Here is a 72,089-nt window from a genome sequence, read left to right on the forward strand (position 1 = left end):
CGTTAAAAGCCTACGGTCCCTCTTATATTACTACAGCCATCTATAGCTTCTCTATTCCCCCTGTTCTCTAGTCAATGAACTCCCACTCTGGTCTCCTAAGTGTACTAAAAATAGTGATAAGGGATTCTTGTTCTTTGAGTGCTCTATATGACCACCGCTGTCTAATTACACTTAGCAATATATTGCCCTGTTATTGTAAGCTCTATCATCACTTTGTTTCCACCTTGCCTTTTCTCTACTTCATAAAGTATACTGTACTTTTTCCTCTCTAATCACAGTTACATCCTTATTTGCTTTTCCCTAATATATCACATATACATCCTTTTATCTGTCTCACCTCCTAAACCCACTCTCTGCACTTACCTGTACTAGCTGATTGTTTTTTTTTTTTTTTCACAGCTTGCTCTACTTAATCTGGGCCAACCCAATCCATTCATCCTCTCTACACTTGGGCTCTCACCACTCCCATACCCTAACCCCATTCCCACCCACCCCCACATCAATTTATTTTATACTTAACCTAGCTCCATCTCCTGATCTTGCCCCAACCAATCACACACTAGCTCCTCCTACTACTAGTTTAATCATAACCACCTGTCAGCTAGGTCCTCCTCTATAATAATCTGTTAAAGACATCTACATTTTATCCTAGTTCTGCAAAATAAACCATGCTACATTTAAACTGTAACACACTTTATATCCTACTAGCATTACTTACTCTAACATTACTAGCACATTCCACATCCTCAGATTTTTCACAACTTAATCTAGCTTTGATATCCCCATCTACTTTTCCCCCATGATAAACATTCAAACAGTTACTCAAGCATATCTGCTAGCCTCATTGAAAAAGCATACTGTACTTTCTAAAATGACAAATTCCTGACCAATCTCTTATACCCACACCAAAGCACTACCTGGCCCCTTTTCTGGACAAAACATTAACTAACCTTTACTGATACCACCTTCACCTCAATAACCTAAGTCAATGTGGAGACATACACCCCAACCCAGGACCTCTTTTGCAACACACCCTACCTCAAACAACACCCTCAAAACAGTTAATGTTAATCACCCTAAACATACACAGCATATGTAATAAAATAACAGAATTCCACTCATGGCTGCTACAATACTCCCCAGATATAATTGCTCTAACAGAAACTTGGTTAAAACCTCATATCAGAGACACAGAACCCCCACCCCCAAGTACAACATACTCAAAAATGAAAGAATCAATAAAAAGGCAGATGGTGTAGCACTAATTTATCCAAATACCCATACAGTCTTACTCTTCACCAGATCTATTCCCACGTTTGGTAATGCTGAAATACTCATAGCACTAATAAGAATAAACAGTCATAAACAACTCTGTATTATGACAGTATATATTCCCCCAGGCCAAAATATCCCAATTCTGGAAGATATTTTTTCATGGGTAACTAGAGACATCTCTAATGAAACAGTAACCATGGGAGATGTCAATATTGATTGGCTAAGCATAACATCCAAGTCACCAACAAATGGTATCCAACGTCATAGCTTTACACAACTAATTACCCACCCTTACTATAATACAAAATAACAACCTAAGCACAGCCCTAGATTGGATTCTAGTCTCTGACCCCCTTAAATACTCAAACTCCAATACACTTCTCAACAACCATTTACCAGCATATACTTATAGAACCTCTTCCTAACAGCCCAAAGCTCATACTTACAAAATTTCCAGAAACCTAACTAATTTTAGCCAAAACCTGTTTAACAGCATATTAAAATCAATCAATTGGTCTCTATTAAAAGCTCTACCTCTTGGGGACACTGTCAACTACTTTAATAAAATATTCATAGACACCCTTACCAATCTAGCCCCTCTAAGAACAAAGAGAACAAAAACCAATCATGCACCTTGGCTAACAAAACCCACTAAACTATTCTTACAAACTAGAGGAAAAGCTTGGAAAAATTGGATAAAGAACAGAAATAATACCAAATGGCAAAACTATTGGGAAGTACGTAATAAAGCTAAAAATTCAGTGAATGAAGATAAAAAAATAATTTACACAGAAACTGACCAACCATAAAAGCAATCCCAAAACTTTTTGGAAAACCATCTCATCTCTCCTCAGACAAATCCCTCCCCCAGCAAAAATAAAACACCTACTGAAATAGCTAATATGTTCAATACCCATTTCATTGACAGCATAGCTACATTACTACTAGGCTTCAACTCCAGTACCAACAGCCCTGATAAATCTACCCATTCCCACAAACAGCCTATAAGGATGACAGCACCCCACCTCCCAACAACCAAAACCCATCGATACCCCCACTCTCTTTACAACCAGTTCCCACCACATTCATTTGTAAACTTCTACTCAAACTAAAACCTTGCTCATCTGCCTCTCACAATCTCCCACCAGAATACCTAAAACTTGCTGCAGATGCTATCACATACCCAGTCACCATTCTTATTAATCAATACATTATGGGATCTCATGTACCTACATTCTGGAAAAAAATCAGTTATAACCCCTCTACATAAAGGAGGTAAATCAAACGAGCTTACCAACTATAAACCCATCTCGAGCCTTTCTCCTCTATCAAAAGTGCTAGAAAAATGTACACATATTCACTTACTAAACCACCTTACCCATAATGACCTTCTCACATCCAATCAGCTAGCTTTAGGCCTTCTCACAACAACAGCCCATGTCTCTTTCACTGACACAATAAACAAAGCCAGGGACTCCAACCTACTCACTTCAGTATTATTACTAGACCTGTTAAAAACCTTTGACATGGTCTTATATACCAAATTACTTCAGGAACTATCTGTAATAGGCTGTTTATCAACCTCCACTGAATGGTTTAACAGCTACCTGTCCAACAGGCAATAATGTGTAAAATGGCAAGGTTGCCTATCTCAATACCAGACCAGCAAAAATGGAGCGCTAGAGGGGTCCATCCTAGAACCCCTCCTCTTTAATATATTCATTAATAACCTACACACTGCCTGCCATCATAGCACACTTATCCAATGCGCTGATGACTCCACTATCATCTCTTCCTCCAACAACTTCTCCGATCTACTGCAAACAACACAGAGTACATTTACCTTTATAGAATCATGGCTAAACAATGCATAATTGCTTAATCCCAACAAAACCAAACATTTACTTTTCTCTCCCAGAATAAATACATCTGACTTCAAAATCTACTCCCATAACAAAACAGAGACTGAAATTGTAACAAGTGCAAAATTATTAGGTATCACCATAGACAACAAAATCACATTTGAACAACACATGCTAAATGCAATTAAAAAAAAAAAAAAACACTTCAAATTAAGCACACTATATAGACACAAAAACAATATGAACCCAAATACTAAAAAGACAGTAGCAAATGCCTACTTAATTCCCTGTCTACTATATGGTGCTCTCATTTTCACAAATCTACATGCCTCTCTCAAAACGAAACTTGAGACTTGTTTCTATAAGATTGCTAAATTTGCCACTGGTTCATCCTACATCACCCACCACTGCAGTACCCTTAGAGAATTAAACTGGCTAGAATTCCCTCACTATCTTGATTACATACAACTAACATTCACACAAAAACTAGCACTTAGACCAGACAATTGTCCAGCCCTAAAATCCATCCTCCCCAGAAACCTTCATTCAAGTAGTGGACAACTGATAGATGTACACAAGCCCAATAAAAGAGCAGGCGAGTGTCTCTATTCATATGCCACAGCTAAACTATGGAACAACCTACCAAATACCATTACTAGCACAGACAACCCCGAAAAGTTTAAATTACACCAAAAAATACCTCTACAATTCCTGGACCTGCCTTTGCTCACAATGATACTTACCTTCCACACTCCTATGCCCTCTTCCCACTCCCACTTAACCACATCCCTCTAGTATCCCTGTGCATTTTTTCCCTTACTTATCCCTCTAATCCTTCAGCTTATAGTATATAAACCAGGGGCAGCTCATGCTATCGGACTGCTGGACTGCAGCCCTCCCACCTGGAAAAAACAAAAAATAAAAAATCACGAGTCCCGACTCCACTGCACATGCGCGGACACATTGGGGAACTCAGACTGCCTTTATCAGCAGTCCGGATGCAGACAAAGAGGTACCCAGCAATCTGTGCTGTGAGATACCCAGGAATCTGTGCAGTGATGATGGCACAGAACAGAGGAGCTCCAGACTGCTTCCCCTGCAGGCAGAACCAATGAGGGGTAAGCTGAGAGCTCTCACGGGGATTTCGCTGTGCAGGCTTCTTGAGTGGATTATACTGCTGGACAAATGGTTGCTGGCTGGACGGGCTTTGTACACATGGATTATGTTCGTGTAATGGGTAGGTGAAGGCTTTGTAACATGGACAAAGGTGTGTGTATAATGCCCCAGTTGCTATATACTGGTGGCTAGAGAGAACAAATGGTGGTGGGTAGAGATACTCAGGCTTGAGTCCTGTACCTTGGATGCAGGTGGCAAGGACCTGAATTCCCTATCCACCACCATTTCTAAAAAAAATTGCAGATTTTTGTCTCATATTTGTTCTGTTCCTCACAAAATCTGTGGTTTCTGTATCTGCACTTTTCCTTGCAAAGTCTGTAGTGCAGTGGTGCACTGGTAACATTGCTGCCTGACAGGTTCTCTGGTTTGATTCTTGGCTGGGGTGGAGTCTGCATGTCCTCCATCTTACAAAGATGTGTCTGGAGTTTCTCCCTGCTCTGCTGAAAATTGTCTTTTGTTCCAAGTCAGACTAGTTTCCTGGTTAAATGTTTAAAAATAACAGGCATTTGAATTTCAGACTTCATATTCTTCAGAAAGTATATGGTAACACAAAACTGTTTATTCTAGCAGATGTCTAAGTTTATAACATGGATATTTGAAATTTGTCCTTATTTTTGGGACTGTATTCCCCCATTTTGGCTTTGTCCAGGTATTTTGTGCTAAGGTCGAGAGCTATCTATGATGAGAACTGAATTCATTGAATGTTTGGGGGCTGTATTCCCCCCCATTACTGGCTTTGTCCACATGTTTTTTGCTAAGGGGTTGAGAGCTATGGTGAGAACTGAATTCACTGAATATGTTTGGGGGCTGTATTCCCCATTATTGACTATGTTCAGGTGTTTTGTGCCAAGAGGTTGACAGTTATGGTGAGAACTGAATTCATTAAATGGTAGCCATTTAAGTTTGTCTTCCTCTCTTTCACAAAACAGCTGATTTGGCATAGTGGTATGTTTCTCTGACTGTTTTGCACAGGGTTCCCTGGGTTAAAGACGTGGCAGTGAAATGTATGGTGGTAACACAGCATTTTATTCTAGCAACTTTCCAACATTGTACAAGCAGTGTTTAAAATGTGTCCCTGGTTTTTGGGCTTTTGCCCCCCCCCAATACATTTCATCTTTTTCCAGATTTCTTGTGCTGCAAAGTTCAGAGATACAACTGTGTGTTGAGTAGATTTTACAAGGAGCTGAGAGCTGCAGGGGAACAAAACTTTAGTGCTGCTTATTCTGAATCTGCTTGCATTGTTAATAGCACAACAGGTAGTGTACTTGCTTTTGATGCAGAAGGCTGTGGGTTCTACTCCCACAGTAGATAGATGCATTATTCATACTGTACTGTGTTGTAAAGTGGGTGGATGCTGCAGTCCTTTTTGGCAAAGATACCTAGAGTAGTAACTATGAACCTGTTATCAGTTTGCCATACAGTCCCTATTGCGATATTACTAGCTTATCATTTTTTTAATGCATGCAACATAGGCAATTTATTCCTCAAGGGCAACAGGCACTTTATTTGTAGATGAATAAACAATGACATATAAAGTTGTTTGCTAGCAGCAACCTCTTCATTGTTACAGATTTCTTTAATGTGGAATTATTTAGATGACTTTTACACTTCAGAGATTGTGCATATTTACTGATACTGGTGGACTGTAGAAGGTTGAATAGACTTTTATGATGGAAATGTTCTGAATTGGGTAGTTTTGTCATTGGTGCATGCATTTTGTTTCATTGTTTACTAATGTTCAAATCAATAAACTTAAAATGCCCTCTAACAACTGTACTGTATTGTACAAGGAATACTATTTAATACAATCGGGAATGTGTATCAAAGAGCATGTGTATGTTTCATGTTCAAGGGGCCTATGATTTGAAAACAGCCCAAAAGGGGCCTATTATTTGAAAACAGCCCAAAGTTAATCTTTATCTGCCACTGGCAAAATGTATTTTCTTTGAATGTGGGTTTCAATGTTGTTTCAATGCATGTGAGTTTCAAGGGCAGAGAAGTTTTAATACTAAGTCTGTTTTCATTGTGAGACTGCATTGCTTTGTTTAGCAGATATCTTTTGGGGTTTGTGCTGTAAAAATGCAAAATAAAACTTTCAAATGAAATCCAAATCATTGCAGAAGTAAAGCAGTATGCACATTACAGTGTTTATGGTAAATGGGGCAAAATAACCAAGGAATGGGACACTGGAATGGTTGCAGGGGGAGACTCCAACCGACCATGATTTTGAGAGGGGAAGGGCAGCAAACTCAGACAGCTCTGGTTGAACTATACCTCTCAGCTGTCCATATTTTTGCAGAATGAATAGATATTTGCTTCTTATTTTTGGTTTGTTCCTCATAAAATGTGTGGTTTTCTGGCAAATCATTTAGGAATGAAGTCACTAAATGACAGACATGGAGTTGTACACCATAACCTTCAGAAAAATGCATGCTAAAGCAAGACCTGTTATTCTATCAACTGTCTTAAGTTTATACAAGAGCAATTTTTAGAAGTGTTTGTATGTTCCCCCAATATATTTGGCCTTGTCCAGATTTCTTGCATTAATAGGTTGAGTGGTATGTGCAAATAAAATTGTTTTATAGAATTAGGCATATCTAAACCTCTCAACTGTCCCCGATTTTGGCTCAAAATGTTGCTCTTCCCCTAATAATCCCTCTGCAAAATGGCAATTTTGGAAGAAAACATGGAGGGTTTACAATTAATAAATAACTGTAATAATCAGTTATAGATTACTTTTATTTCAGAAATGCATGTAGATTATTTTATTTTGTCAGCTGCTCAAGTTAGCAGTACTAATATTAAAAAGTGTCCCTTCTTTGACAGGTTCCTAGCTGTATTGTGTGGCTATTTTATATTTTTGCATCACATTTTTGGTCCATTTTTCATAAAATTGTGTTTTTTTGGCAAATTAGTGTCAAATCATTAAAGACTGAAGTTAGAAAATAATGAAAGACATTTGAGTTTCAGATTTCGTACCTTTCAGAAAATTCATATTAATGCAAGACCTACTATTCTATTATCTTTCTAAGTTTATAAGAGCAATATTTAAAAATTGTCCTTATTTTTGGGCCTTTGTCCCACTTCTATGTATGGCTTTGTCCAGATTTCTTGCTCTGAGGATGAGAGGTATGACAAATGTGTCAGGGCCATCGCAGTCAGCCAGAGACATTTCAAATTGTGACAAACTTGTTGCACCCCACTCCCCCATGTAGTGACTCTGGATGTGTCCAACCAAGCAAGGCAAGGAGCAGTTATGCAGTGTAAATGTGCAGACTACCCCCCCCCCCCATCCAAGGTAAACACAAGTACTACAGTGGCTTTTCATCTGTCATTGATTTTGCAGAATGTTCTGGTTTCTGTCATATTTTTATACTGTTGATATATGCTTATTATTATTCAGAAAGTGCCTTTTGCTCTGTGTTTAAGTAGCAGTGCTTTAATGACCATCAGGTAAGCTTGTCTGATATTGTAAGATGCAAGTAAGTTTTAATAAGCAGTATTGCCAACATTGAAAGCCTTTCTGTTGTTGCCATGCAGAGAATACTTACATAACTAGATAATGTATAAGCCTCGGGTATTGAAATGCATATGACAATATTTGTAATAAAGGCCAGGATTAGATTATGTTAAGCTCATTACAGGCTTTACCTGCAAACTAAACAGAATGCCAGTCTATCATGTGTGGTCCATATCCTGTGCAGTAATCCTTTAAGCAATATATGTTGAGCTTGTTTCTTGTTTGCTGTTCATTTTTTACTTTGTTCATGTCTTATCCATGAAACAAGTAGATAGTTCTTGTCAGGCAGCAGGTCTTTTTTGGATAGGAAACATTTTTACAAGTGGGGGTATCACAGAGATTGCTACTTTCAGCATGTTACTTGGTACTTTAATAAAGCTGAATATAAATTATAATTAGAACTGGAGTGTAAGGAGAAGTTATTTGAGTTAAGTGCTGCTTGTTTTTCTTATACTTGATTTTGACTGGCATTCCAGTAATGTATTTAAAAAGTAATTTATTTTTTCATGCCTCACATCCTTTTTGTTTCCATCTAGATATTAAGTAAGCTGTCATGCAGCCAATGGATTGAAATAGCTTTTTTTCTTCTACACTTCATTTTGTCTTGATTGGACTCCCATAATGATGGTTTGGCACCCAGGGCAGCGTATTTAATTGAAGTTTTTGTGGTTTTGAGCATAGCTTCTCCACTTTCTAGTTGGTCACACCCATTCCCATTGACCCCACCCATTCATCTGTCTCCTGCAGCCCCCCTTTGATTTGAAGTCACCAGCCGCCACTGATATAAACCTCTAACAAAATCTCCCTTCTGTTAGATTTACTGAGCTTAACACAACACACACTGTCCTGTAACATGCCCCGTTGTCCTGCTATGCTTGCACTTTACTTCTACTTCCCCTCTAACCTTTAAACTCTTACTATTCCTTTCTCTCTAACAACCTCCTGTGACATTATTTAAAATGCAACATTTCCACATGCATTTCCTTTCTACCAAATGTTTGCTGCACAAATATATATCATGTAATGTTGAACTTGATGAAGTACATATCTGATGATGTACTAACTACATTTGAGAACTTACTAGTACATAAACTTTGTTGATATGAAGTAATACTATTGTCTATACTGTACTGGAGCTTTTCTCCCTGGGCCTTCGCTGATAATGGGTTTTCAACCCTGTCTGACTTTCCCGGTCAGCAGATGTCAATAAATAAATAATAAATAATCTTTATCTACAGTTTTTGATTAATTTAGGTATAACATGGTGTACGTGTTTAGAATGCTTGCTTGGTTTTATATTAAAATGTAGTCAACACAGATCTTCATTTAAACTTGAAATGATTTAAAAGTACACACATCCTGTGACATTGATAAATGACTGCATTTAAAATGGCTGTTAGTGAAGTGCTGATAGTATTGTTTTCAGCTCAAACACAATAGCTGAAACAAATTCACAATCCAGACTAGCAGGAATCATTGGAAATATCCAATATAGTCTTTTTCCATTTGCTCTTTCATATTTCCTGCTTATTTGTATTGCATGAATAATCAGCTATTGTTATATTACTTGCCTCTCAGAATTTTAAGCTGCTGTACACAAGCTTATATCAACACCAGCATCATTTTAACTCCATTTTTCATCTCAGAAACAGAAAATACATTAATTCTACTGTATTTATTATTTATATATTTACATTTGTTAACCGGTTAGTATTCTACTGGGTCAGTAGCCTGTTTTCAGTGGAGTCTAGGATGAAAAGCTCCACAAACAAAAAAGGTACAATTAGTAAGATATAAATTATATATTAATAATCAGATGTTAACAAAAGTAACTAAGTAAATTATTTTGATAGCAAACATAGAGCATGGCAAGTACAGATGTCTTGATAACTGAGTATTTTAAAAACTATCACAGACCAAACCAATCGAAGAAACATATGTTAACAAAATTAACTAACAAAGAAATTTACGTAGCCACATGGATCATAGCATAATACAGAGATATTTGATCACTGGAGTACTTAAAAAATCATTCAGAGAGCAAACCAAAATATTTCAACTCATTGGAGAAATAGCTTGCTCTGTTTAAAGCTAATAAAAAGAGTTGTGAGGTACTAAGAGAGAGGAACTATCCAAGAGAGCTACGGGGGCAGAGACAGTTGTTTCTGAGATATTCTATTGTTTTTCTTTTAAAATAAGAATAACTGGGAATGTTTTGCATGTGCTGAGGGAGAGCATTCCAGGTCTTAGGTATTTTATTTGAATAGAGGGAGTCACCGGGTCTATATTATAACATTGAAATCTACAAAGATCAAATGTTATAATATCGAACTCTAAACACCAAAATCCGCAAACATCGAACAGTCAGAATAGCGATTTTTTTCCCAGGGAAAAAAAAATCTCTATTCCGAGAAACATACACACAACATAAACACACACAAAAAACAGCAATCCACACACATACACTTAAAATCCTACACCTAAACCTAAACTAAACTTTGCATACACTACTAGCTATCCACTTACCTTAACCCGACCCTAACCCTATGGTCCGTCACTATCGTACACTCACCTCACCCGCCCTAACTCACCTAACCCGCCCACTAACCCTAACCTACACACAACAACACACTTACCTGACCTGATCCCTAACCCTAACTCACCTAACCCGCCCCCTAACCCTAACCTACACACAATCGCACACTTACCTGAACCTGACCCGTAACATTCCAAAATATTGAACGCTGAAAACAACGAAGCCACAGCAACGGCCCACCAAATTATTTCCCTGGGAAAGAATTCGGTGTCCTGCACCTTCGCTGTTTTCAGCGTTTGACAAAACTGGTTTGATATTATAGCATTCAAACATTATAAAATTCGATGTTATAATATAGACCCGAGTCACCATGGTAGTTACTGGGGTTATGGATGATTTTGTGGGCGAGGTTAATTGGTTTAATGTTAACAGATTGTGAAGTTCTAGCCAGTTTAGTTGTTGAAGAACAGAACAATGATTAGCTTTATAGGGATGATTGCTGGCAAACTTTGCTATTTTGTTATAGCAGGATTCTAGGTTATTAAGGTCGGCCTTGCACAAGTTGGTGAAAATGTGTAAGCAGTAGAGAAGGGTAGATAGAAGCTAAGATCTAGCTGTGGCTAGTCTGGCTTGGTGTGTTAGGTAAGGTTTGGCTCTGTACAGAGCTCTGAGTTTGGCATGGACATTTTTGATTGTTAGGGAAATATGTATATCAAATTTTAGCCTGTCTGCTATTGTAACACCTATACGTTTGGTCTGATTTGAAGGCTCAGTTTTGGTTCCATTGGTGGAAGGTGGAGAGCAGGACTTTGAAGTTTTGTTTGTGAAAATCATTAACTTAGTCTTATTTGGGTTACGAATCAGTTGGTGGTAAGATAGGAAAGTTTCAATTTCCTGAAATGATTTTTGTGTCTTATCTTGCAGTTCCTGGGGGGGAGGGGCAGAGCGGATAAGAGATGTATCATTTGTGTATTGTATGATTGTAGCAAGTTGGGTTACTGAATTTATGTTGTTGGTAAATATAGAGAAGAGGGGGCCAAGTATGTATCCTTGGGTACTCCAGTGGATACTGGCAGTAGTGGGGAGAGAGTGTTCTCTCATTTGGTAGGCTGTTGATGGTTTGATAGGTAGATGTGAAACCATGTTAGGGATGATGAACTGAGATTGTAAGTAGCAAGTTTAAGTAGTAGTTTGTGGGAAACGGTGTCAAATGCTTTTGACATATCCAGGAAAATTGCTGAGACTAGTTGTCCATTGTTCTTAAGGTGATGAATAGTGTCAGTAAAGGATGATATTAAGGCAGTGTTAGTACTATGTTTAGGTGTAAAACTGTGCTGTGTGTATCATAATAAGGTTGTTAGTGTTAAGGTGAGTAAAGGAGTTGTTGGTGAATATATATTTCTAGACTTTTAGCTATGGATGGGAGGATGGCAATGGGGCGGTAGTCAGAGATATCTCTAGAGGGGCTGCCCTTGTGGAGGGGAATGATGTGAGAGATTTTGTAGAGGTGAGGTTAATACTGTTCAAAGATAGAAAGATTGATTAGGATATAGATAGGATAGGCGATGGATGGAACAGCTATTTTTAGGAATTTGTTGGGAAGTTGGTTGACAGCCTAACTATTTAAATCAGTTTAGAAAGGTTCCTGTCATCTTTCTGCATTTTACTGAGCTTTCTATGAATCGGAAGTTATAGATAGTAATTGAAAGCATATTACTGTTTGTACTCTTTTCAAAATGGATCTGTGTTGTGCCTAATAATTTAAACCAGACTGAATGTGCTCTGTCATTCTTTGTATCTGTTTTTCAGAGAATGTAAGCTGGAAACCCACAGTTGGATACACGATAAATGAAAACCGAAATAGAAACATAATATGTTCTTTTAATAGACCATAAAACACAATTTAGACATTAACATTTAGCGCTTTCATCCACACAATGGTGGACTTCTTCAGAATGTCTAACAAACAGATCTCACAGTTATTTAAAAACTTTTTGGTGCCAAAAATCTGCCCACTTTGAATTTTAAAGTAATATAACAATAAAATATTCCTGATGTATTGAGCATTATTATAATAATCTGACGATCATCATACCTAAATCTACTATTAATCTATAGTTCAACAATAAAATCTTGTACAAACACATTTAAAAATATATGTATATAAACAATTAAACATATATATATATATATATATATATATATATATATATATATATATACGATACAAAATGTATATAAAAATCATCCTATATCTGAAAAGATTCTTCACGATAATTAATACTGCAATTCAAGTGACTGAAGTATCCTTACAGTAAATGTGTATATGAATGTGACTATACACCTTATAAAACAAAGGTGCGTAAGTGCACCTACTTTGTTAAAAAAATGTAGAACTCTTTCCTATTGTAAACGATCTAACATACTAACAAATTATCCCATTACTTACAATCTATAATATCCATTATAGGTATTGTAACAATACATGTTCAAATTATAACACCACATCATTTTGCATCATTCTAACGCAAAGTTAAAATGGGTTTTATAGTAATATATTCATTTAATCCTGGTTCCCTAGCTGCATCAGTGAATATTTGCCATAATATTTCCTTTTTGTTTGACAAAGCTTTAGTATTCCCACCTCGTGGGTCTACTGTCAGTTGGTCAATAATACCAAATTTGAAAGTATGTGCTTCACCCCTATCAGCTATATTTCTATATAATGCGTTATTCATATCCTTAGTCCTTATACTGTACAAGTGATCATATATTCTCTTCTTGAACTGATGTTCCATCTTTCCTATATAAAAGCTTGTACATAAAGTGCATTTAGCTAAATAAATTATATTTCTAGTGTTACAATTACTTTGTTTGAATTTGACAATAGTTCTTGTAACATTGTCCAGCACTATACTTTCAATTTCTAAAATGGCATGACATTGCTTGCAACATCCACATTTTCTGGTGCATCTACCTAAATTATTCCTGATACTTGTCAATGGTCCAGCTTCAAGTTGCTTTTTTAGGTTAGGCCCCATTTTATGTAAAAATATTGGGGACTCACCTAGTATTTTCTTTATTTCTTCATCAACCACCAACATATTCCAATTTTTTTTTACTACATTTTTAACATCATTCACATAAGGAGAATATTCTAAAATACATGCTCGACTATATTGTACTATGTTATTATTGTTGATTGTATCTCTATTGATAAGCAGTTCTTTTCCTAGTAAAGGGGGATATTTTTTACCCCATTTACTTATCACATATTTGGTTACGTCATTCAACATGTGAATAGGATACCCTCTGGATGTAAACATATTACCTATATATTCAATTTCATTTATCATATCATCATAATCAGATGTCATACGGGCCACCCGTATACATTGACCTTTAAATATGTTTTTCATTATTCTTCTAGGGTGGCAACTAGTGTATCCTAAATAGCTATTAGAAAAAGTTTTTTTTTCTAAATATGTTGGATTTGAATCCTGTATTAGTCTTTGAAATATAGGTATCCAAATATGCAATACCATTGGCATTGCATGTATAAGTAAATTTCAAAAATGTGCTGGATGTATTCAAGAATTCAATAAATGGTGTTATGCTGTCCATATCACCTTCCCATAACATAAAAATATTGTCCAAGAATCTAAAATAATATGTTATTTGTTTATAATAGCTACTAGTGAATAATGTTGTTGTTTCCCATTCCAGCATAACCCGATTTGCGTAGATGGGGGCACATGCCACCCCCATAGCTACTCCTCTGGTTTATTTAAAGTTCTCCCCCTCAAAATGGATATAATTGTGTTCCAAAACTAGTGACATTAGTTCCATTATTAGATTAATTCTATCCCATTCCAAGTCAGAAAATTTTGTTAAACTATTACAAAAATCCTCAAGTCCCTACTCCTTTGGTATGCATGAAAATAAATCAATAGCATCTATGGTCATAAAAATGATATTTTCCTTCCATACATTAGTAGTCAAATTGGCAAGAAATGACCACGAATCTTTGACCAGATGTGTAATTTTATTATACATCGGTTTAAGCCATCTATCAATGACAACTCCCAATGGGTAAATTTTAGAATTTCGATCTGACACTATAGGACGAAAGGGGGGTTGTTTGACATTTTTATGGATTTTTGGTATTCCAACTATATTAGCCAACATAGGATATTCCACTTTCATATAATTATATATATCCAAGGTAACACGATTGTCTAGTAAAAATTCTTCCAGACATAGATCTATTCTTTTATATCCTATATTTATCTCATTAGTGGATATGGTTTCATAATTCCCTGTGTCATATAGAATCTTATACATTTCTTTGACATAATCCAATGTGTTAAACAAAACTACTCCTCTCCCCCTTGTCTGGCTTCATAACTCTTATATCTGAGTTGTGTATCAGTTCTTCTAATACTTGTCTTTCACCTGATGTTAAGTTGTCATAATCATTATGTTTGGTCATATGTTTGTTTATTCTATAAATCTCATTGGTCACAGATTTTTCAAATATGACTGCATTAGGGTGAGATGGAGGTATATAAGTGCTCTTTTTCTTTAATTCTCCATGCACTTACGCACCTTTGTTTTATATGTGTATAGTCACATTCATATACACATTTACTGTAAGGATACTTCAACCACTTGAATTGCAGTTTTAATTATCGTGAAGAATCTTATCAGATATAGGATGGTTTTTATATACATTTTGTATTTTATATATATATATATATATATATATATATATATATATATATATATATATACATATGTTTAATTGTTTATATACATATATTTTTAAATGTGTTTGTACAAGATTTTATTGTTGAACTATAGATTAATAGTAGATTTAGGTATGATGATCGTCAGATTATTATAATAATGCTCAATACAGCAGGAATATTTTATTGTTATATTACTTTAAAATTCAAAGTGGGTGGATTTTTGGTGCCAAAAAGTTTTTAAATAACTGTGAGATCTATTTGTTAGACATTCTGAAGAAGTCCACCATTGTGTGGATGAAACCGCTAAATGTTAATGTCTAAATTGTGTCTTATGGTCTATTAAAAGAACATATTACATTTCTATTTCGGTTTTCATTTATCGTGCATCCAACTTTGGGTTTCCAGCTTACATTCTCTGGATTTCTGTTGTTGGTAGCTGGTTTCGACAGTTTTGGCGTTGACATGGATGTTACTAATGATATTTCGAACATATACGTAGACCGGGAAGAAATGTTAAGGCTTCAGTCGGAAGTCCACATTTTGAAAGACAAAATAACCCAATTGAGGGAGTTGTTTGCTCAGGCAGACAGTGGAAAGCAACGTTTATTAGATGTACCACAGTCAGCAGGCATTGAACGGAGTTTTATTACACCAGAGATACCTAATGGCCAGGGGTCTGGTCACAGTCGAATTAATGATAGGGTTGTGGAGGATGCGAACAGCAGGGACGAGGCCATAAATAGAAGTCATACATCCGGCAAGTAATATACTTTTGACTTTTCTATGTTCAAAATGAGTGAAGAAAGTGAACGAACGGGTATAAGACCTAAACACCCCATGAACGTTAAAACATATTCAACGGCTATCAAGACTCTTACCAACTCTAAAGGTACTGTTATATGTAGCTCTAGCCCTAAGGGCAATAGAACTTCCGAAACTAGAATTGGAGGTAATGTCAATCAATTGGACTGCTTTTTGGCTAAGGACTTTGAATTTAACAATAACAATCAACCTGAGTCATGATTCAGTTCAAGGAATACTGATATTAAAGGAACTTTAAAAGATTTTATATTTAATTTGGGTAAAAATCTGACAGCAATTAAGGGTATAAAAATTGACAATGCTTATTTGAGCAAATGTATAACACTAAAAATTGTACCAATGGGACTGAGATTTTTCAAAGTCCTTATGGGAGTGCAAATGGATGAACTTACAAAAAATTATTTTAATATATTATTTGATAAATTCGGTTTTGAATTCATAAATTTAATTATCAAGAAAAATGATGAAAAATTATGTAAATTAGTGGCTGAAGTAGAGAGATTGAATAACATTATTGTTAATGATTTGTTATTCCCTCAATAGAAAAAGCTGTATGAAAAACAATACAGCTATGCTGATAAAAAGGCACAATCTATATATACTAAAAAAAGTAAAAAAATACAGAGAGATTTGAATCAATATAACAACAATCAGGTATATATGTGGAAAGAGAAGGGACATCAAGGGAATCAGGTAACCTCTAATAATATCAGAAATAAGGGTAACAATGAGAGATATGAAAGGCTAAATTTTTACAGGGAGGGAAATTATGAAACCAACATAGAGCAGAAGACAAATTGGAAATGGAGGAAACAGAGACAACAGTGGAACCAAACACATCAGGTAGATTTTTATGGGGAAGATCGGATGAGGTTAGACTATTAAAAAAACTTCATATGATGAACAAAAAGAATCTTTTGATGAGATTGTAAAAAGTTATAATAACTTTAATATTTATAATTACACTAGTGTGGACATTAGACATGAACACTTCACATTATTAGCAAAAGGGATGAAATTTATACCTAGACCTAAATTAAATTTGGTAGATACCATAATTGAAATTAAGTTATATACTCGTAAACTAAATTTAGCTCTTTTTTTTAAAAAGAATTCAGTGATTCAAGAACACAGAGAATTAAAGAAACAGATCACTTATATACCTCCACCTCACCCTAATGTAGTCATATTTGAAAAATCTGTGACCAATGAGATTTATAGAATAAACAAGCATATGACCAAACATAATGAGTATGACAACTTAACATCAGGTGAAAGACAAGTATTTGAAGAACTGATACACAACTCAGATATAAGAGTTATGAAGCCAGACAAGGTGGGAGGAGTAGTCACATTGGATTATGTCAACAAAATGCATAAGATTCTATATGACACAGGGAATTATGAAACCATATCCACTAATGAGATAAATATAGGATATAAAAGAATAGAACTATGTCTGGAAGAATTTTTACTAGACAATCGTGTTACCTTGGATATATATAATTATATGAAAGTGGAATATCCTATGTTGGCGAATATAGTTGGAATACCAAAAATCCATAAAAATGTCAAATGCCTTTCGTCCTATAGTGTCATGTTGAAATTTGAAAATGTATCCATTGGGAGTTGTCATTGATAAATGGCTTAAATTGATGAATAATAAAATTACACATCTGGTCAAAGATTCATGGTCATTTCTTGCCAATTTGACTACTAATGTATGGAAGGAAAATATCATTTTTATGACCATAGATGTTATTGATTTATTTTCATGCATACCAAAGGAGCAGGGACTTGAGGATTTTTGTAATAGTTTAACAAAATTTTCTGACTTGGAATGGGATAGGATTAATCTAATAATGGAACTAATGTCACTAGTTTTGGAACACAATTATATCCATTTTGAGGGGGAGAACTTTAAACAAACCAGAGAAGTAGCTATGGGGGTGGCATGTGCCCCCATCTACGCAAATCTGGTTATGTTGGAATGGGAAACAACAAAATTATTCACTAGTAGCTATTATAAACAAATAACATATTATTCTAGGTTCTTGGATGATATTTTTGTGCTACGGGAAGGTGATATGGACAGCATAACACCATTTATTGAATTCTTGAATACATCCAGCACATTTTTGAAATTTACTTATACATGCAATGCCAATGGTATTGCATATTTGGATACCTATATTTCAAAGACTAATACAGGATTCAAATCCAACATATTTAGAAAAAAAAACTTTTTCTAATAGCTATTTAAAATACACTAGTTGCCACCCTAGAAGAATGATGAAAAACATATTTAAAGGTCAATGTATACGGGCCGCCCATATGACATCTGATTATGATGATATGATAAATGAAATTGAATATATAGGTAATATGTTTACATCCAGGGGGTATCCTATTCATATGTTGAATGACGTAACCAAATATGTAATAAGTGAATGGGGAAAAAATATCCCCCTTTACTAGGAAAAGAACTGCTTATCAATAGAGATACAATCGACAATAATAACATAGTACAATATAGTCGAGCATGTATTTTAGAATATTCTCCTTATGTGAATGATGTTAAAAATGTAGTGAGAAAAAATTGGAATATGTTGGTGGTGGATGAAGAAATAAAGAAAATACTAGGTGAGTCCCCGATATTTGTACAAAAAATGGGGCCTAACCTAAAAAAGCAACTTGAAGCTGGACCATTGACAAGTATCAGGAATAATTTAGGTAGATACACCAGGAAATGTGGATGTTGCAAGCAATGTCATGCCATTTTAGAAATTGAAAGTATAGTGCTGGACAATGTTACAAGAACTATTGTCAAACTCAAACAAGGTAATTGTAACACTAGAAATATAATTTATTTAGCTAAATGCACTTTATGTACAAGCTTTTATATAGGAAAGATGGAACATCAGTTCAAGAAGAGAATATATGCCCACTTTTATAGTATAAGGACTAAGGATATGAATAACGCATTATATAGACATATAGCTGATAGGGGTGAAGCACATACTTTCAAATTTGGTATTATTGACCAACTGACAGTAGACACACGAGGTGGGAATACTAAAGCTTTGTTAAACAAAAAGGAAATATTATGGCAAATATTCACTGATGCAGCTAGGGAACCAGGATTAAATGAATATATTACTATAAAACCCATTTTAACTTTGCATTAGAATGATGCAAAATGATGTGTTGTTATAATTTGAACATGTATTGTTACAATACCTATAATGGATACTATAGTTTGCAAGTAATGGGATAATTTGTTAGTATGTTAGATCGTTTACAATAGGAAAGAGTTCTACATTTTTTTACAAAGTAGGTGCACTTACGCACCTTTGTTTTATAAGGTGTATAGTCACATTCATATACACATTTACTGTAAGGATACTTCCGTCACTTGAATTGTAGTATTAATTATCGTGAAGAATCTTATCAGATATAGGATGATTTTTATATACATTTTGTGTCATATATATATATATATATATATATATATATATGTGTTTAATTGTTTATATACATATATTTTTAAATGTGTTTGTACAAAATTTTATTGTTGAGCTATCGATTAATAGTAGATTTAGGTATGATGATCATCAGATTATTATAATAATAATGCTCAATACAGCAGGAATATTTTATTGTTATATTACTTTAAAATTCAAAGTGGGCGGATTTTTGGCGCCAAAAAGTTTTTAAATAACTGTGAGATCTGTTTGTTAGACATTCTGAAGAAGTTCACCATTGTGTGGATGAAAGCGCTAAATGTTAATGTCTAAATTGTGTTTTATGGTCTATTAAAAGAACATATTAAGTTTCTATTTCGGTTTTCATTTATCGTGCATCCAACTTTGGGTTTCCAGCTTACATTCTCTAGATTTCTGTTGTTGGTAGCTGGTTTCAACAGTCTTGTATCTGTTTTTCTCTTAAATTGAAGCTACAGCTGTTAATGGAATTAGTTTTACAGCTTGCATTGATTTTCAAGTGATTTCTGTACTCTAAAGTGGATGCATCGGATTCACTTCATAATCTCGAAATACTGAAACATCGAATTTCAGTATTTCGAAACTATCAAACCGAATCCACAAAACACCGAAACTACAAAACCCCGAGCCCAAAACTGCAAAATTCAAAACACCGAACAAACCACGTACACTACACCATACATACACCACAACACCCACATCATAACATAAACAAACAAAAACTACACACATACACAACTCATACACACATAAGCAGGGGGGCAGCACCCCTCTGCACCCCACACCCCCTACTTATATATACTAACTCCGAAATCGCACAAACAGGAAACAAAAACAAACTCACACATGCACATTCTCCAGTCCCTCACACACACACACACATCAAAAATATCAGCACACTCAAACACATTCTAACCCCCCACTCAAATCCCTCTCAAAACACTCACTTACCTGAAAAATCACCTAGATCCACACACGGCACCGCTCAGTATAAACACACAATCCTGGACATCATGTAGCATAACGCCATAACCGCGAATTCGAGATATTCGAATTCATGATTATGAACTTTTGCTATTTTAAACATTCGGGTTTATAGTCTCGAGATTCTGAAATTCAACATTTCAGTATTTCGAGATTATAAACGGCTCCCGATTAATCAGATGTAGTTGTTCTGCATTTATTTGCTGTGCTTTTAGTCATTTTACAAACTTAGAAAAAACAAGCAGTTTTAGCCAGCTGTGTGAGTCATCTAGAGCTTGTGGAGGTTACACCTTGTAAAAATTAGGCTAATTGCTGCAGTACTGGAAACACTATTGGTTAGATCTTAGATGTTTTTCACTGACTCTTTTAATTTTTCCCTGTTAATTTATATTGCATGAGTAGTCTGACATTGTTGTCTTGGTCTAAGAATCTTGAAAGCTGAGGTTCCCATGCATAAGCTGTAGAACTTCCTAGTTACTGCTTGTGCAGTCACCTGACTGGATTATTAAGTGCTGTAGTGTTCCCTGTGGCCTGTGGTAATGCCTTAACACCTATGTGGTGTAGAATGTCACACCTCTAGCAGCCTACACACATCTAGCATTCCAGTGCATTTTCTGAAAAAATAAATTTAAAAACATAAGATAAGCAAATATAAATATTTTGTGAACAATAAAAACTATCAAAATGTACAAATACCAATATTATCAGTAAAAAGTACTTTTTCAGGTGATAGTAGTCAGTACATTCATAGTCTTTCCATAAATAGTGCAATATATTATAATGTACACAAATCTGAAATTATACTTTTTTGTTACACTTTCGCAAACAACTTGTCATATCTTGGAAACTAACACATAGACGTACATTGAGAGAACATTTTTTGTTAATCAGACAAGCTTTCACATGAGAACAGCAAAATTCTTCTATGAGTGCAAGTTTATGGATATGTTTACAGAAATATGAACATGTATGCTTAATTTTATAATTAGCAATATAAATAACACTGAACATCTCTATGCAACCCTCAGTGCAAATATCAAAGACAAGTTTTTTTTAAGAACATCTAAGGTTTCACCTGATGTCATGCAACAGTTTGCAAGTCACTTGCTTATTGAAGTATTAAGCTCATATGGAAATATGGAAATATTGTTTATTTCATAATTACTAACAAACAAGTAGCAATATCTCAGGTATAGTGCGATATACATGAATATTAACAATACATGTTCCTATCTTTTACCATGGCATTTTATACTATACTCTTCAAAAACATGTATGGTTCTCAGTTATGAAAATATAAACATAAACATGAAAATATGGTTAATAAGTAACAAATTAATTGATTAATTTCTCTACTGCAGAACATCCTAGATTAACAATTTTAGTGTAATTTTGTTAATAACGATTTACACTTTCTAATGCTGTTTATTATTACTTGAAAAGTCACTTGGTTAAAGACAGCAGGCCCAAAAAAATGTCTGGACGCTATATGGAGCAATGGATGTGAACTGGCTGCATACAAAAATGGCATTATAGGGCTGAGTGAGTTAAAGCTACTGTTTTCTCTCCATTTTAACCACTTGCAACTTAACTATTGTTACAGTAGAGTTTTGGTTAAACATGTGGGCAGTTTGAAAGATAAGCGTGATTATTCTGTGGGAGGGGATTACTGCTACTGTTTCAAGGAATATCATCATTGGCTGTATCCAAACATTGTTTTACATTGGTTTCTTTGATTGCTTAGGTCAGCTATATTACTCTGAGCTACACTTAGTACAGCTCCATGCATACCTGTACTGGATAGACTTTGGCAATTCATTTGAAGTTTTAGTCTTAACAAGACTTGATAAAACCATACCCAATAGCAGGTAATGTTAAGGAGATATCCCTCACTGCATGACAGTGTTAAATTCCGTTAGCTATTTCTGCTTTAGTTAGATACTACTGATATTTATTTATTTATTGTACTGCAAACATTTTATTGTTCTGATATTTATTATGCTAGCCACCCCTGGCAGTGCAAACATTCTCTGTAGACGATTGTCACTATTTAAGTGACACTCATACCTCATGTGAAATAAAAAAATGGGAAAAGAGGGCTGTGGATGAATGGACTTATTATTATGTACACCTACAAAAGTGATTCAAGAAAGCCAAATATTGTCATTATGCAACCAGCTTATTGTACATTTTTTTATTTGTTATATTTTTCCCCTAACAGATTTGTTTGTTTTTCAACTGAATTGTACAGGTTATAGGTCACATTAATGGTGGGAAAAGTTTTGAAATAATTTATTGTGGTCTCATTTTTTTTTATATCACAAAAACCTGGCATTTTAACAGGGGTGTGTAAACTTTTTATATCCAATGTATATCTCTATCTCTCTTATATAGCCTCTATTACAGGAGGTTGAAGGTATCACATAGTGAAAACTCTAACTTGGCTGGGATATTCTTGCAGTTTTTACTGAATGGTTTGTCTGTGTGACCTTTTCACCCATTAGTTTATATATATATATATATATATATATATATATATATATATATATATATATATATATATATATATATACATATACATATGGGTCTACTTCAACCCATTGAAATTACAGTTTGACAAAACCAAAATAACCGACTCCACTTTAGCAAAAGGGCATTTAAACAAAAATGCACTTTTGTGAAACTCAGTACACAGAACAAAAACAAAAAAAAGCACAAAAGCTAGCCCCCCTACACCCCATACATCCCCGCTACTTATATATACTAACTCCAAGATCGCACTATAGTGAGATAAAGGGAATATTCCCTTATCCTCACTGTATCACAATCTGTTCTGAGTTTTGTGAAAGTGCATTTTCATTTAAATGCACTTTCACTGAACTAGAGTAGGTTATTTTTGTTTTGGTAAACTGTAATTTCGATGGGTTGAAGTAGACCCATATATATATATATATATATATATATATATATATATATATATATGTACAGAGAGAGAGAGAGAGATGATTTTTATCAGGTCTTTAAATGTAACCATATTATTAATTTGAGACATGGATGCCAAAAAATTCACCTTAAGAGTGAGGCCACAATTAAACTTTTTTTGTTTGTTATTCAGTCGGCTGGTGATTGATCACTTGTGTTTAATCATCTGCTTTTCAGTAATGTGAATTTTTGCTGTATAGTGATGTATATATAATTATTATTATTGTCTACAATTTAATATATATATATATATATATATATATATATATATATATATATATATATATATATATATGGATCCGTTTGCTCGAGTGAGCAAATGACTGAAACCCAAACAGCCGGGCATACTTATGCAAAAGTGCTTTTCACTGAAGAAGCACTTTTGCGTAAGTATGTCTATTGCTGAGGCTGTACTACGGTGCAGGTAAGGGAAATTTGCATTTTCCCCACTGTAGTGCAGTCTCAGAGGGAGAATATTAAAGTATGGGTGCCCCCCACATGGGGGGTGCAGGGTGGTGAAGTCCCACTGCTAAAATGTAAATGTAGTGTTTTATTTTTTTTTTTTGTAACACGCTTTAATGAAAGTGCTTTTTAGATAAAAGCGCTTTTGTTAAAGTGTGTTCAGTTATTATGGCATTGGACAGGACATTTGCTCCCTCGAGCAAACATCCTAGATCCATATCTATATATATATATATATATATATATATATATATATATATATATATATATATATATATATATATACATTGTGTGTGTGTGTGTGTGTGTGTGTGTGTGTATATGTATGGGCAGGATTCACGAAGGCTTGCACGGAGTCTAAGAGTAGTTTAAGACTCCATGCAGCCTTCGCGATCCAGGAACAGCCCAAAGTCCGTGTAAGAGACCATCTAAAACATCTCTTACACGGAGTGGGCGTGGATAAGCTAATCACCTCACTTGCAGCCGAATAGCATGCAAATGAGGATGATTAGTGATCCAGGAAGCCCAAAACAGCCCGTGTAAGAGACGTTTTAGCTGCAGAAATGTACTCAGTTGACAACTGAGTACGTTTCTGCAAAAACCACAACGGAGCTATGTCAGCTCCAAATAAAGGGTGCATATGTGTCAGGCAGCATGCCAATGGCCAAATATGTGGCCATTGGCAAGGTAACCTGTTGCAAAAGTAATAAAAATATAATTTTTTTTTTTGACGATCGCCGATGTTTAAACCCAGCACAGCCCCGCGCAAACGGGCAGCGCTGCATAATACATAAAAATGAAGGTTATAAACCCACAAATGTGGGTTTTATGCAATACATGGATTTTCAATGCAGGAACCAGAAGACCAAAAACAACATGGCCACCGTGTAGTGGTTGCTAAGCGGGGAAGCTGAGTCTAAGAGATGTAACTAAGCATTAGTAGGTAATCTGATGAAAATGAGTGTTAGTATACTGAATTCCACTGTCACATAGCAAATGAGCACATTCTGAGTAGTGTAAGAGTTACAGAAGGGGGAGGAACAGAGTAGGAGATAGGTGACATCACAGGGGGGAATGGCAGAAAGAAATGCAGTTCATTGGAGGTCAGAGTTACATGACAGATGTCAGATACATATCATGGAAAGAGGAGTGCCACAACATAAGCATGGGAAAGTCAAGAAATGGAACGTGTACACTGTTGCCTACACCAAAGTTTCTTGCTGGGCGTGCATGCGCACGTGTGCGTGCCATGAAGTGCGAGTAAGACAGTGTGTGCACGTGTAAGGCAGTCTGAGCATGTGGGAGCGTGTTGGGAGATGTTTAACACTGTTTGCATGGGTGTGCGCGCGTTTTAACCCAAATAAGCAGATTCTGAACCGTGTAAGCATGTGTGCGCATGTGTAAGCCACTCTGAGCGTGTTTCTGCTGGTATACACGCTGCTCCCCCCTGAGGAAACAGAAAGGAAAAAGGAAGCAACAGAATTAGTAGGAAGCTACCAGGGAATACTGCTGTAGCTAGCAGGTGAAAACAATTAGAAGCAGGCAATTACACAGGCAGAATGGTAGCTCAGCCCAACAATTAAAAATCTGCAAACAGCAGTGCAAGATGTTTCTCTCAAGAGACACTGCAAGACAGGAGTAAGCTATTAGAAGTGAAAACTGAAAAAGCTGAACTCAGAGCAGAAATGTTAGGGGCTGCCATAGCTGTCATAATGAGACATAGGTGACTTGCTGAGGGTGGTGACAATGCAGATGGTGCCAAACAACCCACAGTGAGGAGACGGAGAAGAGTGTACAGGCCCAGGGTCACCTACCACGGGTTACATGAGCTGGAGATAGTAGAGCGCTATAGAGTGGACAGAGACCTCCTGCAGCAAATAGTGGAGCTGTGCAGGCCACGCCTCACACACAGAACCAACAGAGGGGAACCCATCCCAGTGGAAACCAAGGTATGTGTTGGCCTAAGAATACTAGCAACAGGTACCTTCCAGAGACCAACTGGTGATATGATGGGGATATCACAGGCATCAGCCTCCAGGGTACTGCACCAGTTCCTGGATGCCATGTCAGCACATGTCAGTGATTATGTATATTTCCCCAATGCCCGTGAGGTATTGGCCAGCAATATGCGTCTCTTCCAGCAAATAGCAGAATACCCTGAGGTAGTGGGTGCAATAGACTGCACGCACATACGCATCAAAGCACCAGCCAGTGAGCGGGGTAAGGCCTACATTAACCGCAAGGGCTTCCCCTCCATCAACTGCCAGGTCATGTGTGATGCCCAGGGCATAATAATGAATGTGTGTGCTGGCTGCCCTGGGAGTTACCATGATTCCCACATCTGGCATTTGACACAGCTGTACCAGACATTTGCCAATGGGGACATCCCACACGGACACCTAGTGGGGGATGCAGTTTATGCACTGGAGCTGTGGCTGATGACACCCATCAGAAACGCACACACACCTGAACAGGAACGCCATAATGAGGCACAAGCACAAACACGTAATGTAATAGAGCGTGTGTTTGGGCAGCTCAAGTCATGGTTCCGGTGTCTGGACACATCTGGTGGAGCCTTGCAGTACACACCAACTACATGTACCCAAATTGTCATGGTATGTGCTATGTTACATAATATGATCATGCGAAAACAGCTGCAGCAGGACCAGCATAGGGCTGGGCCAAACAGCCCCCCACCATTGCCAAGGCCATCACAGGCAGAGCATGACTCGGAGGAGGAACAACCTGAGTCTGCCCCAGTAGTCAGAAGGAGGTGTGCCCAGTATGCCCTGGCCTTGGCAAAGAGGCAATGCATAGCACATACACTGGCTCAGTAGGAACCCTGGGAATGATACCCCTCTCTGACTCACTCAAATAATAACATGGATGCCTAAAATGACATGACCTGCTCACAAACATGTACAGGGAAGTGTAATATGTGCATCCGACAGAGGCAGCCCTGCAGTACCACCTGAGGCATGAATGCCATGTGTTAAGTAATGTAACACCATGTACTATATGCACACCTGAGGACCCTGACTAACATCCTACCCTCACCAAGCATCATGCCACAATATGACAATGAGATGATCAAGTGCAATAATTGACTGAAGTATCGCAGTTAGTCAAAGGGGATCCAGTGTGTGCCAGCCTGGGATGACATGCTGAGCATGACATGATGCTCCACCTGCTAGGACTAGCATGCACCTATCAGTGCAGGCCGTATGGATACTGGCAAAGGCTGTTGTTACCCACAGCGTGCCCTGAATAGGTAAGGCTCAAAACACAAACCTACCTCCATAGGTATCAGAAGGGATAAGAATAAGTTAAGGGATAAGTCGAAACAGCAAGTTGCATGCAGTCTAAACTCACCCAGTATGGAGAATGTTGATATCTGTGCTGTAACAGAAAACTGGGTCAAGGCTCCAACAGCACCCTAACACTACCAGATTACACCTCATACTGTGCTGTGCAGCCTCAAAACATGGAACAAGCTACAAAAGGAGGGTGACTAGCAATAATTGTCAAGGATAACCACACCCCCATGTTGGTACCACAACAAGAAGCAGCATGGACTAGCCATGGTCAAGTAACAGTGGCTAAAACTGCCCCCCAGTTTATAGCCTGCTACAGACTACCGTCCCAACACCAGGAACTGCACCTGGCCTATGCTGGAATACATGAATATATCAAGTCCTCCAAACCACATTATATTGGGTGACTGAAAATACCCAGACATAGACTGGGAGCATTATACTAGCTCCAACACTGTAGGACAAAAGTTCATAGAATCCATAAACCAAAATGCCCAGGAACAACGTACCACTCCCACAAGAGGGGTAAGCATACTGGATGTGATAATCAGCAACATGGGTACTGGATGGCAATACGAGAAGTGTATTGCTCACTGGTAAAACCAGACCATAGAGTAATCACACTGGATATACAAATCCTGACCACAGTCCCTGGCCAGAAAACCACAGTGGAAAACATGTGTAAAGCAATATTTGCACTCCTCCAAACTGATGTGGAATCCATTAAAGGTCCTGTGCAGGTGCAAAATATGGGCCACACCTCAGAACCTGTAATATAGCCATTCCATGAACACTGCCAGGAATGCCTGGATTATGCAATCCTAAATTAAAACAAGACACAATGTCATACACGCAGGCATCTGGCATGGTGGACACCAGCCATAACCAAACCATGCAAGAGAATGAGGAAGCTACTGCATGATAGAGCAAACATAAACAATGAAGTAATCACTGATCAGTAGTATGGCAATAAAATAAGCCTAGCACTTGTTCTCAATACTTCTCTACTAAGTAAGCACTCTCGTACTAAGTAAAGCACTACATCTACTTACCACCCCTGTGAATATCTACTTCCCTTAAAGGTATACCACTCCCTTATACTGTTCTAGCATGTCGAGTGGTAGATTACTGGTGTCGTCTCCAGTTCAGCTGGTCAATCTGAGTATCTTGAGACAATGCTACAATTGTCTCATGTACACAGACAACCCTCTCCTCCTCCCAACAAACACAAATACATGTGAGAGATGCAACTATATAGCCAAACTGGAGGCTGAACTCTCTCAACTCAGGGCTGGCATGACCAGACAGGAGGAGATGGAAACCACACAAACAACAATCCCAGTCCCACATAGACCTACCACAACTGCAAACCAAACACATAAAAACACAAAGACATACTCAGAGGCTCTAATAAAAAACTTACCAAAACAACAGAGGCTCCCAAAGCAGACATCCAAAAATCCACCACCTCAAAACAAAACACATGCAACACATACTTCAATAAATCAGTGTGTCGACCAATCGCAGCCCTTAAGGCCAAACACCTTGCCTGATACACTAGTAGTAGGTGACTCCATAGTCAGACACACTGATGTCCCACTGACCAGGCTGAACAAGGAGAAGGTGACTGTGAGCTGTCTATTGGGAGCTAGGATCCGCCACATAACACACACACTCAGGTCACTCCAAAGCATTTACAAATATGACTCCGTCATTGTCCATGCTGGTGTGAATGACCTGAGACGTACCTTCCTGGACTACATGAAAAGAGACATAGAGGAGCTCTCCGATTATGTAGCCCAGGCTGGTATGACCCTGACCCTGAGCAGCATCTTGCCCTCACCAAGAATGATACCACAATACAAAGACAAGATGATCAGCTTTAACAATTGGCTCAAGTACTGGTGTCATTCTAAGGGGATCCAATGTCTGTCTGCCTGGGATGATATGTTGGACAAGCCACGCTGCTTCGCAAGGGATGGCTTACACCTGTCACCACTGGGCTTCTGGATATTGGCTAAGGCTCTTGCCACCCCATAGTGCCTTTTTAGGCAAGGCTCAAAAGACAAGCCCACCTCCTTAGAAAACAAAAATGGAAAAAACTAAGGGTAATGCTGCTCAACGCCAGAAGTCTAAATCTCAAGATGCAGGCACTTGATGCACTCCTCAGCATGGAGAACATCGACGTCTGTGCAGTAACTGAAACCTGGTTCAAGGCTCCTGAGAGCACCCCAGCTACCAGGCTATACCTCAGATCATGCTTTTCGGACCCCAAACCCGGGCCGAACCACAAAGGGAGGGGGAGTGTCCATATTTATAAAGGACACCCACACCTCCAGGTTAGTAGCAACACATGAAGCATCAGAGACCATACAGGTGCAACTAACCATAGGCAAAACTGCTATACAACTGGTAGCATGTTACAGACCACCCTCCCAATCTCAAGAACCCCACTCAGCCTTCCTGAAGACATTGGAGGATATGAATGTATCACAAAATACCATCATGCTGGGAGACTTCAACTACCCAAACATAGATTGGGTACATTATTCTAGCCCTAATACCCTAGCCCAAAGGTTCCTGGAATTCATAAATTCAAATGCACTGGAACAACTAGTCACCTCTCCCACTAGGGGAGATAATATACTAGACCTGATCATCACAAACATGGGGACAAAATGCTCCACACCAGAAGTATACCCCTCACTAGTGAGATCTGACCACAAACTAATCACCCTGGATATACATATCCCACCTCCACCCCAGCACAAAAGACCACAGTGAAAAACTTCTCAAAAGCAGACTTCACTCTTCTTAAGACTGAGATGGTATCCTTGAAGCCCACTGTGCCAGTGGATACCACATCCCACAATGCCGAATCCTTCACTAATGCTTTCTATGGACATCTCCAAGAATGCATGGATCATGCAATCCCAAACAAATCCAAGTCCCTCTCCACCAAATGTAAGCGTCCTGTCTGGTGGACCTCAGCCATAAACAAATTGTATAACAAAGAAGGAAGCTACTGCACGTCAGAGCGAAATCCCATGAAGGAAGACATCTCTGATCAACATTAGCAGAAAACTACGTTCTCTCATAAAAACATCCAAGGCAAACTTTGAGAGAAAAATCGCTAAGGACACTAAAGATAACCACAAAGCCTTCTTCAGCTATGTTAGAAACCTGGGCAGAAACCCTCAGATATGCTCAGAGTTGGTTCACAACAACAAAAAATACACTGAACCCACAGATATTGCTAACATTCTGGCTGACAGGTTCAGTGCAAATTTCTCCCCTCCTTCACCCCCAAAAGAAGAAATACTTATCCCAGCTGAATGTAATCTCCCTGTCATCTCAGATGTCCAAGTGAGAAGAGAACCCCCCTAAACAAAGCAAAAAATACAGCATCAATGGGTCCTGACGGTATCCCAGGGTGCGTGTTACGTGAACTCCAAGAGGAGCTAAACCCACACATAAAAATGCTATTTAACCTTAGCTTTACTTTGGGATATGTACCTGAACACTGGCGTACAGCAACAGTGGTCCCACTTCACAAGGGGGGTGCCTCTACAGACCCTGGAAACTACCGCCCCATAAGCTTAACTAGCCTGGTCTGCAAAGCTATGGAAAGAATCATTATGGAACTCATAAAGAGAGACATAGGGGACCTACAGACACTTGACCCCACCCAGTTTGGCTTTGTAAAGGGCAGATCCTGCCTTTTAAACCTGGTTGACTTTTTTGAAACCGTCACTAGAGCCATTGATGAGGGAAAAGCAGTCCATACAGCATACCTGGACTTGGCTAAGGCCTTCGACACAATACCCCACTCAGGCATCATAGATAAGCTAAAGAGCTTAAAAGTAAACCCTTATGTCACTAGATGAGTTGCAAACTGGCTAAAGGACAGAACCCATAAAGTTAAAATCGCTGGAGCAATGTCAGACTCAAAGCCAGTCACAAGTGGTGTCCCACAGGGATCTGTCCTGGGACCCCTCTTGTTCGGCATTTATTTCTCAGATGTTAAAGCAAACATGGGAGGGCTGTGGCTGACAAAGTTTGCAGATGACTGCAAACTAGGCGCCATAGTCGATACACCAGCAGACACACACAACTTACAAAAAGGCCTCACTGAAATGGACAACTGGTGCCGTAGTCACGGCCTTAAACTAAATGCAAAAAATGTATAGTCATCCCTTTTGGAAAAAACAAAGTACCCACAAATTATCACATAGACAGCAACCCACTGAGTACGGAAAAAGTAATCAGAGACCTAGGGACCCAAGTAGACCTCTCATTTGACACCCACGTTGCCAAAGTGGTTAGAAAAACATTCTACCTTGCACACCTCATCATGAAGGGATTCACATCCAGATCCAAGAATGTCATTGTACCCCTTTATTCCTCCCTCATCAGACCCATGATTGAGTACAATGCCCCATTTGGTATGTACCTCACCCGGCGTTTGCAACAGCTGGAGAGACCACAAAAGTACCTCACCAAAAGGATCAAGGGTCTCCAACATATGTCTTATTCTGCCAGACTAAAGAACCTTCAGCTCTATTCAGTAGCATACCGCCTGCTCAGAGGTGATCTCTACTTGATGTACAAGGCCATGTCCAATCAGGATCTGATGGACATGCCCCACCTCAAAAAATCCAAATCCATCAGGACCACGAGAGCTAACGACTTAAACCTCGGCACAAGTATGAATAGGACATGCTGGAGGGATAGATTCATAACCCAGAGGCTTCCCATGCTTTGGAACAGGATCCCAGTTCATATTAGGCAGAGCCCCTCACTGACTCTCTTCAAGAGAAATCTTGATGAATGGATGGGAGATCGTAAGTTTACCCCAGGGGTCACATCTGTGTCACTGCTAGACAGGGGCACAGTAAACTAATTCTATTATATAAGGGGACCTTCATTGTGTCAATTACTAGACAGAGGCACAGTATTCTAGATTTATTCTGTACATTTTTGTACCATTTCATGGTGTGGCAAAAGCCACATCACTATGGCTAGGCTTACAAATGCACCAGGGCAGATAGCCTAGTACTATACTATGAAACTATGAAACTATGAAATATGTCCACACATACAATCCACTAAGCCCAGCCACAACAAGTTGAATCTGTGAATCTTGAGGCAATGTTACATCTGCCCCAAGTACACAGACAACCCCCAACTCCCCCCAAGAAATACAAATATATGTGAGAGATGCAACCATCTATCCAAACTGGAGGCTGAGCTCCCTCAACTCAGTACTCCCAAAACTAGTCAGGAGGAGAAGGTAACCACACACACCACAAACATAGTCCCACATAGACCTATCACAACTGCAAACAAAAGACATAAACACAAAAAAACATTCCTGGAGGCACAAATTACAAACACAGCACACCAACAGAGGCCTCTAAAGCAGACACCCAATCAAACAACTTCCAAACATAGCACATGCAACACATAGTACACAAAGCTGGTGTGCCAAACAGTCACAGGCCAGAAGGAGAAACAACATGCCTGATACAGTTGTAATAGGTGATTCCATAGCGAGACACACTGCTGTCCCGCACACCAGACTGAACAAGGGAAAGGGTACAGTAAGCAACCTGTAGGCTGCCACAATACGCCACATAACACAAGTATGCAGGTCACCCCAAAGCAAGTAGAAATATGATGCAGTCATAGTCCATGCTGGTGTGAATGACCTGAGATGTACCTCCCTAGACTACATGAAAAGAGACATAGATGAGCTCTCTGATTATGTAGTCCAGGCCGGTATGACACTCACCGTTTGCAGCATCCTACCCTTACCAAGAATGATGCCACAGTACAAACACGGAATGATCAGTTATAGCAAGTGGCACACTTACTGGTGTCATTCCAAGGGGATCCAATGTCTGCTGCTTGGGATGTCATGCTTGACAAGCCACGCAGCTGTTTCTGGGATGGCTTGCACCTGTTACCCCTGGGCGTCTGGATATTGGATAAGGCTTTTGCCACCTCCATAGAGCCTTTCATAGGCAAGGCTGAAAAGACTAACCCACCACCCTAGAAAACATAAGTGGAAAGAAACATAAGGGTAATGCTGACCAATGCCAGATGTGTAAACCCCAATATGCATGCTCCCGAGGCCATCCCCAGTATGGAGAACATCGATGTCTGTGCAGTGACAGAAACCTGCTGCAAGCCTCCTGACAGCACACCAGCACTACCAGGTTATACCACATATCATGCGTCATGGCCCCAAAACCTGGAACAAAACATAAAAGGAGGGTGAGTATCCATATTCAGCACAGACACCCATACATCCAGGTAACTGACAATGCACAAGGCATTGGAGTCCACCCATGTGCAACTAACTGTAGGCAAGACTGCTGTACAGTCTGTAGCATGCTACAGACCACACTCTCAAACACAGGAACCCCACCCAGCCATCCTGAAGACACTGGACAGTATGAATGTCCCATCAAATACCAAACAAGGTACCACAAATTACCACATAGGTGGTAAACCATTATGTATGGAAGGAGTAATCAGGGACCTAGGGACACAAGTGGACAGTAACCTGTTATGTGACACTCACATTGCCAATGTGGCTAGGAAGACTGTCTACATTGGACACTGTATCATGAAAGGATTCACATCTACGTCAACAGAGGTCATTGTGCCCCTATACTGTTCTCTTATCACACCCATAATCTAGTACAATGCCTCATATGGGATGTACCTTACCTGACACCTGCAGCAGTTAGAAAGACCTCAAAGGTACCTCACCAAGAGGATAAAGGGTCTCAAATATATGTCATATGCTGCCTGGCTGTAGACACCCCAGCTGAATGCAATCACATACTGCCTACACAGAGGCATTGCATGCCTGTTGTACAAGGCCATGCCCAACACAGGAGTAATGGACATGCTCCACCCCAGAAAACTCAAAGCCATCTGAGCTGTGAGAGTGAGAGATGTCAACCTCAACAAATAATGAAATAGGATGTGCTGGAGGGACAGATACATAATCCAGAGGCTCCCCACACCCTGGACCAGAATCCCACTCCATGTTAGGCAGAGCCCCTCACTGACACTCTTCAACAGGAATCTTGCCAAGTGGATGGATGATCGTAGAGTTACACTGGGGGTCTTCACTGTGTCATGTCCAGACAGAGGCACAGCAAAGCAAATCATAAATGGCCATAATATTCACATAGCAAAGGGTGGCGAAAGCCACACACACTCTGGCTAGGCTAACAAATGCCCTAGGGTGGATAGCCTAGTATGAACCTATGAACCTATGAAGATACAAATTGTACAGGACACTAAGGATAATCCCAAGGCTTTCACAACTGATGGTAGGAACCGTGTTGGGAATTCACAGATATGCTCTGAATCACACAAATATCACAAACAATATACCACACACACACATATTGCCAACATACATCCTGACAGGTGCAGTGCAAACCACCCCCCCCAGAATGCAAAATATCTATCCCAGCAGACTGCTGGCCCCCTGACATTGCAGATGCTGAGGTAACAGCCAGCATCTACAAAGCAAAACACACAGCAGCAATGGTATGAGATGGTGTCCTGGGCTGAGTCCAACATGGACTCCAAGACGAATGGAATGCCAAATCACACTACTGCTCAATGTCAGCCTTACCACAGGATATGTACCCAAAGAGCAGTGTACAACAACAGTGGTCCTTCTCAACAAAGGTGTTGCATGAATGGATACTGAAAACTACCACCCCAGAATCCTGAGAAGCTTGGTCTGCACAGCTATGGAAAGGATCAGCATGTACCGCAGACATAAAGATATTGGGGACCTACTGACACCTACCCAGTGTGGCTTTCTTAAGTGCAGATCCTGCCCCTAAACATGTTTGACTCAATTGAAACAGTCATTAAGGTCATTGATGAGGGCAATGTGGTCCAGACAGCATAGCTGGACCTTGCAAAGGCTTCTATACAATACCCTACGTGTTCATTATAGATATGCTCACCAGCTTAAATATAAACCCCTATGTCAGTAGAGGGGTTGCAAACCAGTCCAAAGACAGAACAGACATGGTCAGACATGCTGCAGCCATGTCAGACTACAAACCAGATATAACTGGCATCCCACAAGGCTTGGTCCTGGGATCTCCCTCGTCTGGTATATATGTCCTATAGGTACAGGCCAACATGGAAGGACTGTGTCTGAACATGTTTGCAGAGGACTACAAACTGCTCACCATATATGATCCAACAGCTGACACAAGCATCCCACAAAAGGGCCACATAGAAACAGACAACTGGTGCCATAGCCATGTCAGCAAGCTAATTGCAGAAAAGTGTATAGTCAACCCCCGTGGATATACAGTAAGTGCCCACCAATTACCACATAGGTGTTAACCCATTACGTACTTAACATGTAATGAGAGACCTGGGGACACAAGATGATAGATATCCTGCATTGGACAAACATGTGCTGTAGTGTTTGCAGAAACATACCATATACCCACCTAATCATGAAGGTTGTCAGATCTAGATAAGGGGAGGTCATTGTGGCTCTGCAGTCATCCTTCATCAGTGTTACAATTGACTGCAATAGCCCCTGTGGGATGTACCTCAGCAGACACCTCCATCAACTGTAAAGTCCCAACAGTACCTCACCAGGAGTATCAAAGAGCTTGCACAGATGCCATGTGTTGCCTGATTAAACAAACTGCAGCTACACACACTGCCATACTGCCCACCCAGAGGCAAGCTGTGCCTGATGTATAAAGCCATGTCCAAGCTGGTATCAATAAACATGCTGCACCTTGTACAATCTGAATGGCAATGAGCTATGCACATGAGAGACCTGAGCCCCAACACTGACTTACATAGGACAAGCTGTACTGCATGATCCATAACACAGAAGCCACCCCCACCCATGAGTAAACTCCCAGTACAGGTTACCCATAGAGTCACTTATCGATTATCCTCAAGAGGAATCCTGATGAGTGGATGGGAGATGGTAGCTTTGCCCTGGGTATCACTGTCATGTCACAGGTAGACAGAGGTACAGTATACTAACCATGACATATGTCATGGCAAACTCCACTTACAATGTGTGTCAAAGGACAAACACACTCTCCGACTAGCATTAGAAATGGCCTAGGGCACATCGCTAGTGTTTGCAAATGTACACCTATGTTGTGGAATACACTACCAATGTTGGACAAGCCTGATTTAAGTAGTTCATATCTGAACATAATGCAACATGGTCAGATGTGCACAACTGGTCCCTAACCAGGCTGTTGTCCTCACTATGGAAATGTAAAGCAGTGATAGAACTAAAGCCCAGGATACTGTCCACCACAGTCAAAGTACTGAACCAGTACACTATACAGTACTACAGTGTTAGGTCAGTGTGAAAGGATGTTGAAAACTGTATGCAAAGTATCCCATGCAAACCCTGCAGGCACAGTATAATCCTGTTGTGTTCACACACAAAGCAGTTGTACAGTAACTACACAACATGACACACAACACACAACCATGGTCTGGTTTGCAACCCCTCTGTTGTGGAATACACTACCAATGTTGGACAAGCCTGGTTTAAGTAGTTCATATCTGAACATAATGCAACATGGTCAGATGTGCACAACTGGCCCCTAACCAGGCTGTTGTGTTCACTATGGAAATGTAAAGCAGTGATAGGACTAAAGCCCAGGATACTGTCCACCACAGTCAGTACTGAACCAGTACACTATACAGTACTACAGTGTTAGGTCAGTGTGAAAGGATGTTGACAACTGTATGCAAAGTATCCCATGCAAACCCTGCAGGCACAGTATAATCCTGTTGTGTTCACACATAAAGCAGTTGTACAGTAACTACACAACATGACACACAACACACAACCATAAACGGGAGATATTTGTTGAAGTTCACACTCATCCACAAATGTGGTGGGCTGCAGAGTTCAACATATGGAATGCTCACACTGGGCATGCTCACACACTTTGATAAATGAGACATATGTCAGACAACATGCCATGGGAAGGCTGAACTGGGCATGCTCACACACTTAGGCCAAATCTCAGTTTAGCAGTTGGCCACACATATCTGGTATTTTTACGTGTTATTCCAGGAACCAACCACATTACAGCAATCTGCCCAGTGCACACAGTTAAATGACTACAGAGACAAACGTGATATAGTGGATCCCTCCCATATGCAAACATCTTCCACAGATACACAAGTTGTTCATACAAACAGGGAATGCTATGGCAATAAAGATGTGCAAACAGTCTATCAGCAACAAATAATGTGCATTTGACAATTAAACATATGAGTGTAGAGGTCAACACTAGGCTGTTTGCCCTAGGGAATGACAGCTTAGCCAGAGTGTGCTTGGCGTCTGCCTCCCCACAGGATGCACATTCCCCTTTCTAAGCACCGATGATGTCAGCACCCTATAAGTACAGCAGGAGAAGAAAAACCTCCCAGTAATGCGAATAGCGTGCATCACTAATGTGTCCGTCTCATGTGTCATAACATAGTTAGGTAGGGGTTTGAATCCTGCAAATGGCAAGTGTGTGTGTTTGGCTGAGGGGGTTAGTGCGTGAGGGAAATGTCCCTTTTGGCAACTAGGAGAACAGACTACAGGATGCACATTCCCCTTTCTAAACACTGATGATGTCAGCACCCTATAAGTACAGCAAGAGAAAACAAACTCCCACTAATGCAAATAGCATGCTCTGCTGATGTGTCCATCTCGAGTGTCATAACATAGTTAGGTAGGGGTTTGAATCCTGCAAATGGCAAGTGTGTGTGTTTGGCTGAGGGGGGGTATTGTGTGTGAGGGAAATGTCCCTTTTGGCAACTAGGAGAACAGACTACAGGATGCACATTCCCCTTTCTAAACACTGATGATTTCAGCACCCTATAAGTACAGCAGGAGAAGAGAAACCTCCCAGTAATGCAAATAGCGTGCTCCGCTAATGTGTCCGTCTCGAGTGTCATAACATAGTTAGGTAGGGGTTTGAATCCTGCAAATGGCAAGTGTGTGTGTTTGGCTGAGGGGGGTTAGTGTGTAAGGGAAATGTCCCTTTTGGCAACTAGGAGAACAGACTACAGGATACACATTCCCCTTTCTAAACACTGATGATGTCAGCACCCTATAAGTACAGCAGGAGAAGGGAAACCTCCCATTAATGCAAATAGCGTGCTTTGCTAATGCGTCCGTCTCGAGTGTTATAACATAGTCAGACAGGGGTTTGAATCCTGCAAATGGTAAGTGTGTGTGTTTGGCTGAGGGGGGTTAGTGTGTGTGAGGAAAATGTCCCTTTTTGCAACTAGGAGAACAGACTACAGGATGCACATTCCCCTTTCTAAACACTGATGATGTCAGCATCCTAAAAGTATAGCAGGAGAAGGGAAACCTCCCAGTAATGCAAATAGCACGCTTCGCTAATGCGTCCGTCTCAAGTGTTATAACATAGTTAGGTAGGGGTTTGAATCCTGCAAATGGCAAGTGTGTGTGTTTGGCTGAGGGGGGTTAGTGTGTGTAAGGGAAATGTCCCTTTCGGCAACTAGGAGAACGGAATACAGGATGCACATTCCCCTTTCTAAACACTGATGATGTCAGCACCCTGTAGTACAGCAGGAGAAGGTATGTGGCATGGACAATGACTGAGTCATATGTGTCCATGCCTCTGACTGACCTGTATGCTTGTGTTATGTGGTGAACCATAATGCCCCACAGGCATATCACTGTGACCTTCACCTTGTCCAGCCTGGTGAGCGTGACCATACTGTACCCGACAATAAAGGTAGCTAACACAACTGTGGCAGGTGTGTTGTCTAGCCCTACAGGCTGTGACTGGCACACACGATGTGTGTGCTATGTGTGATGTGTTCAGGCATAATGTATAATGTATGCCTGTGTGCCAGCTGCAGAGGTGTGTGCCGCTCAGGCAGGATGCTATTCTAAGGCTCCATGAATGGCCCAGTGTGTTCACGTGCTTGTATTGCTGTCAGTATAGGTCTACATCAGACTGGTATTGTAGTCACTGTAGTATTGCATGCCACCTGACAGGTTATGCCAGTACTGGGTTCAGAGTGCTTAGTCCCCAGTTTGGCTATGTGGTTCCATCTCATACATGTGTTGTACGTCCATGTGTAGGGGAGAGGGTTGACTGTGTACATGTGGCAGCTGTGACATTGCCACATGACCCACATATTCCACAACTGTAGCATAGAGGTGACTGACAACTGACCTTTGAACATGCTACCATAGTATTGTGATTGCCATGGTGATTAACAGCTCATAGGGCTGATGGGGAACAAGGTACATAGGTTCATAGGTTCATAGCGTCATACTAGGCAATCTGCCCTAGGGCATTTAAGAACCTAGCCAGAATGTGTTTCGCTGTCGCCATCCATTGTAAATATATCTTGCCATGCCCTTTTCCGAGGTTAGTATACTGTGCCTCTGTCTAACAGTGACACAGAAGTGATACCCGGGGTAAACCTACAATGTCCCATCCACTCATCAAGATTCCTCTTGAAGAGAGTCAATGAGGGACTCTGCCTAACCTGGACTGGGATTTTATTCCAGAGTGAAGTGAGCCTCTGGGTTATGAATCTGTCCCTCCAGCATGTCCTATTTATTTCAATGCTGAGGCTCAGGTCTCTCAAGCGTGTATCCCGATGGGATTTGGATATTCTCAGGTGCAGCATGCCCATTAATTCTGGGTTCGATATGGTGTTATACATTAGGCACAGATCGCCTCTGAACAGGCGATATGCCACTGAGTAGAGATGGGGTTTATTTAACCGGGCAGCATATGACATCTGTTTGAGCCCTTTGATCCTCTTGGTGAGGTACTTGTGGGGTCTTTTCAGTTGCTGCAGGTGTCTGGTAAGGTACATCCCGACAGGGGGATTGTACTCAATTATGGGCCTGATGAGGGATGAGTAAAGAGGCACGATGTCCTCCCCTGATGTAGATGTGAATCCATTCATGATGGGGTGCGCTATATACAATGTCTTTCTAACCACTTTCGCCACGTGGTTGTCAAATGAGAGATTGCTATCAACTTGGGTCCCCAGGTCCCTAATTACTTCTTCTGTACGTAATGGAGTACCACCTATGTGGTACTTTGTGGGCACTTTGTTTTTGCCAAAGGGGATGACTATACACACTTTTGCATTCAGCTGGAGGCCATGGCTCTTGCACAAGTTATCTGTTTCTATGATGCCCCTTTGGAAGATGCTTGTGTCGGCTGGTGAGTCGATTATGGTGGCCAGTTTGCAGTCATCTGCATATCTGGTCAGCCACAGTCCTTCCGTGTTGGCCTGTACCTCCGATAAATATATACCAAACAAGAGAGGTCCCAGGACTGAGCCTTGTGGGACACAACTCGTAACTGGTTTGGAGTCTGGCATGGCTCCAGCAATTCTAACCATGTGGGTTCTGTCCTTGAGCCAGTGTGCAATTTATCTAGTGACATAGGGGCTTATATTTAAGCTGGTGAGCTTCGCTAGAATGCCCGAGTGGGGTATTGTTTTGAAGGCTTTTGCGAGGTCCAGGTAGGCTGTGTGAACCACCTTCCCCTCGTCAATGGCCTTGGTGACTGTTTCAAAGAAATCAACCAGGTTTGAGAGGCAGGATCTGCCCTTAACAAAGCCAAACTGGGTATGAACCAGTGTCTGTAGGTCCGCAATATCTATATTTATGTGGTCCATGATGATCCTTTCCATAGCTCTGCAGACCAAGCTAGTGTAGCTTATGGGGTGATAGTGTCTAGGATCCGTTGAGGCACCACCTTTCTGTAGAGGGACCACTGTTGCTGTATGCCACACTTTGGACACATATCCTGTAGTAAGGCTGGGATTGAACAGTAGGTTTATGTTTGGTAGTAGCACGTCTTGGTGGTCATGTAGGACACAGCCCGGGACACTGTCTCATCCCATTGATGCAGTGTGTATTGCTTTGGAGAGGGCGGCTCTTACCTGAGCATCTGAGATGTCAGGGGGGCAGCACTCTGCTGGGATACATATTTGCCCTTTCAGTGTGGGGGGGGGGTGAAAAGTTTGCACTGAACCTGTCAGCTAGAATGGTGGCAATGTCTGTGGGTTTGGTGTTTCTATTGACATTTTGGACTACCTCTGAGCATATCTGGGAATTACCACCCAGGTTCCTAACATAACTAAAGAAAGCCTTGTGATTATCCTTAGTGTCCTGTGCAATTTCTCTCGAAGCTGGCCTTAGACAATCTTATGAGTGCCTGTAGTTATTTGCTAATACTGATCAGTGATGCCTTCCCTATTTGGGAATTTGCTGTATCATTTCGTAGCTTCCTCCTTCTATTGTGTAGTTTGTTTATGGCTGGGGTCCACCAGACAGGACGTCTGCCTTTGGAGGATTGGGTCTTGGTTTTATTCGAGATCACATGATCCATGCATTCCTGAAGGTGTCCATAGAATGCGTTTATAGAGGAATCTGCGGTCTGGTCTGTAGTTTCCATAGGCCCGGGGGCCTTGAAGGTTTCCACCTCAGCTTTGAGGAGTGTGAATTTGCTTTAGAGACGTTGTTCACTGTGGTGTTCTGGGCAGGGGGTGGGGTCGGGATGTCAATATCCAGTGAGATTAGTTTATGGTCCGATCTTACCAGTGAGGGATACACTTCTGGTCTGGAGCATAGAGTCCCCATGTTGGTGATGATCAGGTCCAGTATGTTTCCCCTTCTTGTGGGAGTGGTAACAAGTTGTTCCATAGCATTTGAGCTCATATATTCTAGGAATCTTTGGCCTAGGGTGTTGGAGCTAGAGTCATGCTCCCAGTCCATGTTTGGGTAGTTGCCATCGCCCAATACAATGGTGTTTGGAGAGACCTTCATATTTCCACTGTTCACAGGATGGCTGAGTGCAGTTCTTGAGTTTGGGAGGGTGGTCTGTAGCAGGCTATAACCTGGAAGGCAGTTTCACCCATTGTTAGTTGCACATGGATAGTCTCTGATGCTTGGTGCTTTGCCACCAACCTGGAGGTGTGGGTATCTTTGATGAATATCAATACTCCCCCTCCATTTGTGGTTTGTTCCAAGTTTTGGGGCTGAAAAGCATGGTATGAGGTTAAACCTGGTAGTGCTGGTGTGCTCTCAGTAGCCCTGAACCAGGCATCTGTTACTGCACAGATATCGATGTTCTCCATGCCAAGGAGAGTTTTGGGTGCATGCATTTTGAGGTTTAGACTTCTGGCGTTGGGTAGCATTACTCTTAGTTTCTTATCCCTTGTGATACCTATGAAGGTGGGTTTGTCATTTGAGCCTTGCCTAACATAGGCACTATGGGGGTAGCAAGAGCCTTTGCCAATATCTGAAAGCCCAGGGGTGACAGGTGCAGGCCATCCCTAGCGAAGCAGGTGGTTCAACAGAAGATGAATATGTGAAGGTGTAGTGCCTGTGATTAGTTAGCAGTAGCATATATGACTGCTCACGTGGACACATGCCAGGTAAGTCATATGCACTGTGTCACAGGCAACGTACATGTGAACAGGACAAATAGTGACATTCTGTCAAGTGAGACATGGACATACATATAGTAAGCTCTGCAGATGGCACTAGGAGTCCACAGAAGCTCTATAACTATGCATTGCAGGTGGGATCAGTATTCCAGGGTAATTGCAAGCAAACATGCATGCAAACAAAGCTACAGTAAACAGGGCTGCATGTAGTCCATTGTACAACAAACAAGCTGTACCACTTCCAGTAGGTAACACTGCAAATATGCAGGCACTATGCACATGTACATGGGAATACACGGTCAGATGGCTAGGGTCCAGTATCAGCGCACACAAGTGTACAGACCATGTACTGTCAGGATGTACAATAACTGGATGGAAACCCATGTGCTCATACCTGCAGTAATACACATGTCAAATAACAGACACTGAGCCTTTACTCAGTGGTTCCATACTTAGTAGGATGTATGCTACCTGGCCTGCCACCAGAGTATCCCTAACATATATGGGGACTCTCCCTCCTGTGACAGTTAGTTTTGTGTGTTGGGGCTGTCTAGCATGGTATGAGATGTGAGCTTGCAGTGCTAGGGTGCTCCTGTGTGTCCTGTACCAGTCGTGTAGTACTGCACACATATCAACATCCTCAAACATCCGCATTGCAGAGTCCAGTGTGGGCAACATGCCACTTGCAGTTTACATGTCCATCATTGCGTATTACTACATTCATTACCTTATCCCCTGTGCTACCTATGTATGTAGCCTTCTGTTGACATCATTACCACCAGTATGCCAACATGTGCAGATGATACACTATGGTACTTACCATGGGTGTAGACAACAGTACATGACAATCACACCCTTACTGCATCAGGCATGCTGTGATATACCCACAATTAATTCAGCACACAGTACTGTTAACAACATGATACTATTACTACATGTCTATGTGGTCACCCTGTGCATCAGCAAAATGTTAACCTGCACCTGCACAGTTGTTACAGATTGCAGGAGGTGGCACAGTTTCATCATATGCACAGGGTGTGAACATGGTATGCCTGAGTCAGCGACCGATACCACCGATTGACATGTATGTGTATGTGTGTTGGTGAGGGACAGCAGTAGAAGGTGGGGCAATGTTGATGCAGTGTGTGCGTGTATGCGGTAGCCCTAGGTGTTGTCAATTCGCATGTGTGTATGGATGCACACAGTTCCACCTCATGGCTGCCATATACTGGTGTTTGTGGACTGCCACAGACTGTACCTGCCAGGTCATACAGATCAGTGTCTCTGGCCACGGACACGGTACCTGTGCCTTGCAGGGGTGCTACGGATCGTATCCGGTACCAACCCAGACTGGGTACTGTCATCAGAAGCAGGTGTTCATTGACTGGACAAAGATCTCTGTCGGGCCTGGCCAGAGCCATGTGCACGTGGTCTCCCGGGACGGTCTGATGACAGCACAGACCCAGCATTGCTGGGGCTGCTGCTGGCACTACAGGGGCGGCCGCGTCCCTGGTGTCATCCGCGATGACTGCCAGCTGCTGCTGTTGCTGGCATACGGCCACGTCGACGCCTCAACCGTCCATCGCCCTGGCTCATGGACATGTAGTTGTGGAACTGGTCTAAAATGTCCCCACAACGTCTGTCTATGACATTGGTGAAATCATGGATGGCAGCCGCAATGTCACGCATACTGTCAGTCATGGCTGTGTGACATGCTGTCAGCTCCCTCAGACCCTGTCTGGTGTACCGTTCCATACGTGACTGTGCCTGCATGACAGCCCGAAACATAGCTGAGGTTATAAGACCTCTGTGGGCACATCTGACAGGGGCAGTGCGCCCACGGATGCTCCCATGAGAACCCCTGGACATCTGTCTGTGTGGTACCATCTCTGGGCCATGCCCATGGCTGCTGTGTGGGGAGGCATGTGCTACAGATACCACATTACCCTGGTCAATGCCCACTGTATGCTGTCCATCACCTAGGGACATTGGTGACAAAGGGTGTATTGGCAGGATAACTGTGCGCATTGATGGGGTCGACAGCTGTGTACTGTCAGTCGGCTGACCAATGGTGGACCCTGGCATACCTTCCTGTGCCATTACACAGATGTCATCATTATCAGTACCCATGGCACCTGATTCAGGTTCCCTGCTACATGACACCAGAGCAGCACCAGAACCTGTGGGAGGGAGACAGGAAACACAGTTTACAATGTCTACACATTACCAGTGATGCACACATGCACACATGCACACATGCACACATGCACACATGCACAGGTGCACACATGCGCACATGCGTACATGCGCACATGCACACATGCACACATGCACAGGTGCACACATGCGCCCATGCACAGATGCACACATGCACACATGCACACATGCACAGGTGCACACATGCACGCATGCACACATGCACACATGCACGTATGCACACATGCACAGGGGCACACATGCACACGTACACATGCACACAGTTTCACACAGTTGTACAGTACTCAGTATGCATGATATCAACACACAGACACACCTATATGCATACAAAGAGCACTACTAAGTGAGCCTAATATTACTATTACTATCAAGACTATTACAGGTATTGTTAATACACACTCACCAGCATGGATAGGCTGCATTGCTGTTACACCGGAGGGACCTGCAGACATGAAGAAACTAATGTCAGTGGGCACAACTGTGTCATTGTTACTGAGTATGATACAAGTCAGTAGTACAGCAGTCACCTTTCACAGGTCAGCTGCTAATATTGAGGATATCACACTTGCACATTAAATACTATGGTGACAGCTACAAACCATGGACACACCTCACACATGCATTAACTACCAGTGTACACAACAGTCAACTATACATATGGCATATTGCCTGCACGTTCACTGTCTTGCTGCTGCGTGGCTCCAGCCTCCATCATAATGCATGTCTGCTGCTGTTGTTGTTGCTGGCGGACTGGAGCCACTACACTCATGAGTAGTCCCTCCAGTCTGGTGAGTGGGGATGTGTAGCCACCCACCACCTGTGGCGACCTGTTGCCTGTGGATATCTGACGACGCTGATGGACATTTCTGATTAAATCACTGAGTGATGTCTTGCTCATATGTCCTATTATGCGTGCCTATGTCATTTACCCGACGGACCAGGTCTTGCCACAGTGCAGCCCTCTCCTGCTGATTCTGGCTGGTGTGGGAAAAGAGAATTGCATAATCCCGCACCAGGCTCTGGTGTATCTCCTCATCCTCAGCTGTGGAGTAAGTGGGATTCCGCGGGTGAGCCATGTACCTGAAAAAGAAAATAACCTGATAGCAGCAATATATGTCAGCAGAATTTGGCACACATACTACACATGCTACTCGACTGTTATGATACAACATATCTCACATATATAGCATCTGTCTGTCTATTGGTGGATACACATGTAAATGGCCAGGTATCACTGCTCAGCCAGCAACTATGCAACAGTACCTGGCGCACTCCATACGACATGCTACCAAACCCCAGCAGTCAGAACACTGATTCAGGTCAAGAGCACCTCCTCACTCTGGGGGTTTGTATCTAGGTACTGTATGGCCTACATCATCAACTACTGTGAGCTGACCACACACTAATTGCCCTGGATATACATATCCCACCTCCACCACCAGCACAAACAACTATAGTGAATAACATTGCAGATGCAAACTTTACACTTTGTAACAGTGACATGGTATCCTTTCAGCCCACTGGGCCAGTGGCAGATACAACCCACAATGCTGACCCCTACACAAATGCTTTCTAGAGACATCTCCGAGAATGCATGGATCATGCAATCCCATATATGACCAAGACACTCTCCACAAAGGGACAGCATCCTGTCTGGTGGACCCCAGCCATAGACAGATTGTATTACAGAAGATGGAAGCTACTGCAAGACAGAGCATAATTCCATAAAGGGAGGGCATGACTGAGCAGCACTAGTAAGGATCTATTTTCCATCATACAAACATCCATGGGCAACTTTGAGAGGGAAATCAAGAGGGACACTACAGATAACCAGAAGGCCTTCTTCAGTTATGTTAGCAACCTGGTCAGGATCCATCCTCTATGCCCATAGTTAGTACACAACAACAAATATTTCACTGAAACCACAGATATTGACAACATTGTGGCAGACAGGTTCAGTGCAGGTGTCACCCCGCCCTCTCCCCCAAAATAAGACATAGTTATCCCAGCTTACTGTAACCTCCCTGTCATCACAGATGTCCAGGTGAGAGCCGCCCTCATGAAAGCAGAATGCACAACATGACTGGGACCTGATAGTATTCCCAGTTGCATGCTACATAAACTCTGACAGGAGTTAAACACACATATAGAAGTGCTATGTAACACTAGCCTGATTACAGGATATGTACCTGTACACTGGCGCACAGCAGCAGTGGTTCCACTCCACGAAGGAGGCACCTCAACATACCAATATAATACAATACATTACATTACAATACAATACTATACAATATGCTATTGCCCCTGGGACTACAGCAGCATACTGTTCTGCTACCCTGACCATTGTGACACATGTGGTGTGATGGTACCTGCTGCTGTCACACAGTTACACAGGGTGACTCATATGGCATATTACCTATCTGACTAACATTCAGCAGGGGTATGTGTGACATGTACTCATGGGGAGTCTTGCTTCTTAACACTGTGTGGTTTATTGCAGGGTATGTCTTATCTGTGGGTAGGAACTTTTACCTCCACATGTGCTCTCTATTGCAGTGGCATGGATGACACACAGCAGTCATTTAGGTTGTGGATGGTGTGCGGTGTTACTATGGTTGTTAGACATCTGTCATGGGTGTGACTTACGTATGTAAATCCGGGAGTGGTAACCTCTATGTGGGTAGTATATGTGTACTCTGTGGTGTTGTCAGTCACTGTGCATTGGTAATGTGTTTGAGTGCATTGTCACAGTGTTGTACATGTCACTGTGTCCTTCTCCATATCTGTAGCTGTCATGTGAGGTCCATACCATGGCATCCATTATGTGGTGTGGAGGGGTACACCGACCTACATGTCCATAGCTGACACACCATGTCTGCTGACACATACCATGTACAGGTATTCCAGGAATAGTGTGCCACTGTGAATATCATTGGGGCCACTATTGTACACATTTATGACCCTGTTCACCCCGGACACATGCAGTGGTGGGCAGCCAATCACATATCTGGTGGTTACTGGTGTAGGTGATTTGAAATGGGGTGGTACTCCGGTTTTGACACTGGTGTTCACTCCATGCCTTTGTCACCAGGCACCTGTTGCAATACATCTGTACACATGTGCCTCACTCAGAATTTATATACATCTCTCTCTCTCTATATATATATATATATATATATATGTATATAGATATATCTATATGTATATATATATATATATATATATATATATATATATCTGTATACATATACACATATATATATATTGATGTACATATATTGCTATAGATGTGGAGGGGGGGACACACAGAGGGGGTGAGACTGACAGAGAGGGTGGGACAGGGAGTGTTGAGGTCGTCATATACAGTCATACCTGTAGATCGTCAGATCAGTCTGTCTATGTATATGTATCTACATATATCTATATCTGTATGTGTGCATTACATATATATGTTTGTACATATTCTATCTACATCTGTCTATGTATTCCTACATCTCTCTCTATGTATGTATACATATATGCATATCATATATATATATATATATATATATATATATATATATATATATATACACATACATACATACATACATACATATTTTGACATACATACGTATCCATATGATAGACGTACTGTATACACAGACTAACATACTGCAAAACATACATAACTGTGAAATCTACTTTGTACATTGCACTATAACCTACAGTCAACCTACATTGATATGTGCACATAGATGCTCTCACATACAAATGTATGCACAGCCTTCACTGATAGTTGCTGTATGTCCCCTGCCCTTTACACATCTTCATATACATATGGATACAGACCAATGACACATATGGAGGGTTCACAGTATGTAGACCTTTACAGTATTACTTTACATTACCTGTGTTTGTCACAGCTGCTTGTGTTGCCCTCTGGTTTTCTGTCCTGCTGCTCCACTTCCCAGTTGTCAGCTTTCAGGTGGCTGTTACTGAACAGTTTTGTTTGTGTCTGCTTAATTTCAATTTTCTCTGTCTCTGTCTCTGTCTCTGTCTCTCTCTCTCTCTGTCTGTCTGTCTGTCTCTCACATCCTCCTCAGGGTGCAATGAAAGTATTGCATGTGTGGACTGGGAGTACAGCATACTTTTGTAGGTATCTGCATATGCCCATGTGATGGCCTCTGCACCAATTGTTAGCCAGCATTTGCTAATTGCATGCAGCCAGTTGTGTACTGATTGCAGTTCTCACTGTGATTTCAGAACAGTGCTATAAAAAGGTATGTGAGATAGGCGTAGCCCTTTCAGATTTTAAGGGCAGGGACCATGCTGGTATGCTGTGGACAATGTTCTGTGAGTGTAAAGGTTGGTATCTCTCTCATATTTCCAGCTGTGTTGTAGATTAGCATTCCTCCATTAATTTCTCCAGTTTCCTGTACTAACTTTGCATGTACACTGACACCTACAACTACTACTACTGTTAATGTGTGTGTGTGTGTGTGTGTGTGTGTGTGTGTGTGTGTGTGTGTGTGTGTGTGTGTGCTTTCCTTTCACTTTTGCTTGCACTTTGTTGCTAAGGCTTCAATATTTGCCCTTTACAGTCACTACTTGTATGCCTGCTAGGTGTCCTAACTGTAGTGAGCTGCTGTAGCTTTCCTATTTTCCATGTACATTCACACCTTGGAATGCTTGCTATATCTGCTAGGGTGTTACAGCATGCAGTGTGGTCTGGCCATGGTGTGGGCCTTGACATCTATTAGGGTATTTGAGTATGCTGCTGAGCAGGCCCCAGAGACTCTCAGGTTCATCTGTTATCTGCCTCATGGAATGGTACCTATCAGTGGGGTACACCCATTAAATTGTCTGGTATGCTGCAGTTGTGACTGTGGGTTAGCATGAGCATATGTATTACTACACTTATTCTGCCATTCAAGTGGTGAATACTTTCAGAACTCCATAGTTACCATTGCATGTGTTGTTACACCTTTCTGCCTACTGTTTGTACATTTCACATGGAGTCTGTGGGGCATCCCTGTAAGTCATTCACTGTTGCTATGTCTAGGCTCTTAACTATTCAAATATGGTGGTGTCAGACCTCTCATGTGTACAAATATTTGCAGGTTGTCCACATTTCTGCCTCATATTTTGGTCAATATCTCATGCACAGCTTTTTCTGGCAAATCACTCTGGGCTCAAGTCAGAATATGGTGACAAACATTCAAGTTTCAGACTTCATACCCTTCCAAACATCCCACAAAATGCAGACCCTGTTACTCTCTGAACTGTCTGCATTTGTTGTAACATTATTTGTAATGTGTCCCTGGTTTTGGGCCTTTGCTCCACATATTTTATTACTTGGTCCGGATGTGTTCCTGTAAGAGGTTGTGGGGTATGGGCAGTGATTATCCTGCTGTGAGTATGTGTGTGGCTTGCAAGGTGCTACAGTGACATTATTACCTACTAGCTACCAACTAGCATGGCTGTTTCTGTTCACGCACTACTATTATGGAAATCCACTAGTTTTGACAGTAATTCTAAATGACATGCTGTGTGTACTACACATCCTATATTCCCTTTACATTCATTCCTACTATTACATGATATATTTATTTTAGCACAATGTTCTTGTATAAGAGTCATGGCATAGTGGTAAGTCATGCAGACTACTGTTTCCAAGATCCTGGGTTCGGGACTGCCAGTGGGATTTTATTTTGCTTCTGAACTGACTACAGGACCTGTCAATCAAAGTGACTAAGGCACTTTTAAGCAGTTGTAACTGGGTTAGCGCTGGTTTGCGCGGAGCTCACGCATGCGCACTGGCGTTTAGCTCTGCACACACATGCGCACACCCACTTACAACCGCTTAAACGTGCTTACTCTTCTTGCACACCGCTATTTTCTTTGAAATAAATGAAAATGGGGAGATAGGAAAGTGGTGAAAAAGGGGTCACAAAGAGGGTAAGACAGTAGGGAAACAAGCTTGGGTTTTGCAGGAGGGATGTAGGTAAGGCCCATAGCTGCCCATTCCTTCATCAGCAACAGCTGTGCATATTTTTGTAATTTGGTGTGACATTTGATACCTTCCACCCCTGAGAGAGGTGTAAGGACAACAGTAATACTTGTTGTACAGCCAATTGTAATTGATAGTTTCCATGTCTGGTAGACATATGTGCGGAATGGGCAGCTATGTATGGGGCGTAATTTTCTTGTGGGTACAGAGTGCCCTTTTTTTTTTTCAGGTGAGAGTGGTATGTCAGGTGAGGGAAGTCGGTATAGCTGGGGAGGTAGGTTGGGTAGGTCAACAGACAAGACAAACAAGACGCATACAGGGTGGTGTATGACACATGTTGGGGGGGTTACACAATTGACGGGGACGGAGGTTTGGATATCCAGAGCCCATGAGCCCACAGATGGCAACAGTGGAACTGATATCCCCACCCATGGGCAGTTGCCACTGTTCCTTCACTGCCCAGGATGGGGCTGTGCTGGGGGCTGTGTAGGCTGGGTAACAGGCATGCCCGTAAGTTGTGCCACCTGTGCCTCAAGCTGGCGTAGGGGCTCGAGAACAGAGTCCCGGATCTCCCTACGCACCACAGTCTGGACACTACGAAGGGTGAGTGGTGGTTCTCCTCCAGCCACGCTTGCAGAGGGGGGACGAGCCCCATCCCCTGCAGCGCTTCCACCTGCAGGTGGCACAGGGCCACCGGAGGAGGGTCCAGACTGGGCACTAGTGCCAGGTGCACTCGCCAGCTGAGGTGGGAGAGGTGGGTCCGCTGGAACCGCCTTCCCTGTCGTCCTATGTTTTGCATTATGTCATGACAGTTTGGGTTAGTAACATACAATACCATTCGCAATTAGTTGTAACAGCATGCATTAGTATTCCCATTAACCAAACACCCAGATATTCACACCATTGAACAGCGAGCATAACACATGCATAATTTGAACAGCAATACACAGTCCAACAGCATGCAGGGTTGATTGATGGCAACAGGCCATCAGGTTTGGATGTATGAACAGGGCAGATGCATCAACGGACATGCAAATATTTACGACCCATCAGGACAAATGTCCAGGGGTGTTAATTGTGATTGCACATACCATTTTCATGTGGAATGGATTATATGTGGTTATAGGGTGGGGTGAAGAAATATTATTAACACCTTCGAATACCAATACATATGCTGCACATTTCTGATGGCTACAGATATATACCCACTACTGTTCTAACTACAGTTTCCTATATGAGAACTACTTCACTTTGGTGATAGGACTGTTACTGCTACATCAATATACATTTTATTGTTATTCATACGCGTTCATATCTGGCTTTGTTCAGCTACATCATCCTGCTACATTTGTTTTATATAGCTATAGACAACTGTGGATGTTTGATATTACAGACAATCATACTATCTGCATATTGCAGACTGAGAGCAACATATCCAGATTTTGGGGTACACATTCCAGCTGCAGCAACACTTTGGACACATTTCACAGTTTGGTTCTACTTGTCACATTCATTTCATTCTGTACTGACTGCAGTATACTTTATACAGGGGTTATTACTACTTTATTGGTGGATTCATAACTCTTTCTCACACCCTCTCACTTGTTTTCATTTTACTGTTCAGGATGGTACTTATTTCTAGGCTTTATTGACATGTTGTACCTGTAGTTATTACAATCCTTTCCAGCAGTCTCACTTCTGTCATGTTTCAGTATTTCAACAGGGATATATTTCACACATGTGAGTTGCTCATCTTCTGCAGCTGTACTTTTCAGCCTGCTGCAGGTTGTGCACTATGATATTATAGGTGGGGCATCTTTCTTTCAGAATTTATTTCAGACATTTTCATTTTTCTGTTTGGATTTCAGACTGCAACACACTTTTGTAATCAAGCAATACTTGCAAACACTTTTACACTGTTACTTGCACATTTTATTACTTAGTGACTACACTGCACTCTTTTGCTGACTGTCATACTTTTATATTTCTTTACAGTTACTGGGAGTGGATTACTGACCTGCCTGGTGGCGCAACTGCACCAGCCTATCACCATAGGCTCATCGGTTCGCAGAACGGATACCTGCAGCTGTAATATAAATGAAGTAATATTGGAATACACATCTCCATAATATCAGCTAATTTAATTTCTTACATACATAATTAAATGTAACTTACTCAGTAGTGGGGCGTTGGGCATTTGCCGGGCCCCCTGGATCCAAAGGTTCAATTGGTCCTGCTTGCGTCTCTTCAGGTCCGCATGGTGGTGACGGACCTGCTCACCAGTCCTTGGAATCCCTGTGGCACTGGTGAGATCATGAGCCAACCGGTCCCACGCCTCAGCCCTATTTGCTCCCCACAGGACCTGGCCCTGCATGAGTTGGGCCTCATGATTGTGGACTAGGAGCCAGACCATGTATCTGGACTCCTCAATGCCCCACCTCTGTGCTCGAAAGCAACTACCTTCACCTACACCTGACATTCTGGCTGCAAGTCAGTTCTACAATCGTTTATGCTGCGTATTTCTGAGTACAGCTGTCGTAGCTTAGTGGTTCAGTACCTTGACTATGGTGCATGGTATCCTGGGTTTGAGCCTGGCCACTGCTTTTTATATTTTATGACTGTCTAGACAGGCTAGGGGGTGTGTCTGTGTAAAGGCAGTTTTGTTACAGCTTGCTCAACGTTGCCCGCCAGTTAGCTTGTTAGCGCGGTGCGCAGCTCCACTCAAACGGGGTGCGCTGGTTCACGCCTCATTTGGCTGTCAGCACGCATATTACACTCAGCTCAGCTAGGGTCACACAGTTTTAGCGTGTGAAACCACTGCTCAGCTACGGGCACTCATTTTGCACCTGTTAAACCACTGATCAGCTACGGGCACTCATTTTGCACCTGTTAAACCACTGCTCACCTACGGGCAGATGCACTCACCTTGTTAAACTGTAGCTCAGCTATAGGCACATCTGGCATTTTTTTATTGTTTTGTTACCTCACATTTCTTCAAAATAAATGGACTATTTCATTACATTTTACATAAAATGTGATTTTATATGTGTACATGTTTGTCAGGGACTTATTTCATGCTTATTTTGCTAAAAATAAAAGTTGGAGGTGTGGGGGCTCGAACCATGAATGCCTGCTCTTTAGCTGACATCTCTACCGCTATGCTATTGCTTCTTGGCTTACTTTGCATATTTAATTCTTATATGCTTTCCCACTGACTGCTAACTGTAGCTGCGCTACGGGCACGCTCGCGCAAATGAGCGCACTCACGGTTAAACATTTTTACAATTTAAAAAAAATATATAACATGTTTATTTATATATTTTCTGATCATAGTCTGTGGGGGCATGTGTTGTGTTTTGTTTATTCACATTTCCGTGGACTCTGTCGTGGGTGTTTACTTTGGGCACTTTTACTCTTCTGGGGGCGTGTCTGCTTGCAGGGCTCGGCCTACGGACACGCCCCCTACTGTCTTACACGGACCGTGTTAGACTTAGGTGTGATTCAGCATGCTCTCATGAATATGCAGAGCATGCTGACATCACTCCGTTTAACTGCAGCCTCCGTGTAAGAGTTATAACTCTTACACAGAGGCTTTGTGAATCCTGCCCTGTGTGTGTGTGTATATATATATATATATATATATATATATATATATATATATATATATATATATAGAGAGAGAGAGAGAGAGAGAGAGGGAGAGATTTTTTTTTTTGCCGTTTTCTGTTTTGATTGCTTGCATTTGCTTTAAGTGTAAGAACAGGCTTCTTTGAAATATGCACTACACCGCCAACATTGCTTTGTGCCATAAAGATCATACTTACTGACATATCCACTCATAGGTACATTTGTCTTTGTGTTACAAAACAGAGAATTCTGTTATTTTAATATCCTCTACTTGGAAAAAGCAAAGATAGGAAAAATGAAGAATTGTACTATGCTGACATACATTATAGCATTAAAAATAGACATTTCACTATATAACATTTTATTGTATCTGAAGCTTATTGTACAGGTTATTCAGCTGACACTAAACACATTTATGATTACTGGAAGAAATGTTTATAAGCAGGTAGAAACTTAGACCCAACTCCATTTTTTCCTTTGCAAGAAAAAAAATCAAGCTCCAAATATATTTCTTAGTATTAGTCATAAAAGAAATGTCCAATTGTATTGCCTTATTATTCGAGAAACCACACGGGATCTAAATTTCTGAAGTAATTTGCAACAATTTCTAAACGTTGTGTAACAACTTAATTTGTCATTTGCTCAACTCACACTTGTTGTGCCTGTTCATTGAAACTAAACTTAAAGACTAGTTAAAAAGAATAAGATGAAATTCAAATCTGCTAATAAAATGTTGAAAACAAACTGCCAAATACTGATTGTTTCAATGAGACTTTTTATTACACACTGTAATTTAATTTACTAAGTATCAGCATTTAAAAAGTTGTGATTGTCACCTCACTGGGGGGTATTTGTTCCCCTTTACTCAATATGCTTCATGCCCTACTGGCTTGCATTGCATTTTCTGGGATAGTTGCTGAATGTGGGTCAAAGCATCACAAGATGTAGCTTTCCATTTGTGCCACCAGACCATCTAGTCAAAGTACAGAAATTGTCAACAGATTCGAGAAAATAAACTTTCAGTGCAGTTTTTGATCCATAATAAGAAACAAATATGCTGTCAGTGAATATATGACATTGGAATTGTGAAGATAACATTTTCTGTAGTTAAAGAAATGACTGAAGTCCAAGTTGTAACAGAAAACTATCAGGGCTACTTTTCAGTGTCATCAGTTTAAATACAAACTTATAACATCTGTATAGTTTTGACCTATCAGTTCAGTAAGATATTCTGCTCCATCCTACGAACTTCTACATTGATACTGCACGGTTGTATCTTACAGAATGATTTTACACCCCCAGTGTATTATCTTGTTGTTAAGTTAAACAAAGTCATTTCTTGCCAGCCTCTGAGAAGCTGCAATTGTTAATTTAATATGGTGGTTTGAAGGAACCGTTATGCTATAAAGTATAGCACAAAATATTTGACACTGATAAAGGTATAAAGGGACTTGTATATTAAATGGAGACATACAGCTTTAGTAACTGTCTTCATCCTCTATTTTACATTATTTTAGTTTTCATTTTATTAATCTGTTTACCTGGTAAGATCACAAGGTACGTGTTGCATAAGTCAGCATTATGAATCAAAAGTATGCTGTGATGCAAGTTCTTAATAATGGTCCTGTAGTTTACAAAACAGGACGTTGTGAATGTTCTTCTTTCGGCTTGCGGAACTCCGGTCCGCTAATGATTGGCAGTAGATTTTTACGATGCCGAGGTGTCAGTTCTACGCTCAACCTTCAACGAAGCCACACTCATTCTACGCATGTCTTTCAAATGCCACTCAACTGCGGGGAGGACACGCAGACTCCACACAGAAGGTGCTCCAGCCAAGAATCAAAAGGGAGAACCTCTTGCTGTGACCCAACAATGCTACCGCTGCGAATTGCAGTGTCAAAATGCAATACCTAACCATGCAATGGTCATTACTTGAAATGTTCACGAAAATGTCCCTAAATAGGAAATTCTCTAAGAATGTAATTTCTCACTGTCATTAGTGAGAACATTTTACCTTTATATTTCACACTCCTTGACCCAAAACTCCTTTCTTTTTCATTTGGCCATCATCTCACTTTGTGTGAGTTGTGAATGCCTGGAATAAGCAACTGCTCCGTGGTCAATATGCACCATTAGTTGACTGATGGCAGGATGGAGAAATGTAGCTGCTGGAAAAGTTACAAATATACCTACTTTCTAGAATATTATTTAGCACCTCTATGGTAATGAAACTTAGATAGCATTCTTCATCCTGAAAATTATGTCAGAATGAATAAATGCCTGTTTATCCAGAAGATTTACTGAATTCTTTTTTTAAATATGTTTACCAGCTATAGCACCTGTTAGGTCAAAAGAATCAAAATGAATAAAGTACCCATAATAAACTACATCTGCCAATGCCCTAGAGGAATGTTTAAAGTCCAACTTGAAAAAAATAAGTGCATACGAAAAGAAAGTGTGTGTCGTTTAATCTTGCACTCTTGTTTTACCTATGAAACCTTATTTAATTTAAAAACATATACAAACAAATGTTGACTTTTATTTGCAGTACTAATGCACCAAGCTAATATTGCGTTCCTGAATGTAGATCTACTGCTCCATGTTTTACTCTGTTCCATGAAACAGGAAGGACATATAGTTCTTTAATACCAAAGATAAGAAGAAGGACACGAAAACTGAAGGAGATATATTATATGGTGTACTTTAATCTAAACATCCTAATTTCAATGTCTGTAATGCTGACCCAATAAAACTGAAATAAAAAGTAGACACATTATTGCACATGTGTTGTCATATACTCTCAGAGCATGCAACAGCAAAATAGCAGTGGAGTTTGCAAAGGAGCAACCCCCCCCCCCATTTCCGCACCAAGTGCTAATTATATATTCTAACTCTGAGATCTCAGAATACCACAGAAAGAGCATATTTCCCAACCTCAGTAATGTAGTGCTCTCTCACAGTTGTCGACCATCTGTTACTCATGTGCAATGTGTGTGTGTGTGTGTGTGTGTGTGTGTGTGTGTGTGTGTGTGTGTGTGTGTGTGTGTGTGTGCGTGTGGTGGGGGTGTGTGAGTCAGAGTGTGAGACAGAGAAGTGTGTTAAAATTGTAAAAGAATCATTATTAACTATATTCTAACAGGTAGTTACATATGGGTCTATATTATTAGCTCGAAAGCTAATAATATCGAATGCAAATCTATTGACACATACATGTCAAACAACATAAATGTTGAGGTCAAATTCCATCGAAATACAGCGCATCAAAATGTTTTAGTTGGCCCAAGCTGTTGCCAAAAGCGCACAACATAGAACGTTTAAATGGAAATCTCTGTAAGGGGAGATTTCTGTTTACTTTAACGTTGTACGATCTCAGAGTTGGTATATTAAAGTAGCGGGGGGTGTGGGGGGTGCAGGGGGCTTGCCCCCTTGCGTAAACACTTTAGTGTATTTTTTTTTTTTTTTTTTTTTTTTTTAATAATTGTTTTATATTTTTGTTTATGTTGCAGAGTGACAGCGACACGTTTAATTAATGAAGCACGGACATTTGCTTTGCAAATAAGTTGGTGATGCAATGATTCATGAACAGCGGATTGGGAGGTTCTTATAAGTTTATTAATGGGCCATTTTTACTTTTGTTACTCCACGCCAGGGAAGGAGTGTTGACCAACAATAATTTTTCGATAATGTGAGTTACGATGGAGACGTGTTTCGCTATTGATAGCGTTCGACATTTGTGTGTTGATAGATTTGCTTTCAATATTATTAGCTTTCGAGCTAATAATATAAACCCATTAAATATAGTTGTTCAATTTAATACAAAGTTCTGGGTTTGACATAATGGTTAAGGTCTTTACATCATAGACACAAGGTACAGGGTTTAATTCTGAACTTGGGTTACTGGCTAGGCTTAAAATGCCCATTCAGGGTCTTTAGCCTAGTATTCACCTATGGTCCTATGAGGAATGAACAGTGGGAAAGGCTTCATTAGGGGCAGTGTTCACAAATGTGGTGCACAATAGTTCGGGCTTGGTAGTCACAAAAATCAAAACCACGGCCCTGTGCAATCTATTGTGGACCATACTTGGATGAAAGTTGTTGTTGTGCTGAGCACATAGGTAAATGAACCAGCTAAATAATACTAATGGCCATGATTCATAGTCATGAGAGCTGTGCACCCAGGGGTTTACTAGAACCAATATAATGTACACTGGCAAGTAAGTAGTAACTGATGCAAAAAATCAGAACCAAAGAAGCAGTCACTGTGGAAGCCAATTAAGTTCCCACACTAATATGGTAAAGCAACATCATTGGCTTTGTAAGGCACCTGAAACTCACAAGACTAAACAGAACCCCTTTACAAAAGCAGCCCTTGCCAAGCTGTAGCATGTGCACAGAAACTACAGCATGAGCATACACTGGGCCTACCCACCAGCAATGCTTCTACATATCAGCTACCAATAAGAGAGCCTTCTAACAACAGATCTCAGTCATCTAAAGACATGCAAAGTAATCCTGCTACACATGCCTAAGCAGAGAAGTGTAAATGTTCTAGATCACCATTTTGTATGCCTATGTACAGAGGGTACAGGATGTTTATGTCTGTGCCTCCACTGTTAACCATTGCCCTATTATCATATTCACTAGTTGGCACAGTGCTAACATTAAACACAGCACTATATTTGTTATAGAATATCACACATTGTAGTCTGGACTAGAGCTGGATCCAGTAGTAGATGACCAAGGCAGTTGCCTAGAGCCCATTGGCTGGGATGTGGCCTGCTTAATGGTAGACTATCATATTTACTTTTTAAATTAATAATAATTTTTAAGGGTGCTCTTTATTGGTTACAGATCTATTTAATTTGGAATTATTCAGATGATTTTACCTCTGTAGAGATTGTGCGTATTGACTGATAGTAATGACAAAAGTCTGAGTCAAATTTATGGTTGAAATGTTCTGAATTGGGCAATTTTGCCATTATTGGTTCATACATTTTGTTTCATTGCTTACTGGACAAATGTTCAAAACTACAAATTTAAAACACTCGAATAAGTGGTACTACAAGGAATATAATTTAATCCAATTACTAAGGTGAATCAAAGAACACATGCATGTATGCATGGTCCCAAAAATGTGTGCAAGGGGCCTATGATTTGAAAACAGCCCAAAGGTAAACTGTATCGATCACTGGTCAGGTGCATTTTCTTTGAATGTGGGTATCAGTGCTGTTTCAATGAATGCGAGTTTCAAGGACAGAGAAGTTTTCATTGTGATACTGTATTGCTTAGTTTAGTAAATGAATATCAGTGTTTGTGCTATAAAATGTGAAATAAATGTTCTAAATTAAATCCAAATATCTGTAATCACCATGTAAAACAGAAAACAGTATGTACACTGAGAGGTTTGAAGTGTTTATTTTAACTGGGGAGAAATAGCCAGGCAATGGGACAATGGAATGATTGGGGGTGTGAAATGGGGAGCCTGATCTATTACCTTGCCTAGGGCCACATTTGGTCATGATCCAGCTGCGGTCTGGACCCTGATGAACAGTGACACATACATGTGCCACAGAATCTAAAATATTCCTATGTACTACAGAATTATGTCACTGAACAGATAGGCACCTTGAATAAGTATGTTTCTCCATTTGTCCCAACCACTGAGACATGTGCTCTCAGCAATAACAGAATGTATGTGTCTGTTGTGGCCCTCCTGTGGTTCAGTAGGACAGTGTATGTCCTACATCTCCATCAGTGACTATGAGTACAATCCTCGGCATAAGAATGTAAGTATAAGCATTTCTCAATGTGGCATTTGTTTGATGTTCCTCTGCTTGGATGTCCACAATTGTAACTGTAACAAGGAGAGAGTCACAGTGACTTTGACATTTTTATTTGGTTGCAGTCCTGTCTTGGCCTCTAATAAATGCATTTTCTGTTGTGCCCACAGAGAAAAGCTAATGGTGACTATTTCTTGAAAGTTGAACACTCTTCTGAGGGTTGCGCAGTTGTACCAATATGATGCATTTTCTGCCATAATTGTGAGCTTGCCCAGTTTCAGGATGATGATGCTAATAACAGGCAGCTGGTACACATGGATATATAAGCATCATGGTGTCTATTAGAATCAGAATCACATTGGCCAATTATGCATGCTTACAAGGAATTTGACTCCGGTTTCAGTGACTCTCCAAGTATGAATTACATAAATGACATACATACAGCTATTAAGAACAAGACAAATTACATACATGCAGCTATTATGAACAAGACAAAAAATTAAATGTACATATACATACAAGGTGCAAAGTGCGACTCAGTATAGGTCCTTTAAGGAGGGCAAACTAGCGCAAATGATATTTTCGGCACACCTGACTATTCGATGTAACCTATTTTTGTCATGATTAGACAGAGACCCAAACCATGGATGAGCTGAGAACAGATTCATTGATTGCTGTATAGAACAGAATCAACAGTAACTGTGGGACGGTGAACTTTCTCAGCTGTCACAGAATGTACATTCGCTGTTGTGCCTTTTTTTATGATGGCCCCTACACTGGTCTCCCACTTCAAGTCCCGGGAGATTATAGATACCAGAAACTTGAAGGATTCCACAACTGACCTAGCAGTATTAAATATAAAGAGGGGGGATAATATTGTAGTACCACTCCTAAAGGCCATTGTCATCTTCACAGTTTTAAGAGTATAGTTCCAGATAATTCTGACTACATCAAAGGGCCATCTGCTCAACTTCCTGTCTGTATGCAGACTCATCACCATTCCTGATGAGCCCGATGACAGTTGTATTGTCTGCGTATTTAATCAGTTTGAGAGAGGAGTCCTTAGAGGTGCAGTCATTAGTGTAGAGGGAGAACAGCAGTGGGGAGAGCACAAATCCCTGTGACACCTGTACTGATTGTGCGATAGCTAGATGTAATATGGAGATTTGCCATTATTTTGTATTAGTTTGCTTTGCTCAAACAGATTATGATATACATGCAGCTATACTATAATGGTGCCATCACAGTGACAGTGAGCATGCTCATTGGTCTCATAGCTGATGTGAGAGCATGTGATATGTTATACAATGTTCCTCCCACAGTACCCATACAAGTAATACATTAAACAGTTTGTATGAAAGGCTGTGCATTCACAAAGTGTCAGTTGTATCCAAAATGATCACTGCATGCAACATGAGGGTAGCCATGGCATGCTTTTCTTAAGCCTTTGTACAACATTTGCTCTACTGAAGTATCGTCCTGCTCAGCTACAGCAGACTTTACCAGTATGAAGACAGTGGCACCAGAGTGTACTAATACCTCCTGCTATAAAAAGGGGAGATGTTAAAAATCAGTAAATCATGGAACATAACATGGTCATTATGATGTACCTGTTACATGCGCCGTATGCTAAGTAACAGCAAAGTCTACCATGTATTTGCATTTCTATTGCAATAACTGTTACTAAATGTTAGGATTATGAGTGAAGCAACGGGGATTTGGGGAGAGGATCTTCCAAACAAAGTAAGGGTAGACTAAAATAACAGATTTTTAATCAAAGTAATTTACATTGCATCCAGACACACCCACATATATATTTCTGTCAAAATAGTGAGACAAGAATGAGTTTTAAATGTCGAGTATTAAAAAAAAGTGCTTTTGTAGGAGACACAATCTCCATTACCTCCTTTCCCACATTGTGGTATTGAAATATACAAACTTTGACAGTCTATCATCTCAGAGAAAAGGAAATAACTGGTTTTGTTAAAAAAGATAAACATCAACTATAGACATTACTTTGGTTACAGGAAGAAACAATTCCTCTGCAAAATCTAATTATATTTACATTGAAAATATAAACAAAATACTATTTGTAGTATATAAAAGTTGTGCTATCCGTATTATATAGCCTTTTGAGTATGCATACATTTCCATGTTTCACTTTTGTTCTTTTGTGATTTATCTTCTAAATATAGTCACTTTCTTAAAGGACACACATAGACACACACACACACACACACACACACACACACACACGTTTCCTGGCATTCACTGAGTACTGAATTAGCAGTCCTAAAAGAGTAAAATACTATTTTAAAGGGAGAAATTAAAAGCTGCAAAAGGTAACTTTTAAAAGAGATTCAAAGCATGCACATTACACTGTAGACCCAAAACAGTGGGAGCTGTAATGACTGACATGTTAACAATATGGGATTAAAAATGTGCTGATTTGGCATATTATATTTTGTTCTTTGTTCTCAGTGCAGGCATGAGATCTGCAGAAATAAAGTGTTCAAGGGCAACACAGCAAGAATGCAATGTTTTCTGCAAAACCAACACAAGTCAAAAAAGAAAAGACAGCATGTGTATGCAGTATGTTGGGGGAAGGGGTTGCATAAACAGCTTGATTGGTTTTATTTTTATTCTGCCTGAACTCCTCTGTGACTAGATGTGTCCCTTCATGTTTTACCTACTTTACCCACATGCCTCTCAACTGCCCAGAATTCTGCAGCATGTCTAGATTTATACCTCGTATTTTAAGTCTATTCCCTATAAAATGTGTGGTTCCCTGGCAAATCATTGAGTATTGAATTCATTAGATAATGAAAGGCATTTGAACTTCAAACTTCATATCTTTCAGAAATGTATGCTAACTTAAAATCAGTTATTCTTACAAGTTTCTAAGTTTATAAAAAATAATATTTAAATTCTGTTGCTATTTTTGGGCTTTTGTTCACCCAGTATGTTTGCATTGTCTGGATTTCTTGCAGTAAGAGGTTGACAGGTGTGTTTATTCATCTTCTGAGCCTAACCTGTTTGACAGCCATGCATGCCTTGATTATACTTAATTGGGGTTATAGATACCAAACAAATAACCTAGGTATGATTAAGCAAAGGGAGAGGTGTTAGACAAAATTGTTGGCAGCTTTGCATCCAAAGGAGAGAACATGGAAAAAGAATCAGACTGGACAGGTAAGATAGGGTTGAGCATACCTCTCAACCTCTTAGCACAAGAGATCTGGACAAAGTAAAAAAAATAATTAGTGAAGAAAGGCCCAAAAATAGGGATGAATTTTAAATATTGGTGTTATAAACTTAGAAAGTTTCTATAATAAATAGAAGTCTGTTAGCATGCATTTTCTGAAGGCTATGAAGTCTGAAACTCAACTGATGGTCATTATGTAGTGACTTAAATTCTCAAAGACTTGCAATAAAAAAAGCTCCACAAATTTTATGAGGAATGGACCAACATATGAGGCAAAAATCTTGGCATTCTCTGAAAATCTGGATAGTTGAAAAGTATGGATGTGAGGGATGACTGGGTGTCAGCCATTCTTGCTATAAACAGACACTTCATCTTTCTCATGGCCATGTTGCTACCCTGCAGTGCAGGGCTGCATCTGCAGAAGCCACTGCAGAAATGAATATACCAGCCCGTCATTCTCTATCTCGACTTCAGAAATGTTTTCTTCACTGGATTTCAGCAGGTGATACCTCATTATTTAATAAAAAAAAACATTGAAATAGGGTTGTGCCACAGCAGCCCCACCTCACAATAGTTTCCTTTTTCCTGTTTCTACTTTTAAGACACTCATTATTTAGGACACCAAAACAATTATGCCATTGAAGGGGCTGTTGTTCGTACTTGACTGAAGCAATGATGAAAACCTTTAATTCAATGATCATTTCAAAGTCAAAGTCAAACTTACTTTACTGTCATTCAACCAAGAGGAGTATACAACTGAATGAAATTCTGTTTCTCCAAGCTCATGCACAAAACAGAACACAGCAACACAGAACAGAAACAACAAAAATACACATATATTTAATAACCGTGAATGAGACAACCACAGGCATAGAAGCTTCAAAAATCGAGTACAAATCAATTAGTTCTCTAGAGTGCCACCATCTCTCACTCCATCACCAACAACATACAAGTCCAAGTTTTTCTTCTGACCATCTTCCGACACCACAGACCCTCACAACTGCCACTATCTGCAGGCCCAAATAGCCATTCCATCACCAACAACACCCAAGTCCCAGTCTTTCTTCTGACCATTGTACGACATGAAAGATAGTCTCATCTGCCCCTACCTGCAGGCCTGAATGGCCACAACCAGTTGGATGAATTTTCTTCAACTGCATCATCCATAACATCATGTCTCCAGTTCAATTTCTGACACCATCCGTCGCATCCCAAAATCCAGTCCAGTTACCATAGGCCCAACAAAGATAAATCTGGTCACTTTAAATCACCCATTTTGGCTTTCCACACTCTGTATTGAGCTCAGCTCACCGCTGCAGGCTCAAACTTCCGTTTCCAACATTGCCATAAAACAATCAAAAACTCCAATGAGAGCACCACAGACATCACTGCCGCACACTCAATAGGCCAAACAGACCACCCAATCAACAATCCACGGAACTACACAACAAAACAAAAAAGTGCACAATGGGAGCCGGAGAGGCCACTGCCACACAAGGCGCTGCCATTTTTCATTTCTTTCATCATTTCAACATAATGTATGTCAAACACATGAAGTTTGAACATATTAATGCCAAAGGAGCAGAATAAATCATATTCGTACTGGGGCCAGTGCATCGTTTTTATCAGACAGCTCCACAACAACAAACAGTGAAGACTCCATACTGGTACAGCCCATGCCAGAAAACTACAGTGAAATGATGGTAATAACAAAAGACAGAAACACTTACAAAGTGGTAGTCACAGACATGGATTAGATGATACACTTTTGATTACAGTTAAATAAAAACTATTGTTTAACAAACAAAGGATTAACTATATGTATTGTACTGCTTATTAAATGTCATTGATCAGCTTACACACATATGAATGTATATGCTAGAAAGGTTGTTAAAGTACAGATGTCTCATTATGCTTGTAGCATATTCTGTTGTGAGACATCAGATATGAACTTTTCTTCTAATTTGTCTCACTGGGGACATTAATTGTGTTCCGAAAGTATCCCATTACACAAATGTCATTAAACATTAAATAAATGTCAGTAAATACAACAAATAAATTAATTAACTTATCAAGGTGCAGTGATGTTTATATGGTCATGATTTAATGTAAGATAAGCCCATGTAGTCATTTCTACTGTATCCATGCCACCTTAATATTTATTAGGACAAAGTGTTTCACCATTCTAGTGCTGCAGAAAGATGTCAGGGATATTAGTTATGAATATTCATTATATTCATCTTTATATTCTGCAGTGCAGAGGTAGTTTTTGGATACTGTATTTTTCTAGAATTTCTTAGCAATGAGCTCAAACAATAGGTCCACTCCAGATGACCAAGGGGAAGTCTGACAAAATCAGTTTATTGAATCTGTTGCCCCTAGTCCATTAGACAACAAAAGCTGTCTGAGCAGGGAGGACCCTTGCATCGCACTCCTCCTCACAATAAAACATTTGTAACTCTGGGAAGGTTTTAGCTATCTTGTGGCCAAATGAGTCAGTGGGGGTCAAGCATTGTTCCATCACTGACTTTTGTTTGGTCAGTTTTTTGGGTTCTCTTCAGGCCAGTCTTTAAATATTTCTTGTTAGGTCTACTTTATCTGATTAGAAACATGGCTGCACTTCAGTTTTTATGATTCACAATACTCAGTTCTGAATGCAATCAGCTGCAGAATGCAGGCTCTCAATCATGGAGTTTAGGCACATTTTAGATTACTGTATTATTCTTTGATACTCACTTTATCCTATTTAAGGACATGTGACTGCTAGAACATACCGTGGTGCATGATAGATATGAATGCAAGCCCATTGCAGGATACACAGATGGATGCTTGCGCACGCACACACACACACACACACACACACACACACACACACACACACACACACACACACACACACACACACACACACACACACACAATGGAAAAACACCGGTTCAATTATGGCATATCTTGGGGATAGGGCAGGCAAATTGAACAGCCAGTAAAACCTATTTAAATTCAGGGAGGACATGCAGACTCCATATTAAAAAATAAATAAATAAATGAATAAGTTGTCAGCCAAAGTAGAAAACTAAGCACTGAAAGGCAGAAATATTAATCTCCATACCATTGTGCTAACCACATTAAGTGTTGAACAATTTTCAAGATATAAAACAAAAAGACTCAAACCTAAGCCATCAAAAAACAAAATAACAAAGAAAAAACAGCTTCAAAAATTAAAACAATTTTAATAAAAATAAACACAAATAATGTAACTGGTAAGCACTTTCGTTTACATCAAACTTCATCTGACTAAGTTACAAACATTACTTCTTCAACCAGTGCCTTTCCCTGGTATCAATGATAAATAACATGTTAAAATTGTACTGAAGAGGAAAGGGTTAAGGCACTGATGCAATTGATCATGTGATTTTAATATGCTATTTAAGTGGTTAAAGTAATGTTTATAACTTGGTTTGATGAAGTTTGATGTAAATGAAAGTGCTTACCAGTTACATTATTTGTGTTTATTTTTATTAAAATTGTTTTAGTTTTTGGAGCCGTTTTTTCTTTGTTAATTTTCAAGATATGTTTTGTTGATTCATAGGTTTATAGGTAATTACTAGGCTATTGATCTAAGAGGATCTTAAAAAAACTAGCTTTACATTCCAATGGTAGTAATTATCCCTTATATTCTGTGTACAAATAACCCAGAGATGGGCAGAACAAGGATATGTTGGGACATGTAGGTTTTGCCCCTATCCATGAGTGACAAGAGTGCTAAATCAGGGCAAACTTGCAGTTACCCATCCATTCATCCAAACAACTTTTGAATACAATAAGGGAAGGACTTTGCTTTACATGAAGTGGAAGAGGGATCCATAGAAGTGGAATTCTTCATGATATAAACATATCCCTCGAACATATTCTATTTATTTTGCAGAAGAGATTGAAATGCCTTGAGTGGGTATTTATGCCATTACTGGCAATATGTCTGTTATGACAGGGTCTCTTGAGGCTCTATACATGAGGCAGATGTCACTCCTCAGTAGACTGCATGGTACTGAGAAGATGAACAAGGTCTTAAGATGGTCTGCATAGGTTTTATAATTTAGGTCCTTGATTTTCATATTGAGGAAGTGTTGAGATCGTTCCAGTTGTGACAAATGTTTTGATGACTACATAGTAAAAGGGATTTAATAGTCAGTGATCGGCATAATGAGTGCAGAGCACAGTGGGATGATTCATATCTGGACCTAGCCACCACATCTTCAGACATAATCACTGAAAAAGGATTTCCTTGTAATAGTGGATACATGGTGATCAATGGAGAATTTGCTGATGACATAGGTCCCAGATCTATAACTATGGGATCAATTTTCTCGAGTATTTTGTCAATGTGATAATTACAAGAGGAGTCATGCTTACTAAAGGATATGATTATAAATTTCTTGGTATTCAGTATTAGTCCATGGTTTTGACACCAGCTATTTGTTTGGGACAGGCCGTCTTGGAGGATCCTGGTGTCCTTTGGCATGTTTATGATGGTGCCACATTTGCAGTCATCTACAAACTTTTTCAGCCACAAACCCTTGCCATTAACTTTGACATCCAAAAAGTAAATGCCAAATAGAAGTTCCCAAGGCCATCCACCCTTACTCCCTGTATTTTATTTGTGAGCCAGTTTGCAAACCAATGAGTTGCATAGGGTTTTACATTTAGCTTGGACAGTTGTGAGATGATGTCCAGTGTATTTGTAAAGTCGAGATATGTGGTATGTACTGATTTGGCTCATCCATTGCTGTAGTAACTTTTTTGAAGACATTGACCAAGTTAAGTAGGGAGGCTCTGCCCTTGATGAAGCTGAGGTGGCTTGGGTCATGAGTCTGCAGGTTATGTATATCCTTATTTATTAATTTTATAATGCTCCTTTCCATAGTCTTACAGATGATGCTGGTCAGGCTTATGGGTCTATAATTACACAGGTCCATTGAAGCACTACCTTTGTGCATGGCAGTGACCATTGCTGTCCTCCATTCATCTGGTGCAAAGCCTATTTTGAGGATAAACAAAATAGCTTCTGTAGGAGGGTCTCACAAGTCAAGTTTCATGCTGACCAGTACATAGCCTGGTATGCTGTCTGGCCCCGTAGAAGTAGTGTTTTTTGCCTTGGATAACACCTTGAAGACTTGTTCTTGGGAGATATGGAGAGGGTTATAGATGTGGGTATTTGATCTGAAGGGAGAGGGTTATAGATGTGGGTATTTGATCTGAGGGGAGAGTGAGGTGAAGCTTGATCTAAATGTACCTGCTGGTAGATTGGCAAAGACCTCCTGAGTATATGATACCACTTAGTATTAGATGTGCTGAGAATTGTTTCTGTGGGTTTTAACATAATGAAAGAAAGCTGTGTGGTTATCTTTCACTTGGGTCGCTATTTTTTTTACCTCATTATCTGGCATTGGTTGATTTGGTCAGGGTCTGGAGTTCCTTGTTCAGGATTGGAAGAGTGTTTTTGGTATCTTGAGAGTTCAATTTATTTTCCTATGAAGTGATTTTGTTGTTGTCGTTGTATTGTAGCACCTGTTCATATTAGGGTTTCACCATAGGGTTTATTTTTGAATTTGTCATTGTATTTATTTCTGAGGGGTACAGAAATGTCATTGCAGCTGCTTACATGTGCATAGAATTTGGCAGTAAGAGATTCCACATAAGCATGGGATCATTGAGATGAAAGGGCCTTTTGAGTTTAGCCAGGTGTTCAGTCAGTTTTAGTAGATTAGTCTTGAAATAATCTCTGAATATAATGGCATTGGAAATTGCTTCAGGCTTCTGTCTTATGGAGTGTGTAACTCATTTGTGGCCTGATGTGACCATGGAGAAAGTTACAATGGGTGGGGATCAAAGCTGCCAAATGTTAGTACAGACCAGCTCCAGGATTTTATTGCCTATGATTGAGGTATGGACTAATTGGTCCAAAAAGTATGTATTGATGAAGTCTAGAAATTTCTGGGCATACATGTTTGAGGATGTATAAGTCTACCAGTTTATGGAGAGGTAGATGAAATCTCCTAGGAGAATTATGTTTGGCTTAATATATAGGGATTCCATACTAGTGAGGTAGGAGGTGTGGACAAAAGGGGACATACATGAGGCCCTGTAGTTTGCTATAGTATGATAAGGGGTTTTGTTAATAGTAAGTTGGCTGTGGAGAACTTCTGGGTTGTTATCTTGTCTAATGAGTCTAGAGGAGAAACATTTTTAAGAATATGGAAGCAACACCACCTTTATTGCCTTTGTCAAATGTGGTGGGCCTGAATGTATGATAGGCATTGAAACCCTGCACTGATGGATTACTTAAAATGGTCTTGAAACAGGTCTCTGTGATGATGCATATACTGATGTATTCCAGGATAAAGAGTACTTGTAGAATGTGGGCCTTTTCATTAAAGCTGCTAATACTGAGCTGTTGTACCTTCATTTTATTTAGATTCTGTTTTGTAATGTTGGAAACTTTAGAATACTGACATTGATTAAAAAAGGCACTTTGAGGATGAACAAAGATTTAGCTAATATACAAAAGACTTTGGGGGAGAGGTGCAGATTATCCATTGTAAAGCAGTCTACCATCTCCTTCCAGGCTGTCATTTATTGTATCCCCTTTACCGGACACCATAAGCTAAGGCTGATGATAAAAACAGTAATCTTGTGCTCATACTGTGGCCTCATTCTTGGTGGTAGCTGAATGCTGCTCTAGACCATGTTCATATGAGCCTCAGATATGTATTCTGAGAGCTCCATCATGTCATCTGTATATTGCCCAGGAATGTCCATCTCAAGTCACTTACCCTCCTGTGTACTATGACTGTGCCAAATGTGTACTTGTGGAGCAAGACCCGTGTGCCTGCATAATGAGGTGAATCCTGGTGCTTATTAGCCAACTGACCATGACCGTCTCCTTATACAGACAAGGGAGTGGTGCATCAGTGTATCTCACTTTGAAGTCACCTATGTCTGGAATAATGCATTGTGTGGAGGGTTGCATTATGGGCTTTTGAATTGAATCAGCGTGACTCTTGGATGTGGGTTTCATGGTTGGTACTACCTGTATTGTAAGTTTATGAGGTTACTGAGAGTACTTATTCATTAGACTACATTTAGAAGGCCTTGGGTTTAGGTATGTTACTCTTAAGAGCCTCAGTATATGAAGATCTATGCATTTAGTCTGAGCTGCATGTGCTTTGCTTAGTGTGGTATTATTTGGTGCTGACAACATTCTTCTTACATGATATGAGTTTGTGTGAGAGTTTTGCCTTCATTAACACTGTATAACTACATCTCTCACAAATTGTTTTTGCTGGTTTATGTGGTAGGCAGTTGTCAGTAAATATAAGACTAATGCTACATTATCTCAGGATGGTCATTTCAACCAGAATGGCTATACAGACAATTGGGAAGTGCATATCTGTTGTTACAGGTGTTTACTAATGTAGGCTATACGGGAAGTTATACCTATGAGGTGCCATCTGTCTAAAACAAGCAATCTAAATGTACACCTAAAGAACAACACACCACTTAACATAAGCTATAGTCTTTTTTACAACTACTGACTAAATAAAGTACACTAGGAATTTGGGGATAGGTTGTATAGAGAAAGTTAAGGCTTTAAATGTCTGCATCTATACAGTGCAGTGTGGTGCATATTTACACAGTGGGCGGCAAGCACCATGCTAAACCACCTTAATTGCAACAAAGAAAATAAGCAACAGAAAGCAAAACAACAGAGCAACCAAAAACAAGAAAACTGAATTTAGCCTCAGAAGCAAGTAATACCCATAACTAGCCTGGAAACTTTCTTTACTGTCCTAATGAACCAGTAAGATAATTTCAGCAAAATCTCACTAATCGAGCCACTTACTAGGTTACTTTTCTGTCATCCATGTAGCTAGGCTAGTCCAGGGACCCTTTTCCTCCATGACGGGGACAGAGGGCAGAACTGGATAAATACAATAATTAATATAATCATGTTAAACAAAATCACACAGATCATACAAATATATGTCTAGAGTTTGAAAATATTTTATAATGGATATAGTAAAGAGAAATAAGACAAAGGTACCCAATTTTCTGAAGGTTTGTATGTTCAGATTACGTGACAGTGTTTTTCTTCTCTGTCTCAGATATTTTGATGTTTTTCCTTAACCTAATCTGTTATAATACATTTCTGATCATTAGAACAGAAGTCATGAATGCAGATCCTAATACATCACAAATGTTTTTTTTCCATACTTTCTATCATGTATATTTTTTAAAGATATCAGGTCCATCTGAATTTGATCAACAGCTTGCGTACCATGGTAAAAACAGAAAAGAAATAGGCATCCCACTACATAAGTAAGTATTATGTTTACTCATGTTCCTAAATCCATTTTATCCTATATAAGACTTTTTTGAATCTGGAGACCCATCCTGGCATTTAGTTGGAATAAGGCAGAGAAATATTATTTTTTTCCTTGTGAATGCCTTTTGGCCATTGAGGCACAACCACAAATGGTGACACCCATTGATTGCCATTTATAAGTTAACACCACAGCTGTT

Source organism: Protopterus annectens, chromosome 4.part1 (genome assembly GCF_019279795.1).
Source record: "Protopterus annectens isolate FY-2018-M chromosome 4.part1, PAN1.0, whole genome shotgun sequence".
Lineage (NCBI taxonomy): Eukaryota > Metazoa > Chordata > Ceratodontiformes > Protopteridae > Protopterus > Protopterus annectens.